At 34.6% G+C, this 72,089-nt stretch overlaps 1 protein-coding gene across 2 annotated transcripts; it reads left to right on the top strand.

Moving 5' to 3' along the window:
* The first annotated feature begins 24,152 nt into the window (after positions 1-24,152).
* Positions 24,153-67,991, top strand: EMC2 (ER membrane protein complex subunit 2). 2 transcript variants are annotated; one of them, XM_077771159.1, is made up of 11 exons: positions 24,153-24,221; positions 30,556-30,669; positions 31,133-31,197; positions 31,859-31,944; positions 38,326-38,383; positions 49,074-49,159; positions 49,280-49,339; positions 55,116-55,197; positions 55,983-56,093; positions 58,435-58,539; positions 67,587-67,991. In XM_077771159.1, exons 1-11 carry the CDS (start codon positions 24,182-24,184, stop codon positions 67,671-67,673), a joined length of 894 nt encoding a protein of 297 aa, XP_077627285.1. In that variant the 5' UTR covers positions 24,153-24,181; the 3' UTR covers positions 67,674-67,991. The 2 variants fall into 2 exon arrangements, with proteins under 2 accessions (XP_077627285.1, XP_077627333.1); XM_077771207.1 differs by lacking the exon at positions 58,435-58,539.
* The last annotated feature ends 4,098 nt before the right edge of the window (positions 67,992-72,089 follow it).

The following is a 72,089-nucleotide window of genomic DNA, read 5'->3' as shown; positions in this document are numbered from 1 at the left end:
TTAATAGGAATGCAAACTGGTGCAGCCACTGTAGAAAAGAGTATGGGGGGGTTCCTCAAAAGGTTAAAAATGGAACTACTGTATGATCCAGTAATCACACTACTTGGTATTTTCTCAAAAAATACAAAAACACTAATTCGAAGGGATACATGCATCCCTCTGTTTATTGTATCAATATTTACAATAGCCAAATTATGGAAGAAGCACAAGTGTCCATTAATAGATGAATGGATAAAAAAGATATAGTAAATATATTTCAATGCAATATTATTCAGCCATAAAAAAGAATGTAATCTTGCCATTTGCAACAACATGGATGGAGCTAGAGAGTATAATGATAAGTGAAATATACTCAGAAAAGACAAATACCATAATATTTCACTCATATATGGAATTTAATAAACAAAACAAGTGAACAAAGGAAAAATCCAGAAAGAGAGACAGACAAAGCAAGAAACAGACTCTTAACTATAGAGAACTAAGTGATGGTTAGCAGAGGAGAGGCCGGTGGGGAAACATGTAAAGTAGGTGATGGGGATTAAACAGTTACACTTATCATGAGCACTGAGTAATGTATAGAATAGATGAATCACTGTATTGTACACTTAAAACTAACATAACACCGTATGTTAACTATACTGTCATTAAAAACTTAATTTAAAAAAGATGATAGGATCTAATTTATCTTTTAAAAGGCTTATTCTGGCTTTTATATTGACTATAAGAGTTAAGCAGAAACCATAAGATGGCAGTTGGAATAAGCAGTGGTAAGAACAACCAGTGGTAATAAATTCTGAATATATTTTAAAGGAAAAGCCAAAAGTTACCGACAGATTGGATGTGAGAAAGACTATAACATTTTTTGGTCTGAAAATCTGAAAATTTGAAGCCGCCATTACGGAGAAAGGGGAGACTATCGCAGACACTGGTTTGAAAGCAGATTGAAGAATGGAATACAAGAGTTCAATGTTAACCATATTTAGTATGAAATGCTTTTCAGACATCCAATTAAGGATGTCAAGTAGGCAGTTAGATAATATGAAGTCAGAAGAGAGAAATATGGGGTGGGAAAAAACTTAGAAGTCATCAATAGGTAGATGACATTTAAAGCTATGTATCTGATTTTAGTATATGTGCTGCCAAAGCGAGCACTAAAGCTATGTATCTGGATGAGATTATAGAGATGTTCAGTAACTCAGCTTTGGGGCATTCTAATGTTGCTGGGTCAAAGAGATTTGGAGGATCCAATAAAGGAGTTTGAGAAGTGGCCAGTAGAGTAGGAAGAAAACCAAAAGAATGAGTGTCCTGAAAGTCACTGTTTAAAATGCTGCCCTTGGGGTGTCTAGGAGGCTCAGTCAGTTAAGTGTTAAGACTCTTTATTTCTGCTGAGGTCATGATCCCAGGGATATGGGATCAAGCCCCACATGGGGCTCCACACTGAGTGTGGACCCTGCTTAAGATTCTCTCTCTCTCTCTGCCCCTTTCCCTGACTTGTGCACACACACACTCTCTCTCACAGACAATTAAAAAAAAAAAACAATTAAGGGGCGCCTGGGTGGCTTAGTCGGTTAAGCGTCCGACTTTCGCTTCGGTCATGATCTCGCGGTTCGTGGGTTTGGGTTCCGCGTCGGGCTCTGTGCTGACTGCCAGCTCAGAACCTGGAGCCTGTTTCAGTCTGTGACTCCCTCTCTCTCTGACCCTCCCCTGCTCACGCTGTCTCTCTCTCTCTCTCTCCTAGAAATAAATAAAACATTAAAAAAAAAAACCAATTAAAATGCTGCTCTTAAGCCAAGTAAGATGAGGGGGGAAAATGTGAAATAGTGTATGTATTTAGAAAGGTGAACATCATTTTGTGTTCTTGATAACAGACAGCTGGGGAAAGGGAAGTGCAAAAGTCTGATGTGAGAAGCCATGATGTTTTATTGCTTATAATCCATGAGAAAGAGTAGGAATGATAAAGCAGGAGAAGGAAAAATTACTGGAATGACAGCCTGAATTGAAAAAAAAAAAGGGGGGGCATGAAATCTAGTGATCAAGTGCAGGCATTCGTCTTAGGAAAAAGCACAAACAACTCACAAATAGCAACAAGAGAGAAGTCAGAATATATGCTGTTTACAGGAAACAGCTTATGTTCATTTGTTACTATTACTTTTCTTAGATTCCTATGTTATCTTTGACTTATGAGTCTTTATTCAAAAATAGGTTAACAGTCTTTAATTTTCTACATATCTTATTTTTCTACATAATAAAATGGCTTTCTAGATTCTAGGATATCTTTCAGTCCAAAGAACTTGTCTGAAAACCAAGCAATTCCAGCATGCTGCAAAACTATTCCAAATGGTAAAAATAACTCAGTCATACAGGACATTTTACGTCCCTTTACTGTTTTTCTTAACTAAGAAAAAAGTAACCAGAAATCCCATAAGGGCATTCGGTTAACTGGAATATGCCAAGATAATATTCCTTTTACTCTACATTACTTATATCAAACATAAGCTCCTTGTATATTAAATACCTTGGGACAAATAAAAGACAGGAAGATTATATTTCAATGTTCAGGGAGATAATATTTGACATTTGTTATATCTAGGCTAAATAAAATACAGTTGTCCTCTTTTCCTGTGATTCATAAATTAGAACAAGTAAGGTTATATCAGTAAATTCAAACTTTTAAAATGTTTTTATTGATTTATCAATAAATAATAACCTAAATATTAATAACCTAATATGTCTGAACTACCAATTTCAAAAATTCAAGTGGTCTTAAATATAAATGAAGAACTATGCTAATTTTCAAAGAACTATGCTAATTTGTATCTCCCACCTAGATCTTTCTAATTTATTGACTATATACGTGTATATACAAATACAGGCACATAAATTTATATATATGCATATAAATTTCCAGGAGAATGGCTTGCATACTCGCTGTATTTGAGCTTTTAGCTCAGTACATTTCATCTGGTAAAACAAAAAAACAAAGCTAATCTCATGTGTACCCTGATGATGCTACAGAATGCATGACTACATAGCAGCTTTATTCATGAGGTATAAAACATTGACACTTTATCTATTAGTAGAATTTAAACTAAACTAAACACAATAAGGAATACTGTGAAATACAACATTAAATTAATAAAATTACCAACCTTTTTCTGTTTCTAAGAAATAACCTTTTGGATATTAGTGAAATTCTAGGAAGGGATGCATGTTATCCAGGGACATGACTGACATTTCCTTTTTTTTACACTAAAACAGTTCATTTGGTTTTTGGGCTCACTGAACAAAATATTACAGACTAGGTGGCTTATATTTTTCTCACAATTCTGGAAGCTGAAAGTCTGAGATCAAGGTGTCTACAGGGTTGTTTCTTCTTAGGCCTCTCTTCTTGTCTTGTAAGTTGTGATCTTCTCCCTGTCTTCTATGTCCTAACCTTCTGTTCTTGTAAGGACATAGTCATATTGGCATAGAGTTTTAAGCCTAACAAACCCATTTTAATTTATTTACCTCTTTAAAGGTGCTATCTCCAAATAAAGGTACATTCTGAGGTGCTGGAGGTTGAGCCTCAAAATATAAATGTAGAGTGGGGGTCACAATTCAGCCCTAAAAAACACTATAGTTAGTCACAAAAAATACATAACTTGGAGATGGCCTTATGGTATTTTTCTTTTCTGAAGTCATATCTTTTTTCATGATTTTTTTAAACATTGATTTATTTTTGAGAGAGAGAGAGAGAAACAGAGCATGAGCATGGAAGGGGCAGAGAGAGAGGGAGACCCAGAATTTGAAGCAGGTTCCAGGCTCCGAGCACTCAACACAGACCCCAACATGGGGCTCGAACTCATGGACCTTGAGAGTATGACCTGAGCTGAAGTGGGATGCTCAACTGACTGAGCCACCCAGGTGTCCCTGAAGTCATAATATCTATATTAAAAGTTAGGCCCATTAAATTAATCCATTGAAATTCTTTTTATTACAAAAATTAAAATATCCATTCCTAAAACAGAATTATCACTCAGTGTCACTCTAAAAACTAAAACTAGTGGAATTTATTTGTGGATTATACATATTTCTTTATAATGTACAAGGCATTTTCATATATCCGTCATTTGACTCACACAACTCTGGGAAACTGACACTCACAGAAACTTAGAAAATATGACTAAGTCTAAAACTTCTCTTATTCTTTATACCGTGGTCATTTAACTATACTATGTGGCATCTATAAAAGAATAGCAGAGGAAAATTTATGTGCATGAGGATTTGGGAGACTCAAAAAGTCAGCATAAATTATAAGGGTTTATCTGGAAGAACGTTGGCCTAAGCCCACAGTTGCACAATGCTTTTTCAAGGACCGCAGATTGGTTGCACCTATGACATGGTGGCAGAAGCAGGGTGAAATTAAGAAAGGGCAGGCTTAGTTGTTAAACTGGACTAAGCTATTTTCCTAACTAATCTGATATTACTTAGCGTATAGTTTACAACCAGACTTTCCTGACTCTGATAAAGTAATTTGAAAACTTTGGCCAATGTTTAAAAGTTCAGATGACTTCCAGTATGAAAAGTGATTTTGGTTAAACTAAAATTCTATACTGTATTTTTAAAACTGCAGTTTAAAATTTTTTTTAATGTTTTGTTTATTTCTGAGAGAGAGAGAGGCAGCGTGAGCAGGGGAGGGTCAGAGAGAGAGGGAGACACAGAATCCGAAGCAGGCTCCAGGCTCTGAGCTAGCTGTCAGCACAGAGTCCGACGCAGGGCTCAGGCTCACGAGTCATGAGATCATGACCTGAGCTGAAGTCGGACGTCCAACTGACTGAGCCACCCAGGTGCCCCTAAGGTTGCAGTTTAAAGAGCAGAGCACATTAATAGGATCAGTGACCAACACATGGCATTCTCCTTCTCTGGGGGCATCCCTAGAGCTTCATCACTCAACTTGATCATACTGAATCATTGTTCCACTCATTGAGCCATTGTGTTCACTGACGAAAAATTCATAGTTCTGCCAACTGTGGCTACCACCATTATGGTGTGCTTTTCCCTGTTGGCTAATATCTTGCTCTTTGTTTAAGGAAAACTATAGAACATTGTAATTGAGATTTCTTTATGTAAATTCAGGAAAATTCTGGATTTTTTATATTGAAATCCCTTAAGTATTTTATCCTGGGGGTAAACTCAGGACCTGGTAAGAGCAAAGCAGAAATCCTTTAGAAGGGAATCTAAATTTATACTACATGAAATGAGGAGAAAACTTCTGATTAACTATGCATTGATTTCCTCATCCTCTTGAAGCACTAATAAAGCAAAGGAATAAAAAGAGAACAAAAAAGAATGAAGGGAGATGAAGATGATGAGAGATTTAAATGGAATTCTCTGGGAGATAGAAAGCAGATGGAGAGTGGTGTTCAGTAAATGAAGTTATTATGTGGGTGCATACATAGGACGTTATCTAGAAAAAAACATGCTTTTTGTCTTTTTTCTCCTTCCTTTTTTCTTTTTGGTCTAATTTGCCCTACAGAAACCTGGACAGATTTAGGACATTGAGGCACAAGGTACTGGGGAAGTTGGTAGTGACCCTCAGTGGTAAAAATAAGGAAAATGGTTGAAAGTAGCTAGATCCTCAGATTTTGTCTACTCCCCTATACTCCGAAGCTGAGTAATGCTCTCCACCTTCTACTCTGAGGATACCAATGTTTTAATTTCTGGATTATTTTCTACATTCAAGAGGCTTTGGACCACTAATCAATGTGAAGTATGGGAAGGGAAATGTGGCTGAAGCCAAAAAGATAAGTCACAATTTTTATACTGATTAGTGGGACTCTTAGCCCCCTTCTGTACTCTGCTCCTGGAATACAGGATATTGAGACATATATCCACCCAGGTAGAAGAATAAGAGAATGCTTCTCTGGAGAACCAAATGACTCTAAAGAAAAGACCGAATGAAACGGACTTTGAGAGATCCTAATTTAAAAAAAGTAGGCACCCTATTCATCATAAACATATAGTGCTTCCATATAGCATTCTAGTGGCTTACAGTTAAATATGAAACAGACAGCTGAGCATCACAAGATATTGAGTAAAGTCTTCAACATGAAAGACAGACATTAGACAAGATAAAGAAAAAATAAAACATCTAAAGAAAATAGACACTGAAAGGAGCTGAACGTACTTTAGTGTTCTCAGAGAGATAACAGATGATTACTGCTAACTAAAACAATAACAGCATGCTATTTAAAAAAAAAAAAAAACCACAGAGAACAAGGAAGACTTAGAAATAAAAAAATAAGGTAGCCCAAAAGACCAATTTAATGGAAGATTTGGAAGATAATATTGAAGACATTTCCCAAAAAGTGGAACAAGAAGGTCAAGGAGATGGGAAACAAGAAATGAAAAACAAAGAATTTAGAAGATTCAACAAAAGCTCCAACTTTCAAACAAGAAAATGGAGGGAATGAAATTATCTAAAGAATTACTTACATCTAAAGAAAATTCCCCAGAACTGAAATGTATAGAGAACAGTCCAGATTGGGGGTGCCTGGGTGGCTCAGTCGGTTAAGCGTCCGACTTCGGCTCAGGTAATGATCTCACAGTTCGTGGGTTTGAGCCCTGCGTCAGGCTCTGTGCTGACAGCTAGCTCAGAGCCTGGAGCCTGTTTCAGATTCAGTATCTCCCTCTCTCTCTGACCCTACCCTGCTCACACTGTCTATCTCTCTCAGAAATAAATAAAACATAAAAAAAAAAATTAAAAAAAAAAATAACAGTCCAGCTTGGAACAGGGCATAGAAGAGAAATAAAAGCAGACGAAGAAGAAATTGATAACTGAACACTGAAAAACAGTATTGAAAACCTACAGGAAATTTAGATAAATGAATAATAAAAACTGGCAAAAGAACACTTTAAGTAGTTACTAATTCCAGGAAAAAATGAAGGTTGTAGAGACGTAAGGAAGAATTGCTGTGTTCTATTTGGCCTATGATGGCAAAATGTATTTGGGTGTTTGAATAAATTTGGGTCTTTGAAAAAAAGCAAAAAAGATAGGCAAAGGGGAAGAAAAGCAGTGGCAGAGATAACACTGCTATACTGAGACAAAAGTAAACTATATTATTTAGAAATACAGAAATAGCAGGAGAAACATATTTAGAAGAATTCAGTATTTGGTTTGGGTGAAGAAGATTGGCATTATTATAATTATTTTAGCAAAATTTACCTTAATAAAAACTATGTACATATATTTTATAAAAATAAAAATCTACATAGTATAAAAAGGAAAATCCAAGATTATAACGAGGGGTGAGAGAGACTGGAAAACAGTTAAGACTTACATATTTCATTTATATGTAAACTTTAAATATTATATAAGAACTTTTAGGTGTAAAGCTGGGCTCTATTTGGTAACAGATTTTTTTTTTAGTATGATCAAATAATATTTCTCTTACTTTCACATTATATTAATGCCTTCATTAATTTATGCTTTTGTTTGGCATCTTTGTACTACCTTTTAAAAACAACCAAAAGATCCAAACTGTCATACACATTCTACCAAATTAATAATAGTAACTGTAAGAATATATTTCTGTAAAACTTTGTTTCCAAGTGAAATTAGGCTTACTTCTTACCTTAGTCATTGGTTGTAAGGAATAGAGACTCACTCAAACTAGCTAAGTAATGAAGGGGAATTCATTTAACAGATAAAACACTATTTAAAAAACTCAGGGGCAGGTGTTTTGAGAGACTGAACAAGGAAACAATGCCATCAAGATCTAAGGTTGTTGATTTCATTCTCTCTATTCTCTCTCTCCAGGACTAAAGAACTCTTATTCATTTTGTTATGTACCTGAATCAATTTTTTTTCTTTCTCTATAGAGACTTCTCTTTCACTTCTGCAAGCTCAAACATGGCCATTCCAAGGTCTCCCTAAATGGCCGGAAGCTGCTAAGTAGAATTTCTAAACTCTAATTCCAAATGTTGGAAGATGAATCTGATTGGTTCAGCTTGTCAAGTACCTACAATTAATCCAATCAGCTGTGGTCTGTGTTTGGGGGATCTGTCATGTGACCTGATACTCACTGGCAGGGATTGTGGAAGAGGAGAAGAGATTAACAAATAGGCAAACTGACTAACGCACTTGCTTTACCTCTCCAGCTTTCTTGATAAGGACTCAGAAGGTTTCTTTCCACTCCTAGTCTAGTTCTTCCAAACAAAATAGACACTCCAAATTAGACTGACTACCAGGCATCCCAAATAAAGCGGTGAAATGTGAAAAGCATAAGGAAGAATGTGTGTCTCTCTTCTTGTTTTTGAATCATTTTCCTTCACACGTATGAAAGTTCTAAATTAGGGAAGTTATAGGAAACTTCTTAGTATTATTTTTCATCCTAGAAACATTACCACAAATGACCAGTATTTTAAGGCCAATATGATTCCCTGGTGATGTGAGTTATTACTTGAAGATTTTCATTATGGCTATTAATGGTATGAGAGTAGACACTGTGTCATAGGAAAAGTTTTCAGAAGTTATTGTTCAATGTATTGTTGTTTTGCTTTATATTACAGGATTAAAATTATATTTATATTTTTAACTATGTGAAGCCAGTTCTTGCATTTGCATCTATATATATCCTATGTAGATAAGCATTAAGTAACAGGGTTGGGATAAGTGATGAGCTGGAAGAAATATATTAGATTCTAACACGGAAGCTATTTGAACTAGCATTGTTAGCCCTCATTAAAATATCCCATATGTTCTTTTCTTGAGAACTGCTTCACCTCCTCTTTAAGCTGAAAAAAGTAAAATTATGTTAAATGACACTTATATCTTGGCTTTTTTTTCCTTAAGTACATTAGGAGAAATTCTGAAGAGAAGAAAGAGAAGAAAAAATCTTTTCGTTGGCAGGGTTTATCAGTAGTGTTTTTAAGGGTTAGAGAGGTTTGGTTTTTGTTATGTGTGGGAAGAGATGTGAGAACAGATGTGATTATAATATTGTTGCATTCCACATCTTCATGGACAAGTTAGTTTAAAGAGTTTTTTTAAAAATGTTTATTTATTTACTTTAAGAGAGAGAAAGAAAGAGCAAGAGAGAGCATGAGTGAGTGAGCAGGTAGAGAGGAGAGAGAAAACCAAGGAAGCTCTGAGCTGTCAGCACAGAACCCAATGTGGGGCTCTATGCAGGACCTGATCTCACCAACCATGAGATCATGACCTGAGCCGAAATCCAGAGTTGAATGCTCAACCGACTGACCCACGGAGGCATGTTCCACCCCCACGGACATGTTCTTTTCGAGCAGGCAGTTGTTTATTTTATAAACTCAAGAAACAATTTGAGCTTCCTGGCTATCTGGCTGAAAATTTAGAACAACTGCCTGCAGATTTTATAAATTTAAAGTAGATGGATTAGTAAAGTGTGGATAAAAATGTAACAAATAGCAATTGTCTTTGTTTCTTCCAAGATATTATTTTCAAATCTACTTCAGGCTTTTACTTAGCTGTCACCAAGGAAGTATTACACAGTTTGCTAGATCATCCTGTACTAGAGCTGAATGATGAATGGAAAACAAAATAGAACTAGTCCATGAAATAACTTCATCACAGTGATTATTTTTTAACCACTTAAAGTTTATTTTATTCATGTGTCAGGTATTGTGCTATACTTTGATAGCCATTTTCACATTTAATATTCTTAATAACACCCTAAGGTAGGTATTACCATCTTCTATCAAATGAGATAGTCAAGGACCAATGCCAGGTCATGTTATGAATAATTGGTAAAGTGAGAAATCAAGTCAAAGTTTTAGGATTCCAAGGAATATCAATGTTTTAATATATTAACTGCAATTGAAAAAACTTGATAGAGTTTCTTTTTGGCAGTAGCTGTGAGAAATGGCATGTCTGTATATTTGCGTCATATATTTATTTAGATCACTAATTGTGTGCCTACAATTTCATTTGAGTGTCTATCCCTTAGTGACAATTTCTTCAGAAACAACTGTCTCCTTTTATTTTTTTTTAATATTTTTATTTATTTCTAGGAGAGAGAGATAGCGTGAAGAGGGGAGGGTCAGAGAGAGAGGGAGACACAGACTCCGAAATAAGCTCCAGGCTCTGAGCTGGCAGTCAGCACAGAGCCCGACGCGGGGCTCGAACCCACTACCGCGAGATCATGACCTAAGCGAAAGTCGGACGCTTAACCGACTAAGCCACCCAGGCGCCCCAACAACTGTCTCCTTTTAGCTTTGCCCACTGGTAATTCAAAGATATACTTCAGAAGCTTAGCTACCTAAGTCTTTCAACAGAAAGTGGTTTTATACTTTATTGAGTAATACACACCTTTTCCCCTCTCAAATTAAACAAATATATTTATTTTTTCTAACTAATAAATTGTCTATTTAAGTTAACTCATGTACCTGCTCTAAAGTGACTATAATCTGAAATTTCAGAGAAGAACTCTCAGAATCAGATCAGTGTACTCTGGTTGAACTTTGGATTTTCAGTTAATTGTGCTTAGCATGCAGCTCCGGTTGTAATCTTGTCTGTGTTGACACTTAAGTATCTGCTTAGTGATATCTTGCTGACAATTATAACAATTTTTGTAAGTAATAAACCAAATTTAGCTCCTGATAGTTTAAACTATTTAACTCTTATCATTAGCACTTCTCAAAAAATTATTATCAACATCATTTTTTCATTTCCTAGCATTTTTGAAATGGGTAAACTTTTGTTCAAAATTAATGGCTCAAGGTATTATAAGCTATTCATGAACTAAATGAAAACCTGCAAGACTAGCTTACATTTTTAAAAATACATAGTGTAAATGTGGTCTTGTGCCCCATTCTCATACTGAATCAGGCTACATTAATAATAATCATAAATACCATTTGTGGCCATTCAATTGTTCCTTAAGTTAATATATTCAGTAGTATCATAGTTGGGATGATCAATGTTAAAACAGATTACTTTTCACAAGTTTTACTTTATATGTTGTGTGTTTCAAACCAGAGTCAAATGTATTGCTCTTTTATTTTGAAGAATTCTGATGAGGCAAAAAGCACTATGTATAAATAGCATAATTCATCTGGACAGTTTATAATGTATAGAGATCTATAATTCATGAGATTTCTACTGTTTATTCCTGTTTGTTGGTGTTGTTTATCTACTATTTCTTTGAGAGGCTGGACTTCAGCTGTGAAATTTACTTGTGAAATTGTTTTACAACAGAAAATAACATGTCTTTACTTTCAGTATTCTATTCTTTGTACTACACTATGAAAAAGTGGACTAAAACCAGAATATTAAGGCCTCTTTTCTTTTTTCCCCTCAGGACAGCAAGGAAGTTATAATACAAAGAAAAATAAAAATAAGGAGAAAGATACTCATGAAGGCATAATTCAGATTCAGAAATCTGTCCTTGTCTGAAGCCTTACAACAGACACAGCATATAGGCGGGATCTTTAAGGGAGTCTCCTGTGTCATCAAGGGTCTAGATTACATCATCACTGACTTCATCTTTTCCATCTCCCAGTTTTAACGTCTCTCCTTTTCCAAAGGCTGCTGTAATTTATCCCATGGGTTCTCAAAATAAGTGACATTTAAAATAGAAACATGGCTTCTGTGTTTTCTTTATTGTCTTTGCCATCTGTCGATACCACACCTATTTGCAGTGATAACAGTACCTTCTGCTCCAGTTCTAATGAAAATGCTCTTTACATATCTGATGTTTTGTCAAGGATTTTTCTGATTTGTAAAATGAAACAATAATAATATATTTATGTTGCTTTAGTGCACAGTTTAATCAAAATGAACTTTGCTGAATTTATGAGACAAGAGCTATATTCAACATAAATTTGCCAGAAATGTTTTGCGTCATGCAATGATACTTCAACTATAATTTTATTTTTCTTCTTAGATCAGACTAGAGCAGCCCTTCCCTGAACATGTTTCAAAGACAAACAAAATTACAGTAGTTCTTACTTTCTAATATGTTCACTCCTTCAGTGTTTTGAATCCAGAAATGTTGAAGAGGCTAGTAAGTCCCAGCTAAGAATCATGTGCCAAGACATTCAGTGACTTTTGTTTTCTTTAAAGACATAGATAGTAAGAACAGGAAACAAGTTTTAGTTATTTGGGAGTGTTTCCTTAAAAAAAGTCTACAAGTCGCCACCTTGAAAATACGTGAATTATTTCAAATCGACTTTTATCCATCTGAAAGTAGGAAGGGACTTAAGACGTTTCAGCAGTTCTTAAATATGTCTGCCATGTGGTGCCAATTCAGATAGAAGTTGCAACTGGTTTGTACATATAGGTGGATTGGAAGGAACTTAACAGAGGACCATGAGGGAGAAGAAGGGAAAAATAGTTGGGGAGAGGGAGGGAGGCAAACCATGAGAGACTCTTGAATGCTGAGAACAAACTGAGGGCTGATGGGGGTGGGAAAGAAAGGAAGGGGGGTGATGGGCATGGGGGAGGGCACTTGTTGGGATGAGTACTGGGTGTTATATGGAAACCAATTTGACAATAAACTAAGAAATAAAAAGAAGTTGTAACTGGTCTCTGGTAAAGAAGCTAAACTTACTCCTTTTCAGGGACTGTTCTTTAGTAAATCTTATAACTCCTTTGGTGTTAAAATAGCAATTTTAAGATAAAATTATGTGAAATTTGTTATTAATAAAAGTAAATTGTTATTACTTTTAATGTCCTCCCTTAACAAAATAAAAAGTTGGCAGTTTATATTGGCTCCTTCACCTTTTTCCTGGAAATTTTACTGGGTCATAAAGCCCCAAATTAGTAAGCATTGATCTAATGGAGCTTCTGCCTTTCTACAGATAATTATTGAGTCCCTGGGGACTGATCATGAACATGACACACAAATGTTGAATGGAGCTTAGAGTCTAGTGATAGACACAAATGATGACATATAATGATTATATACAGTGGGATAAGTGCTTTTAGGGAGAAGGAATTCTGGAGCATATGAGCAGGGTACCTAGCCCCAGCTTGGGGAAGTCAGACAACGATCTTTGTAGGAAAAAGATACAAAATATGAAGAATAGTATCCATACTCTTTTTTATTTCCTCCCAGGTTTTGTGAGGAAAATAACTCCTTCAAGTACCTGCCTAGGTACTTGGAAAAACAAACCAAAGTGTTGCTTAATCATCATAGAATTAGAGCAAACAGCTATAATTAGAGGCTGTTGAACTTTGGGGAAATAATCCTGTCCCAGCCAGTACAACAGTTGTTTAGTGGGCAGATATTAATTTCTCTAGAGACAGGTGAGTGGGATAACATTTTTAAGGTAAGAAGTGATATTCTCTTTTTCTGCCTATCTCTCTGAAAGTGAAACTTGCCTCACCTTCCTCCAGACCCTGAATTACGGTCTCAGGGAGTGTCAGGGAGAAAACTGGGAAGTCAGGAACCTCATCTCTCTGGTTTTGGTTTTCAAAACTCATCAGAGAGGATATATGTAGGTGCCTCTGGAAAAATCACAAGACAATGCCTGGGGCATAAAGCACTGAGGATGAAGGGGTATGTTCCTTGAGACTGAAATATTGTTCTCACAGGGTTGGGGAATGGAGGCCAGAGTACTAAGGAAACGGAGTCTCAAGGCGAACTGATAAAATTCAAGTTTGGAGGCTTCTAGGGAGAGAAGCCTTATGTCGCCTCAGGATCTCGAGGAGGTGAAAGGACCGAGAAAAAAAAAAAAAAGGAAATATGCATAGGGAGGGAACCTCAAATTCCCATGCGATCCAAAAGTAGTTAGGAGAGCCTCAAGACCTGGGGGCACTTGTGGAGAGAAACAAGGGCTGTACCGCTAACTGGAAGACCAAGTGGGCTTCCCAATGCCTTGAGACTCCATAAGCATGACTGATATAGAACGGGTATGGCTGTACTAGTTGATAAATTATCAAAGTACTTTGCATTCACTGATAAATAGCCATTTACCCAGAATCACCTATCCTCCCCAAACCCAAGGATAATACCTCAAATAGCAGAGGAGGCTCCAGGAAGCTGCATAAGCACTAATACCAGTATCTACATCCTTTCTGTTTGGTGTAATAGTTATCTATTGTTGTATATAACACTTCATTCCAAAAACTGGCAGCTTAAAGCAACAACAAACATTTGTTTTCTTACATAGTTTCTGTAGGTCAGGAATTTAGGCAAAGCTTAGCTGAGCTGCTCTGGCTAAACATAGATCATGAGTTTGCACTCACTACATCAGCTGAGTCTGAAGTCTTGAGAGGATGGAGGACCAGTCCTAAGATGTGTCACTCACATGACTTGCAAGTTGCAGGAGACTCCAGTTCCTCACTACGTGGATCTCTCTGTAAAGCTGCATGATTGTCTTCATGACATGGGGGCTTTCTTCCCCAGAGTGATCTAAGAGAGAGCAAAGCAGAAGCTACAATGTCTTTTATTACAGCTTCAAAAGTTATACTTCATCATCTCTGAAATATTTTATTGATAACATGGGTCACCCATATTCATTGTGGGAGGTGCCATGCATTGTGTGCTAAAGAGGAAGTGAAAATCGTTGGGGACCATCTTGAAAGCTCTTATCACAGTCAGTGACCTTGCCCCATGGTTTGTTTGATATCTAAATATCACTTTCACACAAGTCAGAATAGCTTTGAAAAAGAAGACAGCAATGCAGGGGCAAATTCCAAACTGAGATTAAATTTTTGTCTTCTTCTAAGAAGGTACTCAAATAGAAACTGGGTTTTATAAAAATGCATATTTTGTTCTTACAAACTTGATTCACAGCTTGTGTCCCATCTAACTGCTCCCTGAAAATAACTGCTAGAGTTTTCCTTTGTTCACCACTACTCTTTTGTTGCTTTGTTTCTTTAAAAGGTATATTCTTTCAATAACTTTGCTATTCATTTGACTTTGGAAAGCAGTGTGCCTCCTCCCATTAGGCACCAATTTCATTATATCATTCATTCTGGCAGGTGAATATATAAAGCACTTGCAATACCCTTTCTAGAAGGGCATCTGTGCAGCAGAGCAAATGCTAACTAGGACTGTCTTGGCATTCAGAAGGGTTGATGGCGAGGGTCTTTGGATTTATGCACCACTCATATTTCAGACCTATAATCAATTTTCTGTGTTTTGGGGGAAAGTATTAATAAAACTTGGCCTTACTTAAGTTTATTAACAAGCAATCATTAATGATAGTATGGCACCTACTCAGTGAATTATCAAGTGGCATCGTGAGTGCAGTATCTTTCGAATTCTCTAGTACTTTATGGAGATCTTGAGTTATAAAACTTTAGAACTGCTGCCATTTTTCAGTTATACTATTATTCTTGGAAAGATGTTTAAAAATTCTAAATTACATGTATGTATTTGGAATCTGACTGAAAAAAGAAAGAAATATGAAATCCTAGGTAATTTATCAATGGCTGTAGCATAAATTCTAATACCAAGAAAAGAATGAATAATTCCTGATCAGTGTCTCATAAGACAACAAGCAAATTTTCAAGTCTCTGTGGGCTATATATAATATACCACTTTTTTCTTCAATACAAAGCAACCATTGCTGAGCTATTAATCATAAACTGGAAGATATTCTGTGGAGTTGAAATTAAATTTCCATGTCTAATAGCTATGTTAAACAGCTTTGGAGTCTAGCTAGTTTTTCAGGAGATTTACCTCTGAACAAAAATGGAAGATTACATCCAGAATGGAATAATAATAATAATAATGCCTCCTGTGGGGGCTAATCTGCACTGTTAGAATCTTACTTCAAGAAAGAACTTGCTATTCAACTGCAAGGCGTTCAAGGAAGCTGACAGCCTTTAGTTATTAAAGCCTTCAAAATTTATCTCAGCCTCTGAGCAGGCAGCCCCTAGCCAACAACTGAGCTTGTGGTGGTCCTAGGGCCTTGTCATTTTTTGGCCAATGTAGGTTCTCCTCTGATGGGTATTCTTTGCTCAGAAGCTTTTTTTTTTTTTTTTTTTTAATGATCAGGCTAATACTCTGTCAGATCTAAATCATGGCTCGAAGCTCTTTCTGTCTATTCTAACTTCCTACTCTTTTCTTTCATGGGCATCAAATATGCATCATGGTCTTAAAACTCTCCCCACCCAAGCTTTCCCTTCCCAGAGTAACAAAATGACGAAGGTATTTTTTACTAAGCTCCTACTCTGGGAAGCGGTATATCATAATTTGTTTGGGGGAGTTATTTAACCTCTCCAAAGTATTCCCTTATCTGCAAAGTGGGGTTGTTGTAAAAACTAAATAAAATAATTGACAAAGAGCAATTTGTAAAGGGCCTGATAGACAGTAAGTATTCAATAACTGGTATATAATTGTAGAGTATTATACCATACATCAAACTCTGTGTCAGAAATTGTTTATTACTTGTAATACTTGTTATAATCAACAAGTATTAATATGCTCATTTGACATATGAGGAAACTAGGGTTCAATGAAGTTAAAATAACTTGCTCAAATTGCTTAATTACATAGCTAGACTAGGCAACCTGGGTTTAGAGAGCAATGTAGACATGTGTTGGCAAATGATCCATTGCTGCTACCTTGGAATGTAATGAAACTCCACACCTTCTATAACATGGTATGTACAATTTGTAATTAATACAAACTACTTTGGGGACTTTCACAACTGTTAAGACTATACACTTAATGCCACCACATATATGACATTAAAATCTATCAATGGACTAAACATTTGTCTAAAAGCTTAGAAGAACGTGTATGTCACTGTCACTCTCTAATGAATACTAGTCAGTTATTCTTGTAGAATGGCTCTCAGTCTGGGTTTGTCTGATGTCTTCTCAAGATCAGATAGAGGTTATGTTTCATATTCTATAATCTTGCTATTGCTAGAAAACTGCATCAATTGAAAACCCCCTCCTTTGATGGCTGCAGCTCCCACCCAACCCATAGAAATGCTCAAACCCATTATTAAAAGATGCAAAGGAATCTGTAATGGAAGTATAATGGCAGAAGGAAGTTAAAATATTCTATTGCTCACAAAATTTCTAGTGAGGTGGCAGCAATTTGAACGGAGTTGCAGGTTTAAAGCACAATTTTATTGCTTCTTACCTCACAGTTCTAAGATAAAAAACCACAATGAGATATCACCTTATATCTGTCAGAACAATTAATCCCAAAAAGATAAGAAATAACAAGTGTTGACAAGATGTGAAGAAAAAGGAACACTTGTGCACTACTGGTAGGAATGTAAGTTGGTGCAGCTACTGTGGAAAACAGTATGGCAGTTTCCCCCAAATATTAAAAATACAATTACCACATGATCCAGTAATTCCACTACAGGGTATTTACCCAAAGAAAACAAAAACAATTCAAAAAGATATATGCACCCTTATGTTTATTGCAGCATTATTTACAATAGCTAAAATATGGAAGCAACTCGAGTGTCCATATATGGATGAGTAGATAAAGAAAATGCACAATTAGTGCTTGCTTCAGCAGCGCATATACTAAGAAAATGCACAATTAATACAGAAGTAATGATTTTTTATTACTTAGCCATAAAAAAGAATGACATTTTGCCATTTGTAACAACATACATGGACCTAGAGACTATAATGCTAAGTGAAATAAGAGAAAGGCAACCACCGTTATGATTTCACTCAAATGTGCAACTTAAGAAAGAACAAGCAAAGAAAAAAGGAAACAAGCAAAAAAGCAGACCCTTATATACAGAGAATAAATGGGTGCCTGCCAGAGAGGAGGTAATTAGGGGGATGGATGAAGTAGATAAAGGGGATTAAGAGTACACTTCTCATGATGAGCACTGAGTAATGTATAGAATTGTTGAGTCATTGTACTGTACACCTGAATAGAATATAACATTATGCTAACTATACTCAATTAAGAAAAAAGAATTTTAAGTAGAATTTAAAAATTATGTTACATAAGTTTAAAAATACCATTTGAGATTGTGCTATTTCTACAGGTATGAGATAGAAATGGATGAGGTTGGTAGAATGGATCTCGGGGAATGGGCAGTTTTCTTAGTGAAATTCTGCCAAGAAACCAGGCCTTTTCCCAAATAAATCCATGGAGTTCACCAAGAAAGCTCTTGTATGTGCAAAAATGCATATAATTTATGATCTGTAAGATAAGATGGACACTTTGTGCTCAGTGTTGCTACTGGTATTTAAGTCAATTCTAGCCAGTGGTGATCAGCATGACCATAGAGAGAAAAAGATGACCCGTAAAGGAAATGAACTTGTGGCCTGATGGCAAGGGTAAGATACATCAGAACGACAGGTTTGAATAAACAGCTTAAGACACTTGTGGCTAGAGTGGTGCTAACAAATTACAGGAGAAACTGTAGAAAAACAAAAATTGTGTCTGTTAACAGAATAACATGTACTTAGAAAAAAATGTATCAGTTAATACTCAGTATATTGTTATGGGAATTTACCCATAATGCAATTTATTTATTATGAATAAATACTTTTTTGAACATTTTTTCAAGTAAAGAATCTAGTTATAGTTCTATTGTAGAAAATGAGGTCTAGATGGGCTCCAGAGACCATCAGGTCACCATAAGTTTATAAAGACTCCTGGATGTTTGGTACCCAAAAAGGATGTTTACAAAACCATTTCTGCACAAGGACTGTTTCATATGCATAGATGTACGTGTATATCAGAACAGAATATGCACTTTGGGGAAATTAACTAAATATCATTTAAAACATGGACTCTTAAGTATGGTTATAAATCTCAAAAAAGTAACAGCTCTAATTTATTGCTCATGTGGGAAAAATTTTGGGTGTACTCTTTCTGGATGTACTTTCCTCTTCACTGTTACAACTATGGCACAAAGCGGTAATTATCAGTTTGTGAATTCCATTGTGAAAGGACCAAAGTGATCTCACTGAAAATGTTTCCCAGAGACTCTCCTTTATTTTCTAAAATAATATAATTGGGATGTAGAATGAACTGCTGGAACATTTAAAAAAATATATATTGCAAATGATGGCAAAGACGGAAAAACTAGAAGTGCTTAAATGCTACAATTGTGCCAGTAAAGAGGGTATTGGCTATCCTGCTTGGACAGACCATATTAGATTACATAATCTGTAAAAAATGTAATAAAAAACAATGTTCAGAAGATTCCTAAAACAACTCCGTGTTAATCTGGATTTGGTAAATAAAACCCTAAGGAGAACTTCCTTCCAAATGTGAATGTGTCACAGTGAAAATCTAGTGACATGGAATTAAGATGAAATAATATTTTCCCTTAAATACAAAGGGACTTATGGTTATGATTCACTAATTAGAAACAATAACATGATTTAAAAGCTATAGTAAATTTTATATGAAAGTTGTACTGGGGCTAATTGACTTTTATGGATAATTGTCATAGTAAATAGAAGTTATAAACTGTGCCACATAATGTGGGATATTTTAATTCACCATGATTAAGACATACAAAACAGATAGTATATTCTAAATAAGTGATTTGATGATGATGATGGATATTGCAAACTCAATTAAAATGGTATTATGCGCCGTCCTGTTAAATGATGTCCATATTGTAAATGTCATAAGGTTTATTACTCTTAAGAAGTTGCTTTAGTGTTTCATAATGTCAGAAGATATTAATTGAATTAAGTAAACTTTGATCATGAAAGCACTCCAAAGTGCTTTGTGGGCCAATTGGGCTTAATAAATAGAGCTTATCCCATCTCAAAGAAAATATAGGCTTATTCAAAGTTATTCTTTTCTGAATCGAGTTCATTCTGATGTATTATCATTCTAACTATTCAAACATGAGCTTGTCAAAAAAAAGGAAAATCATACAATAGTGTCACATAAAAAAGACACGTCATAGATGACAATCATGTGCTTTTTTCATTGTTTTACTGAGATCGTTAAATGAGATAGTATTTCCCATGGAGTTTAACATGGTATGATCCAATATTTGGCTGCTGGGATATTTCCTTGATATTTGTCACCAATGCTTGGGGAGCCTTCTGTCAGAGAAACAGAATTAAATTAAAAAAAATTATTTTTTATATTTATTTATTTATTTTTTTGAGAGACAGAGAGAGACAGAGCACGGACACGGAAGAGGCAGAGAGAGGGAGATACAGAATCCGAAGCAGGTTCCAGGCTCTGAGTTGTCAGCACAGAGCCCGACACTAGGCTCGAACCCACAACTGTGAGATCATGCCCTGAGCTGAAGTCAGCCGCTCAACTGAGTCACCCAGGCGCCCCTGGAATTAAATATTTAAAAAAAAATTTTTAATGTTTTATTTATTTCTGAGAGAGAAAGAGAGAGAAAACGAGTGAGCATGAACACGGAAGGGTCAGAGAGAGAGGGAGATACAGAATTTGAAACAGCCTCCAGGCTCCGAGTTAGCTGTTAGCACATAGCCTGACACGGGGCTCGAACTCACAAACTGTGAGATCATGACCTGAGCTGAAGTTGGACGCTTAACCGACTGAGCCACCCAGGCGCCCCTGGAATTAAATATTTTTAACATACATGAATGAAAGCTTCTTTTTCAAAGGAGAGGGTGAGAGGTAACATTTTGAAAGTATTTTATAAAAGTAAATTTATAGAAAGTACACTCTTATTTATATTCTCAGGGTTATGATTTTATCTATAGAAGATATTTCTTTCAATTTACATTTATAATTATATTATAAAATGTTAAAGAAGAATAAAAAGTCTCGTCACTGACATACCAGGTTTTTCCTGACTGCCTGAAGAGGGTATGTTTTATTAGACATCTAAAATGTAACAACATATAAACACACATTTTCCCACTTCAGAGGGTACTATTGGTAAAAAAATTTCCCTTAAGTATATTTTTCTTGTGAAGATTTCATCTTTTATCTAGGATCTAAACAGCTGATCTCCTTCATATATATTTACCATTTTTGTTACCTACTCGTGGCAAGAACTTGAGCAAAACACCACTTCAGGGCATCAGATTAGGAAACATATACAATGTCCAATCATTTTCAAAGTACTGACATTATCCCATTAATGGGTTGCAACTAGTGTTTTCAGAAAATAAAATGAAACTGACTCAATTTGAATAGAAACTATAGAGGGCATGACACATTGTAAGGCTAGTTGGTAAATGTTTCAGTTTTATATATATTTATACATACTGTGTGATGTAAAATGTATTTCTTAATATGGACTGCAGGCAAAAAAACGTTTTAAAAATACAGTTTTAACAATTCGTAAATACTTTTTAAGTCTAAAATGAAATCATTCAAGTTTCCAGCTAAAAAATACTGAAAGTGACCTCCTTTAATACAGTGTCACATAGTTTATTGTCTGAGAGACAGTAGCAGCTAGTTACAAGGACATTTAGTTGAAATGTCTGAGAACATTTACTCCCTTAGTTCGTTGTAATTGTTAATATCCATTGTAAGTATTTAAAAGATACCTCTGGGCTTTCACCCCCTTAAAAAAATCCAACAAAATGTTGGGCATAAACAATTTAGTACAAATAGTAATTTGTAGATGTATGTCACAAATACATATACCACATACTGTGGTAAGTGGCTGGGCGATGTAAAACGGATAGGTATGGTCCCGAACTCACTATATTTATAATTTTTAGGAAAATATTAGATATAAAATGAGAACCTCCCATCTATGACCAAGGAGTAGAATTCATATGTTCACTACTATGAAATATTATCCTAACACTTACATGAGCTATTATTTTTTTGAGTATCTAATTCACTCATTCAACAAACATTTACCATATGCCAGGTGTTTTTCTAGGTTAAAATGACATAGCTAAAAATAACAAAGTCCATACTCTCAAAGAACTTAATTATGAAAAATACAGAAAATAAGTAAACAGAAAAAGTGATAAGTGTCATAATGATGCAAAAGGCACTAACTAGGAGCCACTTGTTATTGGATAGTCCAGAAAGGCCTCTTGATAAGTAGATAGTAATTTTAAAAGCAACTGAAATATGAATGACAAAAAGAAGACAGCCACTTGATCTGGAGATGAACATTCCAGGAAAAGGGGTAATGGGCAAATGCCAGACTCAAGGCAATTTGGCATGTTTGAGGAATAGGAAGTAGGTGAGAATGGCTTGGGTCTAGTGAAGAAAGACTGTTAGATGAGTTAAGAGATGTAGGAGAGAGCCAGACTGAGTAAAATCCTGTAAACTAGACTGAGGTGTTTACAGTATATTTTTATTGCCTGGGGGAGTCATTTGAGAGCCATAAGCGATCACGGGAGAGATGGTTGTGGCTTAGACTGAAGTAGTAGCAGTGGAGATGCAAATAGATTTTGGAAAAATTTTGGAAGTACAATATAGAATTCGCATACAGAGGACGGAGAATCAACAATACTTTATAAAATTTTAGTTTGTGCAACTAGGTGGACAGTTTCATTAATTGCAGTCGGGAAGGGCAAATTGGGTGGGGGCATGGTGGCAGGAATCCAGAATTCTGTTTGGGATATGCTAACTTAGAGATGCATGTTAGCTATCTAAATGAATATGTCAAAAAAGCCACACTAGGTTTCAGAGGAGAAGTTTTGGAGTCATCAGCATATTTATAAAGGACTGGTACCTCCATGAGAGTGTCATGCACTATTTTTTACTCTTGATAACAACTCAAAGTAGACATTTTCTTTTCATATAGATATAATTAACTTCTTTTTATAAATGAGCAACTCTGATGCTCAGCTGAAAGTCACATCCTGAAAGTCAACCAGCTACTAAATAGTGGAGCTTGGACTCAAATCTGTCTGATCGAGTCCTTGTTGCTTCCATTACACCAGGCTGTTTTATTGAAGAATTGGAATATGTGAATTTCTTTTATTTTTTAATTAAATATTTAAATATTTATTTATTTTTGAAAGAGAGAGAGATGCAGAGTGCAAGCAGGGGAGGGGCAGAGAGAGGGAGACACAGAATCGGAAGCAAGCTCCAGGCTCTGAGCTGGGGCCTGAACTCACAAACTGTGAGATCATGACCTGAGCTGAAATCAAGAGACTGAGGCTTAAGTGACTGAGCCACTCAGGCACCCCAAATATGTGAATTTCTGAGTGAGGAGGGTTTTTAATTTTTCTGAATGAAGAGCTTCTATAAGGTCCGTTTAGTTTGGAGAAAATGAAGCTTGTTCACAATCTACTCCAATTTTGTAAGTTCAATAGTCTTTTCTCTGTCCTTATATAACTTCTCTGTGGCAGGTGCCACTGATAGTTTTTTTTTCTTTTTCAATTCTACTCTCTTGGCTTGTGGGACATGACTCTCATTTCTCCTTTCTCTTATCTTGATTGCCTCTTCTTCACTGACCATTTACTACAGCGATTTGTAGCCTTTTTTCCTCACTTTACATATTCTCTCTTTATGATTTTGTTTCCATTATTTTAAATACTAAATATATGCGTTTGAACTTATTTTTTTTGCTTCTCCTCCGGACATTTCTTCCTAGCTCTAGTAAACTACGTCTAAAAGTGCTTGAAAGCAATGAGCTTGGTGGGAAAGGGTGAGGAAAAAGAGGCCTTCCTCCTCGCCCTCGCCCCCGCCCCCCGCCTTTGAGACTACAGAGGAGCGACATGCAGGGACTCTGACGGTCTCATACGTACATTTATTCAGTATTTCATTCATTCATTTAATTATAAGGAGTTACATATTGGCTGATCTTACGACTTTTCAAATCTAGAGTGGCAGACAGTGATCCAGCGTGGGACGAAGACATTCATGTGAACAGCAAGAAGTCCTCGGCCACACAAACCTTACGTATAAAGGTAGCATCTCAATTAGTCCCTCAAAGAGATTAAGAAAACATTTTGGAGCGTATCAGTTTAGCCGAACATTCAAAAGGCAATAGAAAGCAAATCCTGTTTAGGGAGTAGGAAGGTTGTGGACCATAAAGGTTTGGAGCAGAATGTTACGTTGCAGCAGTACACGAAGAGAACACGACACTGGATTAGGGAGTGNCAGGCCGACTCCCGCCTCCGGCGGCTAGCCATGGTGTCCTCAGAGTCCCGGAGCGCGGCTCGCCGCCCAGCTTGCCCCGCCCCCTTCCCCAACAGCTCCTCCACTGAGCCGCGTGCACGTGCGCGGCGGAACCCGCCCCCTCCGCTCTCTCGGCCAATGAGAAATAGAGTCGTAATTCGGTACCACCCAGTCGTACGTCACGTGACGGTGTTTCCCCTCCCTCTGACCCCCTGCCTCCAGGTTCTGAGAAGATGGCGAAGGTCTCAGAGCTTTACGATGTCACTTGGGAAGGTAACTTGGGGCAGGGCGGGTGCGGAGAGACCAAAAGTCCTGGGAAGCGTTTCGGCAGTGCCCGTTGCCCGTGGAGACGTGGATTCTCCGGTCTGTCTTCTGCACTGGAGCTCTCTGGACGGGCCAAGTTGAGGTGGAGGTTGAGGCCGACCCCTTCCGTGGCCCAGTCACGGACTAGAATCCGCGGTGTTACCCACCGCTTGTGCTCATCGATAGACTCAGGGACCCACATACCTCTGCGCAAGTACAATGGCCCAGGGCAGCTTCCTTTATAAAGCGGGAGGGACCTGGGTCTGTCACACTTTTAATAGTGGCTGCTGGGCGGCGCAGAGGAAGCGAGATAGTTGCTTGCTGAAGCTTCCCAGCACCCAAGAAATACAGGGCCTGGAAGGCCCTTTATTCAGTGCTTTGTAAGGGTTACAACTCTGGAAAGGTCTGTGGAAGACTCATGAACAAATCCAATTCTTCTACATGCCGATTTACATTTTGTTCTCTCTGCAAACCGGTTTTCTGATTTCTCTTAATTATTCGCTGCCGCATTCCCCCTGAAAACACATTTATGCACGTAACACAACTTTCTTACTTCCTGCCAGTAATCCCTGTTATGAAGGGGTAAAGAACTGCTTCTTTCCCTATCTTACTTTAAGGTGGAGAGTGTAACTTTAAATCTGGAAGAAGCCAGACTTTGAACCAATTCTATAAAAGAGATTTTCCCTTCTAAAAACTTCGGTGGGGAGCATGGCTAAGAGGAGAGTTAAGAGTTTCTCTAAGAAATAAGAGTTGTGTAATTGAAATTTATATTCCCAGCATTTAACAGACTTAAACAGCTTATTTGTTTAGTAAATGCTTCTTCGGATGTTTAAACAGTGACCTAATAACATGATGACTGAAAGCCATATTGACCATTTAATGGCGAATATATGACTATCCCAGTATTAAAAAATTGCAAACATATGGAAAAGAGTAAAATTCCTTTATACTTAAACCAAATTCAATAATTTATTACTGGTTTTGTGGCCTCTGGTGCAATGTGAACTTCAGTTATTTCTATTCTATTTGTATTTGGGCAATTCCTTATAATAAAAGTATTAAGTACTTAGTGCTAGATCTTGAATATATCGAATTAAAAAGCACACAGTCCCTACCTTCAAGGAGTTCACAGTCTAATGGAGAAGACAAACCTGTATATACAGAGTTTTAAAAGGCTTGTGTCAGGATATTTAGTAGCCAGATGGTAAGATATGTGGCTGTTATTTTTAATGCTACTTTAAAAATGTTTCAAGTATTTCATACATTTTAGAAAGTGCTACTTTATTTTTTAAAAATTTCTTTTAATGTTTTATTTATTTCTGAGAGAGAGAGAGAGACAATGTGAGCAGGGGAGGTCAGAGAGAGAGGGAGACAGAATCCGAAACAGGCTTCATGCTCTGAGCTGTCAGCACAGAGCCCTACGTGGGGCCTGAACCCACGAACCATGAGATCGTGATCTGAGCCGAAGTTGGACACTTAGCCGACTGAACCACCCAGGTGCCCCTAGAAAATGCTACTTTAAAGGTATGTTTATCATGGGTTTATTAGATGGTAGGAACAAGTAGGTGTGTGTAACTATCATACCTACCAGCAGACAAATAACTTGGACCTTACCTTGTAGGCATTCTGAGGAGAAGTGATATAATTAGATTTAGAATAATAAATATTAACTACTTCACATGTTTAAACAAAAAAGAAAACATTAAAGTGCTTTTAAACTATTAAGTTTTTATAAAAAGATAGGTTACGTCCTGTCTGTGTCTCCAGCTGTATCTTAAACTATTTACCCTCTTACTGTATGAGCTGGTTATGGTGGCTTTTGTTGAATTCCCTAAACGTCTTATGTTCCCCTTATCTTAGGGCTGGACAAATGTTATTTTTTCCATTAGGAGTGTTTCTCCCTTCTTGTCCTACACTTGCTACCATTATCCATTACCATTCCTCAGAATTCTCTTCATAGGCCACATACTTCAGAAAGCCTTCCTTGACTACCCTACCCTACTCCTCCACAAAAATTTTTTTAAAAAGAAAAAAAAAACAGCAAAAGCAACAAAATATACCCCTAGTCCTTTAACTCTGTGTCCTCATACTATTGAAGTACTTATTCGGTTTGTTAAGTTTTAGAATTTTGTCTCCTAGAATGAAGGGAGAAACCAGGCAGATCTTGTTCTTGTGCTAGACATTTTGGAGGAGATCAGTAATAACTTGTTGACTAAATGAATTGTTAATAACAGTAATAAACATGAACACATTTTTACAAAAAGACTGTAAGTCATTTTTCTAGTGTTGGAATAATTTCTGTAGTATCTTAGACTTAGGCAGCTTACTGTACTAATGGGATATATTTGCTTGTTTGTAAAATGAAGGTTTCACACCTTACCAGAACCACATTTCATTGAATAGCGTCATGAATTAAAGCTTTGGAAATGACTTATTCAAAAAGTACTGTAATTCTTGTGATAGGAAAATTTATCAGGTCTATAAAAGATTCATATAGTAAGTCTAACACTCCTCATTTGGGATTTATAAAAAAAGTAGAATGTATAGTTAACTTATTCAGCCAGTTGAAAATTAATGATGTTTATTACACAGAGAACTTACTACTTATGTGTTTGTAGGTAGAAAACTCAGATCATGATCTCATGGTTCATGGATTTGAGCCCTACATCAGGCTTTGTGTTGACATTACGCAGAGCTTGCTTGGAATTCTCTCTTTCTGCTCATACCCTCACTTGTGTGGGTGCTTTCTTTCTCTCAAAATAAATAATAAAAACATTTTTTAAAAGAAAAGAGTTGTTAAAAGAGTATAGTCAAGATTTTTGAAAATAGGATATATGGATAGGATGTCTAGCACAATGGCCTGTCATAGGCACTAAATGAATATTTGTTGAAAACATATTTATAAAAATGTTTGAAGAGATTTTAGTTGTTTATGCTATGTCTACTTTCTCTCGTTTTATTGAGTCCTTCAACCATAAATTGGTTTCATTCCCTATCACTCCAGTAGGGTTTCTAGGGTGACCTATTGCCAGATCTAATGAATGTGGGTTTTTTTTTTCTTTTTTTTTCTTTTAACATCTATACTATATTTGTTGTTGTGGATCACTCCTTCCATGAAACATTCTTTCCTTGGTATCATAATAACATTAAGGGTCTCCTCTTTTTAGACCTTTCTTTTGTGAGTTTTCTATACCCATTTGGTCCTTGATTTTTGGTGTTCTTAATGGTTCATTTTTTAGCGCTCTACTTAATCTTTTATCAATGGTTATTAAGCCTGAGATCAGTAGACTTCTGACTGATGGAAGGGTGTTTTATGTGGTCTTTGAATTCCCTGAAATTATATGTAAAATTTAGTGTTATAAACATGTACATATTTCTGGGAAGAGAAAGTTCAAAGGTCTCATCAGCTTCAAAGAGTCCAAAACTAAATGCCTTCTTTGGGTAATCTTATCCATACCTAGCTTTAACTATTGGCCTATATACTAAATGACATGTTAATTAAATACATGTCTACATGTCTGAGTACTTTGCACCACTGTTCCAGTTCTTGAGGATACAGTGCTAAATAAGATAGGCAGGGTCCCAGATCTCATGGAACATACCCTGAGACTTCACTTCTAAGCTAAAGATCCATATTTATGGATATATATATATATATATAACATATGTTTTCTGAAGGTAATTTTTTTTCAAGGTAAGACCTAGAAAGATAGTTTGGCCCTTTGAATGCTAGCCTAATTTGGGTGTCAACAAATGGGCAAGGGTGCAGTGTAATGGAACATAGCTGCAAAACACTAAGTAATTTATATCCCCAAGGCATTTACTCTAATCTGCCAGGGTAAAAGTGAATGTGGGTTTAAGACTATGTAAGTGAACCATGGTATAGGGAATAGTGTTTGAATGAGTTCTGAGAACTCATGCTGTGGATCTAAAGTTAACATTTATTATGTTGTGATATAATAAGGGATATGTATTTGGTCTTTGCCTCCAGTTCCTGTCACAGAGCTCCCAAACCCTTGAAATTTCCTGAATGATAGGGTTGATAGGGTTATATTTAGTCTTATTCCTGGGTTTCTGACACAAGAGCCTCTGAGACTTGGAGTTTCTAGAATAAGAGTATCTTTTTTGTATGCTAATGAGACGATCTATGGCTGGTTAGCTTCAGTTGAGGGCTGGTCAGCTTCATTTGAGGGCTGGTCACCCAAAAAGACCAGAGTCCCTTATTAAAGATTGGAACTTTCAGTCTCATTCCTTGAGTTTCTGGGATGGGAGAGGATCTGGAGATAAGTCATGCTCATGGAATGAAACCCTATAAACCCCCCAATAGGTTTTGGAGATCTTCCGGGTTGGTAAGCACATTCAGGTGCTGAGATGGTGATTAGCTTAGAAAAAGCATAGAAGTTCCTCTGCTTCCCCTCTCGTCCTTCACTTTGCATGTGTATCTCTTCCATTTTACTGTTCCTGCAGAGTAAGTGAGTTCTTATCCAAGTTATGTGAGTCATTCTAGCAAACCTGAAAAGGAGGTTGTGAGAACCCCAGACTTTATAGTGAGTTGGTCAGAAATAATGGTGGCCCTGACTTGTGATTGATGTGAAAGTGGGGCAGTTTTGTAGGACTGAGCCCTTAACTTGTGGAGTATGAATAATCTGCTTTTTTGTTTGTTCATATCCTCTTCAAAATTACAAGATTCAGTTCAAATCCCAAACAGAGTGAGAGTCCAGCTGATTTCCAGTTGTCAGTAGAAGGAATTAACTGTATTAATTTAATTTGCTAGACCATATAGGGTCTATTTTCATCTTAATGATTTTTATTTTCATTTTTAGACTTTGAGCTTTAGGGACTCAGATAATGCATATAAAAGTAGTGAAAATCCCTTGTGCTTGTTTTATACTTATTCTTTAGGGGTCTGTCATATAGTTTATTTAACTTATGTGTTCAACAACAATTTAATTGTTTAAATCTATTCTGCATCTATCTGTAGAAGGAGAAGGTGAGTAAGTATGTTAGATTTTCAGAGGTAGTAAGAAAGCATGTATGTGATTGGTGAATTGGACAATTCATTCTATTTTAATTATATGAGAAAGGGATCTTTTGTTTACTGTATTAGGTACTATTTCTTTTTCTCAGTTATTATTTCTGTTATTACCAAAATGCTTTTTGAAACTTTTCAGTTCACTCTTAATTTTAAATTTTTTAAAAATGTTTATTTTTGAGGAAGAGACAGAGTGCAAGCAGGGGAGGGGCAGAGAGAGAGGGAGACACAGAATCCAAAGCAGGCTCCAGGCTCTGAGCTGTCAGCACAGGGCCCGTTGTGGGGCTCAAACCCACGAACCGTGAGATCATGCCCTGAGCCGAAGTTGGATGTTTAACCGACTGAGCCACCCAGGTGCCCCATACTCTTATTTTATAATATGCAAAGTTATTCTTGTGACACTTTTGTTTGCAAGTACTATTTACCTTGCTTTCTTCTTTCCATTTATTTTTATGTATGTAACTAAAAGATTTCCTTTGTTCTGATTAAAAAAATTTTTTTAATGTTTTATTTATTTCTGAGAGAGAGATAGAGACCACATGAGCAGGGGAGGGTCAGAGAGAGAGGGAGATACAGAATCCGAAACTGGCTCCAGGCTCTGAGCTAGCTGTCAGCACAGAGCCCAATGTAGGGCTTGAACCCACGAACCGTGAGATCATGACCTGAGCCGAAGTCGGGCGCTCAACTGACTGAGCCACGGCACCCCATGTTCTGATTTTTTTATGTTGTTTATTTTCTTCCATGGTTGTATATCCTTATACATTGTATGTACTGTTGTAATGATATTCAGGAAGTTTTGTGATGAGTATCCTGTCAGTGCTGATGCCAGATATGACCCCCTGATTTTGAAATTTTGCATCCTTGAATGAGTAGGTGAGCTTTAGGAGCACCTTGGATTTTTGAGATTTCTATGTATAATTTTATGCATTTCTTTTTTTCTGTGAAAATAATCCCTAGCTTTTATCAAATTCTGCAAGTTGTCTGTAACTTCAAAAAAATTAAAATCCATGGTTGCTTCAAGGGTTGGAAGGTCTTTGTGGTGGACTCATGCCATTCATTACTTTTACAGTTGTAACATCAGTTGTAATGTCTTTTTAATCTTCTAAAGGGTCTGTTGCTCTTGTTAAATTGATTTTCTGCTTTATCAACTTTGAAATGCCATAGACTTACATTAATATGACCTTATTTTCCTGAAAAATTGATTTCAACTTCTTTGTCAGTTTTTTGACAATGATCAAATATATACGTAATAACAAACTTTATTTTTTTCAGAGATGCGAGATAAAATGAGAAAATGGAGAGAAGAAAACTCACGAAATAGTGAGCAAATTGTGGAAGTTGGAGAGGAATTAATTAATGAATATGCTTCTAAGCTTGGAGATGATAGTAAGTTATTATTCATGCTCATTCTATTTATGTTTTTTTGTTCTTTTAAAAACCATATTTTCATTATATTTTTCCTGCTGTTTAATCTATGATTTGTCCCTTTTTAAGAAGACTTTTCAGGAAGTCAAGGATACATCATTTTGAGAAGGATTTCTGATTCCTGGTTGTAGTGGAGCTATCAAATAGGCATTTTTGTTTAAATGTTCACAGGGCTATAGTCCTGACCTGGTCAAAATATACATCATAAAGAATTTTTGAGAAGGCAAGGGTATTTACTTTTTAAAAGATAATTAAGGTATATATTACTGAAAGCATATGAGGATGCATTTTTAATACCCGATGTAATATGGTAAAACAATTTTCAGTTATAAATGACTTTCTCTAAAATATCAGAAATAAGGTCTGATTTCTTTTGGGAGATTTTTTACACTAAATTCAGTTCTTTCTCTGTCTTTATATATAGTTTGGATCATATATGAACAAGTAATGATTGCAGCCCTAGACTATGGTCGAGATGACTTGGCATTGGTAAGTATTTAAACTAATTTTATTTTAAATCTGCTTCATGAAATATATATAAAATAGCTAAGACAATGGCTTGTATTTGAATGCTTTTATAGCTAGTTTTCAGTGCTACTCTTTTTTTTAAGTTTAAAAAAAAATTTTTTTTTTTTTGAGAGTGCAAGCAGTGGGCAGGGGGACAGAGGATCTGAAGTGGGCTCTACGCTGGCAGTGGAGAGCCTGGTGTGGGGCTTGAACTCACAAACTATGAGATCATGACCTAAGCCAAAATCAGATGCTTAATGACTGAGCCACCTAGGTGCCCCTTCAGAACTAATCTTAAGAGTAGGTAAGACTAACTAGGTACTTTGGGACAGGGAATGTTCTTAAATCTTTTTAATAATCTGGAGAAGTAGATATTTAGTATTCCAATTTTACTGAAGAGGTTAAATTAGTTGGTAAAAATTATCCACGTAACAGTTGAATTAAGCTATATTATAGAGTTTAAAATAAGAAGTGGATAGTTAAAAACAAGTTTTTCTTTTGGGTTGTAGAATGACTTTCATAGCACAGTCACGGACTTATGATTTGACTTAGGATTTTGCGACTTTATGGTATGTAGCCCACTTGGTATATGTAATGTAATTACTGCTATTTAAGTCTTTTTTTACCAATTATTTTTTTTCAGTTTTGTCTTCAGGAGTTGAGAAGACAGTTCCCTGGCAGTCATAGAGTCAAGAGACTAACGGGCATGAGATTTGAAGCCATGGAAAGGTAAGTGAATCTTTTCAACAGTATGATCTCATTTTAAAATGATAAACATGGGTATAGATGTAGGTCCTACTAGACCCATGGCAATATCATTTAATTGTGCAAGATGTTTTGCCACTGAGTTTCAGAATAGTGTTAGTTCTTCTCAGTATAAATTTTGTCAATTACTCCCAATAAATAGGATTTGACATAGGAGTGTAATTCATTTACCATCTCTGGCCTGGAGAAATGGGATCATGTTCAGGAGTAAGGACTGGTTTTATATCCTCTTTCTAAGATGTATTAGCTGTTTACCTGGCACATTATTTAACTTACTTTTAACTTATTTTTTATTAAGCCTTTTTGCTATATTCCCGCAAAACAAGAATATTACCAACTTGTCAGGGTTGTTTTGGGAATTAGTAGTGACAGGCATTGAAGGTACCCATACAGGCATTCAAGGTATAGGAGGTATTATTATTTTTTTTAATTGGGATAGAAGTGATACTCAGTTTCAGGTGTATGATATCATGATTTGATATTTATATATATTGTGAAATGATTACCATAGTTAAATTTAGGTAATATCCATCACCATACATTGTTACAATTTATTTTCTTATGAGAACTTTTAAGATTTACTGTCTTAGTAACAACTTTCAAGTACACAACACAGTATTGTTAACTATAGTAACCATGCTGTACCTTATATCCCTAGGACTTTAACTGAAAGTTTATACCTTTTGACCACTGTTACCTAGTATGCCCATGCCCACAGTCCATCTCTGGCAACCACTAATCTTTTCTCTTTGAGTTTGTGTTCTTTTTGATTCCACTTAGAAGTGAGATTATACAGTATTTGTCTTTGACTGCCTGACTATTACACTTAGCATATGCCCTCAAGGTCCATCCAACCTCATAAATGGAGAATTTCTTCCTCTTTTATGACTGAATAATATTCCATTGAATCAGACTTCTATCAGACTTTATCCACTTATCTGTCAATGAACACTTAGGTTGTTTCCATGTATTGGCTATTGCAAATAATGTTGCAGTGAACATGAAGATGGAAATATCTTTTTAAGGTAGTGATTTTATTTCCTTTGGATAAATACCCAGAAGTGGAATTGCTAGATCGAATGGTAGTTTTATTTTTAATTTTATAAGGAACCTCCATAGTGGCTGTGCTAATTTATATTCCCACTAACAGTGCCAAGGGTTCCTTTTGCTCTGCATCCTTGTCAACACTTGTTATGTCTTGTCTTTTTGACAGTAGCCATTTTATTATGTGTGAGGTGATAGCTCATTGTGGTTTTGATTTCGTTTCCCTCTTGATTAACTACGTCGAGCACCTTTCACCTTTTCATGTACCTGTTTGCCATTTGTATGTCTTCCTCAGCAAATGTCTTTTCAGTTCCTCTACTTCTTTTTACATGGATTTTCATTTTTTGCCATTGATTGTAAGAGTTTTTTTGTTGTTTCGTTTTGTTTTTTATTTTAGAGAGAGCAAGCAAGGGAGATGGGCAGAGGGAGAGGAGACAGGGAGAGAGAGAATCTTAAGCAGGCTCTTTGGCCAGCTTGGTGGAGCTCCGTCTCACCATCACGTGTTCCTGACCTGAGCTGAAGTCAGGAGTGGGATACTTAACTGACTGAGCCACCCAGGCACCCCTGTATGAATTTTTTATATATATTGGATATTAACTTCTTATCAGGTATTTGTAAACATTAGATGATTTGCAAATATTTTTTCCCATTCTGTAAGTTGTCTTTACGTTTTGTTGAACTTTTTGTTATTGTTGTACAGAAGCTCTCTAGTTTGATATGGTTCCATTTCTTTATTTTTGCTTTTGTTGGCCTTTGCTCTTGGTGTCAAATCTAAAAAATCATCACCAAGACTGGTATCAGAGGACTTACTGCCTATGTTTATTTCTAGGAGTTGTATGATTTCGGGTCTTATGTTGATGTCTTTAATTTTGACTTGATTTTTGCGTATGGTATAAAAGATAGTAGTTCAGTTTTATTTTTTTGCATATGACTGTCCAGTTTTCCCAAGACCATTTATTGAAGACACTATCCTTCTCCCATTGTATATCTTTAGCTTCTCTTTGGTAAATTAGATGACCATATGTGTTTGGGTTTGTTTCTGGATTCTCTGTTATATTCCATTAATGTGTGTGTCTGTTGTTATACCAATACCATAATGCTTTGATTACTATACCTTTGTTTATAGTTTGAAGTATGATGTCTTCAGTTTTGTTCTTACTGTACAGGATGGCTTTGGATGGTCAGTGTCTTTTGTGGTTCCATACACATTTTGAGACTTTTCTAGTTCCATGAGAAATGCCATTGGAATTTTGATAGGACTTGTATGGGATCTTTAGATTACTTTGAGTAGTATGGAAATTTTATGAATAATCTTCCAATCCATGGGCATGGATATCTTTTTATTTTCTTCAGTCTCTTTCATCAGTGTTTTATAGTTTTCTTTTTTCTTTTTTTTTTAATGTTTTATTTATTTCTAGGAGAGAGAGAGAGAGACAGTGTGAGCAGGGGAGGGTCAGAGAGAGAGGGAGTCACAGACTGAAACAGGCTCCAGGCTCTGAGCTGGCAGTCAGCACAGAGTCCGACGCGGGGCTCGAACCCACGAACCGCGAGATCATGACCTAAGCGAAAGTCGGACGCTTAACCGACTAAGCCACCCAGGTGCCCCAGTGTTTTATAGTTTTCAATACACAGGGCTTTCACCTCTTTGGTTAAATATATTCTTGGGTAGTATATTCTTTTTGATGACTTGTAAATGAGATTAATAAAGGATTATTGTTAGTGTATTGAAATGCAATGGATTTTTATATCTTGATTTTTCTATCCTGCAACCTTACTGAATTCATTTATTAGCTCTAACAGTTTTTGATAGAGTCTTAAGCCCTATTATGCTGTATTTATCTGTATTGATCTATCTCCCAATTTTAGGGGCAGTGGTTTACTTGGTGATGTCAATTTTCTGATGGATCTAAGAAGAGTTATTGGTTTGTTCAGTTTGTTTAACTTTTTTCTTGTGAGGATTGGAGTGATGACTTTCAGGATCTTTATGTGCCAAACCAGGAACTAGAAATCTTGAGCATCTATTCATGGAATTATTGGCCTTTTGGAGAAATGTCTATTCATATTCTTTGTTTCTAAATGGGGTTAATCGTAAGAGGTTTTTTTTATACAGTCTAGATACAAGTCCCTTATCAGATAATATGATTTGCAAAACCTCTCACATTATGTGGGTTGTTTTTTCACTTGCCTAATGGTGTCCTTTGATTACAAAAGTTTTTGATTTTTTTTATGAAGTCTAGTTCTGTTTTTCTATTGTCCCTTCTACTTTTGGTGTCATATGTAGAAACCATTGCCTAATCAAAGTCACAAAGATTACACTTATCCTTTCTTCTAAGAGTTCTATAGTTACTTTTAGTTTTTATATTTAGGTCTTTGATCTGTTTGAGTTAATGTTTTTTTATGGCGGTGAGGTAGTTGCCCCACTTTATTCTTTGGCGTATGGTTATCCAGTTGTTCCAACATCTTTGTTGACATTACTTTGCTTTCCCCATTTAATTGTCTGGCACCCTTGTTGAAAATTAATTGAATATAAACATGAGGCTTGATTTCTGGGCTTTCAGTTCTGTTCCATTGATTTAAATGTTTATCACATGCCACAGTGTATTGATTCCACACTATTGATAGTGTAGCTTTGTAGTAAATTCTGAAATTTGGAAGTATGAGGCCTTTGACTTTGTTCTTTTTGTCCCTCAAAGAGGATTTTGTTTATTCTGAGTCCCTTGAATTTATTACATATGAATTTTAGGGTGAGCTTATAGCTCCTTACTTTATAAATTTGGTGTTTTAGGTAAGACAGAGTAACTTGTACCTAGTTATAGTAGCTTTTATTAAGCAAGATATATTGATATAATTTTTCTTAATCCTTTTATTCCTTGGCTTTTGGCTTATGTATTTGTTTATATGTACATTTTTTAAATGTTAATGTATATTTATTTTTGAGAGGAGAGAGAGAGACAAAATATGAGCAAGGGAGGGCAGAGAAAGAGGGAGACATAGAATCTGAAGTAGGCTCCAGGCTCTGAGCTGTCAGCACAGAGCCCGACATGGGGCTTGAACTCATGAACCATGAGATCATGACCTGAGGTGAAATCAGACAATTAACCGACTGAGACACCCAGGCACCCCTATATGTACATTTTAATCTCATTGGATCTTCTCTGTAAGCAAGCAAAGGGCATAAAAAAAATAAAACAGTATTATTAAAGGTTAACAAAGTAATTTGAATCAGAGGACAGAATGGAAGAAATCTACAAAGAATTGTTCCTGAATCAGTGTTTTACTCTAATATCCCTTTTTGTTTTATTTCAAATTTAGTATATCTAGTATTTTTAAACCATTCTTAAAATAGTAAATAGCCAGACACATCCCAAAATCCAACATGGATGGTTTTTAAAATTATTTTGTAAGGATTTGAGAGGTACTAGTTTCCAAAGGACACATTTTAATAGTTACTATCCTTCTACCCCTTTTATAACTGTACAAAAATTCATATGGTAACAATGATTTATTCTTAAATCAGGTTTTCTAAGATACCTAGTGAACTTTAATTTCTTTAAGCCTTGCCCTTTAATTGGAACTCTCATAATCATTTTATCCAATAAGGTTTTGCTGTTGTGTTTGTGTGGTTTTTTTTTTCCTCCTGAAAGAGTGGCTATTATGTGTCTTCATTACATGGGGCCATAAATCATTGATTCTCATACACGATTATGGGAATTAGAGTGATCTGTGACCTTTTTAAAAAAGTATGTAGTTGCTTAGTCCCCACTTTACTGAGATCAGTTTGCTAGTGGTGTAATCCAGATTTTTCTTTAAAGGAAGCCCTCCAGGAGAATCGACAAGTAGGTTTGAGAACATTGCTGACTAAAGGTAAATTTTTGTGAACCTGCAGTGTATTAGGAGTCTCTAGAGAAACAGAATCAAGGGCATTTTGGTTTACATATAGGTGGGTAGGAGGAACGAGATCTATTATGAAGCAATTATAGAGGCTGCGAAGTCCCAGAATCTGCTGTCTGCAACTTGGAGACCCAGGAAAGTTGGTGCTATAATTCTGAGTCCAAGTACAAAGGCCTGAGAATCAAGGGACCTGATGGTGTATATCCCAGACTGAGGGCAAGAGAAGATGAGATGGAATGTCCCAGCTCAAGTAGTGAGGCATTAAAAAGGGGTGAATAACTCTTCCCTCTGCATTTGTTCTATTCAAGCTCTCAAGAGATTGGGTAATGTCTACCCACATTGGGAAAGGCAGTCAATTTTACTGAGTCCACAGATTCAAATGCTAATCGCATCTGGAAACATCCTCAGACATACCCAGGAACAATATTTAGTCTGGGTATCCCATGGCCACTTAAGTTGCTACATCACACTGAGTTAAAAAAATTAACCATCACATTCAGTTTTCACAGAATTTACTATTTTGGGGGCACCAGGGTGGCTTAGTCGGTTTACGTGTCCAATTTTGGCTCAGGTCATGATCTCATGGTTTGTGAGTTTGAGTACTGTGTTGGGTCCTGTGGCGGACAGCTCAGAGCCTGGAGCTTGCTTTAGATTCTGTGTCTCCCTCTCTGCCCCTCCCCTCCTTGCGCGCTCTCTCTCTCTTAAAAATACATAAACATTAAACAAATTTAAAAAGAACTCACTATTATTTTATTATAGTAAAAGTTAAATGTAATATAAAACTAGGTGTTAATAATGCCTAGTTTTTATACAACCAGAAAGACAATGTAAGTTTTCTAATAAAATACCTCCCAAAACTAGAAAACTACTAAAATTGAGATTATCATTATATTAATAAAAGGAATGGTTTCCTACCTTCCTCTTGTCGTTTTCAGTGTGTTTCCCAGATTCCCAGGGAACTCTTATGTACTGTGTCTTATGTACTATGTCTTAGAACCCTTGTTCTATAGCATTAATTTTGTCCTTGTTTATATACTTCATTGTTTTGTTTTATTAATATTTAATGATTTTATTTTAGATTTCCCCATTTAGTTGAGGACTCTGTGCTGCTAGTTTTTACCTTTGTATTTAGGCCAAACTGAATCAATGTATTTTGTTCATCTCATGTTTTATTTGTTCATGAATCAGTATATTTCTGAAGTAAGTTTTTTTTTTATAAATGCTCTCACATGAAGTTTTTCTGTAAAAAATTTCTAGCAAATTACTGCTGTTACATGAAGATCAGAAGAGAGTTGGATTCCAATTGTAAATGCATTTAAAGTCCTGCCAGTTTAACCTTTTTCTGTATTTACTATTTGTCAGTGAATATTAAGGTAATGATTCTTGATGTTTCTTTTTCTTTTCAAATAGATACGACGATGCTATACAACTATATGATCGAATTTTACAAGAAGATCCAACTAACACTGTAAGTTAGCTGACTAAATTTTATTTTAAAAGGTGAAATTTAGTCATTTTTGAAATAATGTAAAAATACATATGAATCCAGGTTTTAGCTTCTTATTTTAAAAATTTTATGTTGGGGGTGCCTGGGTGGCTCAGTCAGGTAAGCATCCAAGTCTTGAAATCATCTCAGGTCCTGATCATGAAGTTGTGGGACTGAGCCCTGCATAGGGCTCTGTGCTGAGCATGGAGCCTGCTTGGGATTCTCCCTCTCCCTGTCTCTGCCCCTCCACCACTCACTCCCTTTCTCTCTCTTCCTAAATAAACTTGAAAAAAAATATGTTGGACCACATTTTTAAAATAGAGTTAAAACTCTTCAGTAAAATGTAACTCATAAGATACCTTGTTAAAATGAAACTAGTGGAGGGGTGCCCGGGTGGTTCAGTTGGTTAGATGTCTCACAGCCTAGGTCATGATCTCATGGCTCCTGTGATCGAACCCCGTGTTGGGGTCTGCACTGATAGCTAGGAGCTGCCTGGGATTCTGTCTCTCCCTGCCCCTCCCCTGCTCTTAAAGTAAATAAACTTTAAAAAAAATAAAGAAAAAGGAACTAGTGGAAATTTAGAAAGAAAGAATTTTGTTTGCTTACAAAAAAACCCAGCAGAGTTCAGTGGTTTTGTAATATCTTGAAGTCTATGATACACTAATTTGTTTTGTTTGGGTAGTTCAATTCTAGTTGTCTCAATGAAAAATGAAAGAAGTCATGACAGTAATTGGTATATGGGATTAATAAAGGTGTTTTGCTTTTTTCTGCCTTATACCTAGATAAGAACATATATATGTACATATATACACATAAAGAAGAAAAATATATTGTGTTTCCCATAAGATAACATCTTGAATTATCCTGATTTGAATGAATATATTAGTGTATTTTGAGAAAATTTTAGTTTACTACTTTTGCATAATGGCTTTCCTCAGACTTATCTTTTACTCAAGGAAAAGTTAGAGGCATTTTAGATAGCATATTAGACATTTTAATATTTTTTATTACGTCCATGCATACATATACCTGCTAAAAGAAAATATTTTTAAAAATTTTAAACAAAAACCAGTTAGAGTTTGCTTTGTCCTCTTATAGAAGGAGAAATTGTTTTATTAACACAATACAAATACATGAAGGTTTTCTCTTTTTGGCAAACGTTTCATTAAAAATACACATTTTTGGGGACACCTACGTGGCTCTGTTGGTTAAGCTTCCGACTTCGGCTCAGGTCATGATCTCACAGCTTGTGAGTTCAAGCCCCACATCGGGATCTGTGCTGACGTGCAGAGCCTGGAGCCTGCTTCTGATTCTGAGTCTCCCTCTCTCTCTGCCCCTTCCCCCGCTTGTGCTCTGCCTCTCAAAAATCAGTAAACATTAAAAAAATTTTAAAAAATACACATTTTTGAAAAGTCATTTGATGTATGATTATGGATTATAAGATGCAGAAATACTGAATCTTAAACATTAGTTGCTTGATTTGTTTTAAGTAAATTGTTTATTCTCTGTTGGGGAATTATTTAATATTGGAGTGTCCAGCATTTAGTCAACTTTTATCTCAGGCATTCATTAGTCATAAATCCCTGATTTCTGCTGTGTCTTCTGATACCCTGTAGTAATACTTATGTTTATTGCTTAAATGATAATCTTTTCTCAATTTTATTGAAATATAATTGACAAGTAACATTGTGTAAGTTATACATTGTGGTAATATATATATGTAGTGAAATGGTTTAGATTTTTGCTTTTAATATTATCCCATCCCAGGGAAATTTTCTCTGGAAACTTCTAGGGTTTTTTTTGGTGGGGGTGGGGAGTAGGAGGGAAATGGGTGGTAGAGGTAGATATTTGAATGGAAGGATTTATTATTTTGTGAGAATTCTCAGCCTATACAAAGTTCAGGAAAAGCTTTGAGAGAGCTGCAAGCCTACCTATTATTAAAAACAAAAAGCAAAAAAAGAAAGAGCTTCTATTATTTTTCTAGGTATTTCCAGTAAAAGGATAGTTAAAATGGGAAAGTTTTGAACACTTTTTTAACCTTAGCTATCCTAATTACTTGCTATGTTTTAAGAAAATGGTACTGTTTTTCTTTCCTTGAAGATTTTTTCATGTACTTACTTCATTTGTAAGATTTTACGACAGGTTCAAAGATATTCTTTTTTAATGCAGTCATATATTGAAAATATGAAATCACAGTCCTGAAAAGTTGGTTTCAAAACAATTTTTTTGTAACAGGTTGAAAATCAATAGGTTATAATTTGTTTTTTGGAATTATGAGTCAACCATTTTACTTATGTGTCATTTTAAGTGGAAAAAGTGTCACTTTTTCCGGATTTAAGACAATATGTAATTATTTTTCTGTATTTTTGGTACTTTCCTTGTTCTGTGGTTCCAAGACTGATTAAAAGAGAAATCCAAATGGTTTCATTTATGAACTACATATGAAGGTGTAGTGACCAAATCCCTTTGTTGCTAGGTAAACAGTTTAGAACAAAGTAGCTAAATTCAGCTTTGCTAAATGTATTATTCTTTCATGAAATATTACCTTTATCTCATGTCCCCTTAATCTCTTTTGTCCTTCTTTACATGTTTATTGAGTACCTGTCATGAACCACCAGAATGTTGATGTTACTAAGAATAAAGAGTGTTTCTGTTAATGTATCCATGGAAAGCACTGTGGTAGACACTGAGGGAGATAACAAAACCATGCAAGACCCAGAACTAATTAAGTCTAGTAGGGAAAGACTTTATTTATATTGAACAGTTAAGTGGTAGTGTAAAAGACATCACAGTTTCTTTTTTCAAAGTATCTTTAATGTATGATCTCAAAGGTGAGAAAGTCTAGTTTCATCCTCATCCATAGTTATAATTCAAGCTTTTACACTGTAGTTCTTCTTTGCATTGTCTAAAAGTGATCATATGACTCTTTCATTGGTCTTGTGCCTCTAGATATCCAGAATAGGAATGAGGTTGTTCATTCAAGCTTTAAGGTGCTCTCCTTCCCTCTCACATGTGTTCATTAATCTTTTTATTTTAATTTTTTAATGTTTATTTTTGAGAGACAGAGACAGAGTGTGATCTGGGGAGGGGCCTTGAGAGAGAAAGGAAGACACAGAATCTGAAGCAGGCTCCAGGCTCTGAGCTGTCAGCCCAGAGCTCAACGTGGGTCCCAACTCATGACCCGTGAGATCATGACCTGAGCTGAAGTCGGATGCTTAACTCACTGACACACCCAGGTGCCCTGCATTCATTAATCTTTAAAAAAATATTTGTTGAGTGCTTGCAGTATGCGTGGTTCTGGGAATAGAAGAACAAATTAGACACCCACTTGACTTTGCACTTAAGGATGCAGAGCGATGTGAATAGACTGTAGACTTCGAAAATAGACTCTTAAAGTCTTATTCCTTAGTGACTTGCAGTGTGATTTTTGAGCCTTGCAGGCTTTGAAGGATGAGTATGGTCGAAATGAAACAAAGATGATGGGCTGGGGAAGTCTTCATTCATATCTCATGATTGAAGCCTTCATGCTGTTAAACTACAAAGTTTACCTAGGAAAGAAAGAATAAAGTGATTAGGAAGGAAGTTTTCAGTTTTCTTTTGGGAGGGTACAAAAAGGACATTTTTCCCCCATCTATTTTTAAAATGTTATGAAATATTTTTTTCAAAGAAATAAAACCTACCCATCTTTAAAATTACAAACAATACAAAAGAATGTATGGTGAAAAATAAGTCTTTCCTCTTAACCCTAATCTCAAGTCCTCCTTCACTTAGGCAAACATTTTTAACATTTTTAATGTATTCTTCCGTAGACTTTTTCCTGAAATGTATTCCTACTCTGCAGTTTAAGTCTGGAGGACTATACATTTTAAATTTTGATAGGGGTGCCTGGATGGCTCCATTGGTTGAGCATAGGACTCTTGATTTCGACTCAGGTCATGGTACCAGGGTCCTGGGATTGAACCCTGTGCCAGGCTTTACACTGAGCTTGGAGACTGCTTAGATTCTCTCTCTTTCTCTCTCTCTCTCACCCTCTCTCACCCCCCCACCTCCTTCCCTCTGCCCCTCCCTTTCTTCCTCCCTCCATCCCTTTCTCCTGCTTGTGTGTGCATGTGTCCTCTCTCTCTCAAATAAAAAATAAATTTAAAAATTCTTTAAATTTTGATAAATGTTGTCAAATTTCCTTCCACAAAGGATTTTTAGCTTCCCTGTTCATTTCTCTGGTGAATGAGAGTGCTTCTTCTCCTGTTTTCTCCCATGTGGTATACTATTCAGCTATTTTGTTTTTAACTTTTTCTAGTCTAATTGGTAAAAAATATTATCTTGTTATAATTTGCATTATGAATGATGTTGGATAATATCTTTTCATATACTTAAAAAGCCATTTGTACTTTCCGAACTTCCTCCTTTAATACCTTTTTTAGATGAATGTTTATTTCTGTTCTTATTGAAGAGAAGGCATGGTACTGTGCTCTACCCAGTTAACCTCTTCCTTCTTCTGCACGCATTGACCTCTGAGAAAAAGTTGGGTTCAGAGGAACAATATTTTATACCTCTGAATTGGTTCTTTGTACAGAGTGACCAAAGATGCAACAAGATGGTCTGTATTTGTGAACAACCTGGTATGTTAATTTCAGAGTTTAATTTTTATTCTTAGAAAGTGGACAATTAAGTCAATTTTTGATTAGAGAAATACCACCAGATATTTTTAGAAATTACGTTGTTAGTTATACGGGAGATGGAGCGCCTGGGTGGTTCAGTCGTTTGGGCATCTGACTTCGGCTTAGGTCATGATCTCACAGTTTGTGAGTTCAAGCATCGTGTTGGGCTCTATGCTGACAGCTTGGAGCCTGGAGCCTGCTTCATATTCTGTGTCTTCTTCTCTTTCTGCTTCTCTCCTACTCATGCTGTGTCTTTCTGTCTCTCAAAAATAAATAAACATTAAAAAATTAAAAAAAAATAATATGGGAGATAGTTTGAAGGACATGCAATAAAATGAAATAATTTGTAATTTGGAGGCTGTTCTATTTTAGGCCAGAGATTATGGGGATCTAAACCTAAGACAAGTGGAATTGGAAGGGATAGGGAATGGATGAAAGAATATTCTGCAATGAAAGTACACAATTAAAATTACTTAGGTGTAAGTGGTTTTTAGAAAGATAACTCAAATATGAAAATTTTAGTCATCCTATCAAAGTCAATTATTGGATTAGGCTCACTGTAGCTTTTATCCCTTAGCTTACCTGAGCACTCGTTTTTTTTTGTTTGTTTGTTTGCTTTTAAAATAAAAGTAGGCTTTTCTTCCTTTGAAAGTTCCTTGAGAAAAATAATTTTGTCCATTGCATGGACTAATGGCTAGCATATGGTGGGCCTTCAATGAATATTTGTTGAGTGTATTCATTCAACACTCTTTTCAGAAAGGAAGTATAATAATTACTGCCTTTTTAATTTAATTTCCTGTTGCAGAAAGATCAGACTTTGCCTTGAATTGTAAACTGCATACTGTGATGTATCAAATATTTAAAATTTTGTTTTGGATTTAGATGTAATTGTCTATGTACTGAAGAGAAAGATACTTTCAGGATGTTACATTTCCTAGAGTCATGGGCATAATAAGCCTTGGAAGAACCTAGAAATCTGCTTTCCTTCTGTAAGGTCAGCGGCCTATCTTTCTGTGTCCCAGCATCTGCAGTAGGGGGAGTCTAGATTGTATTTTGCTGGTAGACCATAATCCTTTAATCCTTTCTTAGGTAGTATTTCTTTCCTCCTGTAGCTTATTAAGATATGACAAGTGTTTCAGGAAGAATTGCTGACTAGCCCTCTTGTATGTAATGTCACAGAAAGCATGTAGCAAGTTTGATGAAGATTTGTTCGTTGGCCATCAATACTTTATATTTTATTATAGAAATATTTTATAATAGAAATTCTAACTGTTAATAAAATTGCATATAAAATGTGGAACAATTTTTATTTTTTGAAAAATGGTTATTTATTTTGAGAGTGAGAGAGTATGAGCTAGCCAGGAGAGGAGCAGAGAGAATCCCAAGCAGGCTTCGCACTGTCAGTGCAGAGCCTGATGCCTGGCTTAATCCTATAAACTGTGAGATTATGACCTGAGCTGAAATCAGGGCTTAACTGACTGAGCCACCCAGGTGCCCCTGAAACAGTTTTCATTGTTTAAAATTTATTTTTTTGAGAGAGAGAGTAAGCAGAGGAGGAGCAGAGAGAGAAGGGGGCAGAGGATCTGAAGCAGGCTCTGTGCTGACAGGCTGACAGGAGCGAGCCTAATGGGGAGATTGACTCCCAAACCATGAGATCGTGACCTGAGCCGAAGTTGGAGGCTCAGCCGACTGAGTCACCCAGGTGTCCTGAACAGTTTTCATTTCTAAGACTTAACTGACATTTGCAAAGATATTTCCAAACAAGACATTTAGAAAAATTCAGAACATTGGCATACTTTATAGGAAAAAAAGTTAAGAATTGGAAATTGATAAATATTCAAGACTTTACTTAACTTTTAGTGTAATTAATGCTGTTTTAAAACTGTTTTGACATAGAATTGATGTAGAATAGACTGCACACATTTAAGTAAGGTGTGCAATTTGGTAAGTTTTGACATTTGTATATACCTGTGAAGCCATCACACAATAAAGATAGTGAACAAAACTATCATCTTCAAAAGTTGTTTTTACCCTTTCCATTTTTGTATTCCTATATACAGGAATTGAGCTTTCTTGTGGGATAGCAGTTACTTGAAAACAATTTGATCCTTTTGGGTCTATGTTAGAGAGGTCCATAACAATGTGTACAGGGCTAATGATTCCTCATTACATCCTTCTGCGTACTCTGTCCATTGCCACAGGAATCACGGCGTTTTCCAGCCTGGCTGGTGGGAATAGGCACTATTCCCAGCCTTGTGTGAGTTCAAGACACTTCCCCTTAAACCCTTCTGGTGATTCTTTCCTTGGCTTGGGGTAGGTTTTTCACTCACATGCACTGATCAGTACAAGGCTGAATACTCAAGGAAAACCTTTGAGATTCAAAGGGGAATCTAGAGTTCTTAATTCTATTTCTTTTTTGTCTAGTACTATGTCTACAAACCTTTGATCTTCCTGGGCTCTCGGCTCCTTTTCCTGAACTCACAGAATCTACTGAGTTCACCCTGTTTTCTCTTCCTATGCAGGATTCCATGATACTCTCGAGGCAGCTAGCCAGGGCAATAAAAATAGTGCTCACCTCATTTGTTTCCAGCCGCTTAGGGATCGCTGTTCTTTGTTGCCTCTTGTGTGCCTTAAAAGTGATTGTTGCGTGTATTTAGTGTAGTTTTTTAATTGGTTCAGGCAAGAGGGTAAATCTGATCCTTGTTACTCCCGTTAGCCAGAAATGATACCCCTGCTTAATGCTCATTTAAAATTATCATGATAGATAAAGTTGGTTCTTATGCCAACACGTGGTGTTATTTTTCTTTTAGAAGAAATAACATGGAAAGGGCTGTTGCATAGTATGTAACTTAATAATATATCATTGCCGAAAGACAGCTGTTGCCACAAAGGTATTTCTTTAAGCGGTCATGCACCGTTTAATTAGGAAGACTGGCTTTGCCTTAGTTGAAGTGTTATCACTTAAAAGTTTGTTTTAGACTTTATACTATTAGGAAATAAATGCTGTAGCTTAGGTTTTACATGATCAATCAATATATTGCTTATATAGGAGAGATTTTTGAGCATGTTTTCCAAATTGATTAATTAAAGCCTTTTAAAAGTTTTAGTTAATATTGAATTTCTGTTGTTTTACATTGTTATAAAATTAAGACATTTTACCTACTACAAATACACATAAGTCAAAATAATAGTAACAATAGTAACAGTATTTAGCCTGTAATATTTCAGATTCTTTCAAGAAGTGTAGAAGGATCTAGAATGGGAATCAGAAAGTTCAGATTCTTCTTTTAATACTACCTGTTCTGATGAGTTTAAGTTGTTTAAATCTCTGTTTTCCATCATTTACAAAAAGATTTTTTAAAAATTTTTGTTTATTTATTTTTGAGAGAGAGAGAGAGAGAGAGAGACAAGAGTGTGAGCTGGAGAGGGTTAGAGAGAGAGGGAGACACAGAATCCAAAGCAGGCTCCAGACTCTCAGCACAGAGCCCAACGCAGGGCTCAAACCCACAAACTGTGAGATCATCCAAGTAGGATGCCCAACTGACTGAGCCACCCAGGTGCTCCAAAAAGGATTGTTTTTTAAAAGGCATTTTAAAAATGAATTATCGTTGAAACCCTACAGCAGTGCTTTACAAACTATATTTTGTGCATGCTATTGACCTAAAAATATCAGTGTATGTTCAACAGTATTGAGATGGTTCTGTTGTTAAATCACCAAGAAATAAAGTTAGGTGTTTTTAGTATACCCTTTTTCATGAAACTTGTAGATAATCGTATCCATTAGTGTTCATTACCGTACCTCTTACCAGAAATATTCATTGTTATTCATGTGCACACTTGGACTTTTTGTCTGATATGTTACATTTGAATGCAATATTGTCAACAAGTTTCACTGCATCTGTGTAATGTCTCAACTGATGCAAATCCTATATAGATTGGACAAGATAGTAATATCAAATTAACCAAGCCTGTGCCAGGCCTTTAAAGATCTCATAGGTAGAGTTATGTTATGCTGAACATAAATACTAAACATAGAATAAACAGAAAGGAAGGAAGATACTATTTATTCAACATCATTCTATACTGTGTACTGTGTTAGTTGCTTTACATTGATACTTGGAGATTGGGTATTATGGACATTTGGGAAGGTTAAATATTTTTGCCTTTGGTTAGATAGCTGGTAAGTGCCAAGAGTTGGTATTTGTTTATCTTTTTTATTTCAAAACATGGACTCTGTTGTACCATATTACCTGTAGAGGAAGTAGCATCATGATAAGGAATAAACAGTTAAGATATGTTTCAAATGATGTTGGATTGGTGAAATTAGATAGGATGTATCCAAAAGAAATTACTTTCTTAATTATATGTTAATTTACCCATCACCTATTTTCAGAAGAACTTGGAAAAAGGCTCTCATTTGAAGTCTAATATTCTTCCTAAAGTATTTAAGATTCAGTTACTTTTAGAGCTTTTCTCTTACTTTTCTTTCTGAATTCTTGAGGCCTTTTAAATGGTACATTTATTATAGCACTTTCATTGTTGTACAGAGTGAAAGTATTCCAAAAATATTTGAGTACCTACCATATGGTAGGCATTGTGTTAGGCCTTCAGCCTGAGCTGAATAATCAAGGATATACATTTTTAACACATTTCATTTTTTCTTACCAAAATGTTTTTTATCATTGTTCTAAATATCACTCATGGTCTTATTTATTGGGAATCTCTTGATTTTCTCTGATTTTTTTAACTTTCACTTCAGAGCAAAACCTCCTCCCTTTTCACCCATGACAGGTAGTTTTATTAGTCTAAAGAGGCCTCATTCTTTTTACTTTCCTTGTCTGCATCTTGTGGAGTATGTATTACATAAAACAATAATAATCATGTTCATAATTCATAGATCATAAACTTAACTTGGCCATAGTTTTAGTTTGTTTCATTGTTTAGCTATCTGCATTGAATTAGAGATGAAAGAGATATAAATATAATAATTTATATAGTGTCTTTCAGTCCCTGTTGATTCCCGCCTCAAATGGATACTCTTGATTACACACCATGTTGGCTGTCTGATTAAACATTATTGTTTGTGTTTTCTGTGCCTTCCCTTCTATGTTCCTCCATCTATGTTCTGTCCTCCACACAATTTCCTCGTTTGTTTTTTTAATGCCTACTTGCTCTTTCTATTTCAGTACAGGTATCACATCTGGGACCCTCTTTGCTTCCTGCCTTTACCCTCCTCCACTCTGCCACACCCTGTGTTAAGATCTCCTCCATGTTGCCAAAACCCTAGATATCTCTATCATTGTCTTTTTATTTGATGTGTCTTTTTCTCATCAGCTCCTGTAATGAATTATCTATTGTTTTTTTACCCTCATATTTTCATTGCCTTGCACAGTCCCTGTCAAACAATAGATGTTTAGTGCATAGGGATGACTGCATAAATGGCACTGATATTTATATTTATTACTTGAGAAACTTTAAAAATTAAAGTTTAAATGTTTTGTCTATTGTAAAATACTGTTTTCAAGTCCTGTGTTATTCTTTTGAAAGACTTATAGGTAGGTGTTTTTCTTAAAACTGAAAAAAATTTATTGGGAGCTATCTATATTTTATAATGACATTCAAGTGGCCACGGTGAGATTTTTTTTCTAATCTCCACTATCCCTCTATCTCTTAACATACAAATCTTATGAATGAGACAGAGTAAAAGACTTTAGGCTGGGTAAAGATTAGGATTCCCTGCTGGCTTGTAATTATCAGAATCTGGATGGTTATTTATTTGAATGAAATGATGCATACATTGTGTACATCAAAAGTAAAGCATATGTGATTGTTAGAGGAATGTTTGAATTCCCCAGTGGGATGTCATGGGGTATGTTTATAAACTCCCACTAAGCAGTAGTTCTACAATGGAATTTCACTGGCATTGAGATAATAATTTGCACAGTCAAATTACCTTCTTTACAAAAACCCAGGGAATCATGAGGGCCTAATCCTTTATTAATGTCAACCCATAGGCTGCAAGAAAGCGTAAGATTGCCATTCGAAAAGCCCAGGGGAAAAATGTGGAGGCCATTCGGGAACTGAATGAGTATCTGGAACAGTGAGTGTCTTACAAGAGGATTGTGTTTTGTTATTCTGATAAATCTTTTTTAATTAAAATGGAATTTGCATTTGATTTNTCTACACCCCCCCCCTTTTTTCCCCCCTTTTCTCTCATCAGATTTGTTGGAGACCAAGAAGCCTGGCATGAACTTGCAGAACTTTATATCAATGAACATGAGTAAGTTGCAAATTTTGTTAGGAGTGCAGTGTTTACCACTATTATAGAAGCTCAGGAGATGTGGTGGTTTCTGAAGGATTGATGAGAAGATATGAGTTGTGTCATCTTAAATGAACAAAATAAATAAATGAAATATAACAAATCAACAATATGTTGGTTATAATATGTGAATTCCTTTATTAAGTCATTTGTGTTTTTCTAAATTGTTTTGTTTGAGAAATAAGTTTTTCTTTCAAACACAGATTCTTTGAGTTAGGCCTACATTTGCTGAGCTAAGGTTATTTTTAGTGATTCAAAATTGTGAGTTTTTAGAGTCTAAATTGTTCTTATATACAAAGAGTATTATACACCCTGCTGTTTAAAAATTCTGTCAATTGTATGTATTTATTAGCCTTAGTATTAAGGGAATCAACTCTTCCAAAGTTAGAAGCATTCTGTTGCCTGGGTAAAAGACCAAGAATAATCAAGAATGTTGAATGCTGTAGGAACTTACTTATTGGATATTTAATGTTTTTGTTAGCTTTTTTTATTGATGCAGTGACAGGAGGAAATCCCAGTGTGAGAGGATTAGCCTAGTCTTAGTGCAAGTTTTCTAATATTGCAGCATTAACGCCAACCTCTATCTACAGGCAGGATTTTTTTTCTTTTTTCCCTTAGTTCTTCTAAATCTGAAGTATATCACATTGTTTCTTTTCTTCTTTCTGAGAGAATAGCCTCAGATTCTCATGCACATATTCTTATTGTGTATGAATAGTTAACCTTGTTCTCATACTACAAATAACTGAAACAGGAAATAAAATAGAATTAAGACACTTACCTCTTGCCTTTGCCCAGAGCTGTGTGTGTAATGTGAAGTGGAGAGTTAAGGTAGTTATCTGCCTATAAAATTGGAAGCGAAAGTAAAAGTACTAGCTGTCATTTAATGAATGTCTATTGTATTTTGGGAACCATTCTTCAGTTCTCTTCTGTGTTCTAGCTGTCAGATTCTTTTTGTTTCCATTGGGGAATTATGTCCTTAATCGTGTTCATACAGATGTATGTATGATTCTATGACCACATATGTAAACATACTCAGGATTCTTTTAGGTATGTGAGAGTGGTATAGTACATTTGGTTTAAATGGTAATGTTTCCACTTTTCGTAGCTTTTTTTCAAAATTTATTTTTACTTTTATTCCTATATAGTTAACAAACAGTGATATATTAATTTCAGGTGGTTCATTTTTCATAGTTTTAAAATCAGCATTGTTAGAGTGTACAGTATATAGTTTACCATGAAGGTAATTTTTTGGAGTGCAGTAAAACAATTAATATTCATTTTATTTTGTCCCTCAAACAGATGACAGTTACTTAAAATAGTTTAGTGTCTTTTGAAGATCTTGTGATTAAAGGTATTTAAAAATATTTCATATTAATCAAGGAGGTTTTTTTTAATTAAATATCTAATGAAGAAAATTTGGAAAACACAGCAAAGAATAAAGACAAAGACCAAAATCATAATTGGATCATCATCTTAAGTTATCTACTATTTATATTTGATTTTTTTCTTCTGTACCTCTTAAAGCAAACAGAAACCTAAAATAGAATTATCTTTTATAGCTTATACTTTTTACTTTGTTATGTTTTGACATACATTACTTATCACAATAAATATTTTAATAGCTTTATATTATTCCATCTTATTAATGTACTCTAGTATTTTTTATCAGTTTCCTAGGGGAATGGAAAACTTGTTCTTTTGTTTTTGCTTTTTCATTTTTGCTATAATGCTGTACTAATTATTTCCTTGTTTTAATTCTTTAAAAAAATTTTTTTAATGTTTTATCTATTTCTGAGAGAGAGAGACAGTGTGAGCAGAGGAGGGTCAGAGAGAGAGGGAGATACAGAATCCCAAACAGGCTCCGGGCTGGCTGTTAGCACAGAGCCGATGCAGGGCTTGAACCCACAAACTATGAGATCATGACCTGAGCTGAAGTCGGACGCTTAACCGACTCAGCCACCCAGGCGCCTCTTCCTTGTCTTAATTCTTAGAAGTAAAATTACTTGATTATATACTCTTTTTTAGTGGTTTTGGTAATTATTGCTAGCTATTCACTAGAAATTTACTCTCACATCAGCAATTACTAGCATCCCCTTAACAACACTGGGTGCTGTCATTCTTTTTAGTCTTTATAAATTTTGCAAGGTGAAAATTGGTTAAATATTTAAAACTTCTTAGCAGATTTTTTATAGCTCTTTATATAAATGATATGAGTGTTTCCTGTGGCAGCATGTATACTATATAAATGATATGAACCTTTGTCCTGTTAAAAATATATCCTTGTTTGTTACATATCTTTTTAACATTAATTTTTTTAACTTACAGAAATTACATATTTATTTCAATTTTTATTGCTTCCATGTCCTCTAAGAACTACATAAATCAATCTCCTCTCTTTTCTTTTTCCTTTCTCAGTGTTACTTTTTTGTATGTATTTCTAATACTCCTCTATTTAGTTTTAAAATAGATTATACTTTATTTTTAACCCATAATTAAACTTACTATTATTTGCTTCACCTTGTAATAGCCACATTCAGTTTTACTTTGAATCTAAAAAGTTCATTGAGATAGAATTGAATATACATATACTTAAGAGAAATGAACTGTAAAATCAAAAGAAATCAAGAAATACAAAGACAGAAAAAGCGCCCGAAAAGTAATTTCTTTTCAAGGCAAATGATAATTATGTTCAGCTTACCTTTCTATCTTGTATTGCAGAACTCTTTTTGGTCTTGAAGCTAGTTATTTGCAAAATGACCATTTATTTTTTTCTAATTGAACACGCAGGGAATATTCAGGTTTAGGGTGAGTGAAAATATTTCCAGATTTTTTGAAACTGTGTAAATCAGAATCTGTTCATTTAATTCATTTAACCTGTTTGGGCAAGTCACTGTGGCATGTAGGTTTTTTGTTGTTTGTTTGTTTGTTTGTTTTTGGTAGAAGAGGTAAGTTCTGTGGAATGCCACTACAGTTTTGTAGGCATAGTGGCTAAATGTAGCACATTAGGAATTGCTAGATGTATTATCATTTTGGCATTCTTTCTGCATAGGAGAAGTAGTTATAACCTCTTTTAAGTAGAATAAGTTGCAGGCAGCATTGCTACTCTAGATCTACAATTTTTACTCCAAATAAATTTCCAAAATAGAATGTTCATATATGCCTATTCATTGTGTTAGAGAGGTTAAAGAGGATGTAGAATTCTGCCAAGTTTTTATATCTTTAAACAGTTATCTTTATTTAATTTTGCTTCTAATTTATAAATCTGATTTATAAATTTCTGATTATAGTTTCTATTTAGTGATTGTAGTGGTATATGTCACACCATTCAACCATATTGAGACATTTTACTTGCTCTAAATATAAAAAGTTAGTTAAAATGTATACATTAGTACCACCAATACAAATTGTAAATGAAAATATGTATTTTTAACAAAGATACCTGATTTTTTCCCCTTGATTTCTGGTCAGAACTAGATATTATATCAGCAAGGAACAGTTAGTAATAAAACTAATTATAATTGTGACTATGTAGGTCCAGCCTTACTATAAAATTCTGTAACAAATGAAATTATCAAAACCCTATAAGGAAGAATCATTAAGTTGATAAAGTAATATAGGGCTAAATATGATCTATATAAATGCTTTTGCGAAGAACGGAAGAACTTGGAAAACTTTAGTCATTGACTTTGACATACTAATACTAGTAGTTATTTTAAATACATTCAAATAATTTTAATTCTCTAATCATTGAGTGATTGTGTGTAGTGAATTAACTTTTTTATGCATTTGGAATGAAATTGGCTAGGTACCATTCTTGGAAGAATTGTGGAAATAGTCACTTCCACATGGTTTAATACTTTTGAGTGAACTGCTGTGAAAACTGTATTAAACTATCTTTTGCTCCTTTTAGCTCTAAGTTTATTTGATTCTATACTTTATCCACAAAATTATTTGATTTTATACTTTGTAAAACTGGGGGGAGGGATCCTCTTCTTGTATGAGATACTAAATAATTTTTGAGAAAAATACCTTGGCATTCAGTTTTCAGCAGAAACTCCTACCTGTCTATTCTATCTTACTGTATGTTATATAAGAACCAGAATCACAGTGTGTTCAGCCTATTTAAATCTGTAAGAATGTTTATTCTTAGCATCATCCTGTTAAAAGGAACATATTTAAAAGTTGATAAAGTTGAGTATTTAAGGTACACTTTCCACAACTGATCTTAGCCAAAAGGCTGAGAAGCGATTAAGGTACACTTTTCACATCTCTTATGGAATGATAAATATATGTTAGATAGATAGTCATAATACTTTTGTTCTAGACAATTATTATATAATTTTTTTAGTGATTTATTTTTTAGTGATTTATTACATATCTATCACATGTCAAGAACAATGCTAGTTTTGGATATAAAAATGACAAGGACTAAATAGCTCTATGATCCTTGATGATGTGTATATATATATACACATAAATCTAAAATGCTGTGATATTTAGATCATCTACAGGGTGTTTTTGGTTTCTCGGGGAGTTTGGGTTTGATTGTTTTACTGTTTTTATGTTATCATTGACGTCTTCATCACTACCATCATTACCATAATTTTTCATTGTGTGTAGTGCGTAGAAACAGTAAGCATAGCGGTTAAGAGTAGGCTGTTTGGAGTTTCAGTTTGCATCTCTGTGACTTCTCAACTATAAAATGGTGATAATAATTTCCTACTTCCTAGGATTTGGGGAGGATTAAATGAGTTAATACATATAACATACCTAGAGAAGTGCATGATACATAAAGAGCATGTAATAAAAGGAAGATGTTATTAGTCAGTACATATATGTGAAACTGCAGCATGTATATTTTGAAAAGTATATCAAACTTAGTGTGAAGATAGGTAGCTTTGTACATTGGTGACAAATGCCAAAAATAACTGTAGGTAGCCTTTTTCTGTTAGGTACTTTTATCACCTTTTCACTGGGAATAAATCTTGTAACACTTGTGTTCTTTAGGATTTCCTGTAAATGGTGAGGATAGTCACATCACTTTAAACATATAAAATACATTAAGGGGAATTCTAGGCATGTGGTGTAAAACTATTTTTCCAGAACCCTTTGTAGCAGTTCTCTCCTCAGGTTTTTATCAAGATGCTTGTTTCTTCACCATGTGTTGAAATAGTAGTAGAGTGCATATCAGAACCACTAACTTGATCTATTTTACATGGGTTTAAACATGTATAACTTCATTATAATTTCGTATTTGACAAACAAGTAAAAAGTCTTTGTAATAGAATATTTTGTAAGTATGTGTCAACAAGGATTTTTATGAATAGAGAGTATTTAATAAAACATTCTTCATTATGCTTTAGCTATTTGAATATTTTATTCAGTGATCAATGGACTTGAATTTATTGAATTTATGTAACCTGGTCCAAGGTCATGAAGTCTATGCTGTGAATAAAGTTTGGATGTCATAATGGTGACCCATTTTTAAGAATGTAGTATCTACTGATTGTTCATAATCTGCTTTAGGAGTTAAGCATTTGTTATTTGTATTTATCAATTCAACATAAGTATTTATAAAGCTTTTTAAATTTTGGGAATAAAATGTCTAACATCACTAAAATTGTTTTAAAATTATTTTCAAACATTGTTTTAAGTTATTTTTATTATTTTTAAGTTATTTGAGCTAAGATGATATTTCTGACTTTTAAAATTGGTAGTTCCTCTTCATATTTTTCAGCTATGCTAAAGCAGCCTTTTGCTTAGAGGAGCTAATGATGACTAATCCACACAACCACTTATACTGTCAGCAGTATGCTGAAGTAAGTGTTTTTAGAAACAACAGTCGTATATGATTTTATTTTTGTTGGTGTTATGTATTATTTTAGAACTAAGAATATGTCCTATGAGACAAGAATATAAATATTAAAATATCTGATGAAAATCAACTATGAGTAAAAGTTTAAAATTCTTAACATTGCAATGGGAATATGACTTATAAAGCACTTCAAACAGTGAAATTATTTGTGATTTTTATTATATACTATTTTCTTTCCTAATTATGAACCCATGATGTCACCACTATCACCATTTAATGCCTTCTCAGACATTTATAATAGTTATGATTTTTAAATCCATATTCTAGGAAGTTGATATTAATTCAGTATTTTTGGAAGTAGGAAGTATTTATCTCACTATTAAGAATAATGATACAGTTGAATGCTATGTTAGAAGGATTTTATTATTAAGAAATGTCAAGGTGGCTAGAAAAGTATTGACATATAGAGTTAGAATGCTAGTAACAGAAAATACAAAGTTGTGAGGCATTTGCAAGGCAGTTGAAATAGAAATTACATTGGCTTTTTTATTGACAGCATTTTGTTTTAAAAACTACTCTGTGATCTTAATGTTCATAGAATAGGTTTTTCAGGGAGGTTATGCTTTAAAATTTAGATTAGCTTTAACAACTTTAAGATGAATTCTTTTAACATCTTGAATTTGTTTACAGAATATCTGTTTCAGTTACTCATGCCTATGGTATGATGAAACATGCTATATTTCAAAGTAGTAAAATAAACAGATTTCAGCACTCTGCAATTTTTAACAGGTTAAATATACTCAAGGTGGACTTGAAAACCTCGAACTTTCAAGAAAGTATTTTGCACAGGCATTGAAACTGAACAACAGAAATATGAGAGCTTTGTTTGGGCTTTACATGGTGAGTAGAGGTGCATGTTTAATGTTATACTCGCAATTCTGTCATTTAAATCCATTAAGTCTATCCCATCCAATCACTTCCCTCTTGTTTTTTGTGTATTGTTGTTAGCATGTTTTTCACTTGCATTAAACATGAGCAATAGATTGTATTGCAGTTTTATTTTTGAAAGTTAATATATTCTAGCTATTTGACATTTTATTGTAAAATATCTTTTATTGTATCAGAATTTAAGTCTGCCTTTATTAAATAGTAACATACAAAACCATATTATGTATTGTCTTAATTGTTTTGATATTCTTGGGTTTATGTCCAACATTATTATTTTTCTTACTGTAAATTATATGTCACGTTTTTAAACTATGCAGTAACAGACATTAGAAATAAAATCTCTACGTCAAATATAAACTTCATATATGGTACAGAAGAAGAGCTTGGAAATTGTGGGAAGCATGTAATTAAATATTTCTATGGTTTATGTATGCCTAATGATGAGCTTAGAAAAGTCAATTAACAAGGGCTGTGGGAAATAGGGGAAGAATTTGCTGATCCTTAAAATATACATAATATGAGCTCCTCTCTCTACAATCAGAAAACTTTTTTTTTAATAGGCTAGTTCTTTGAAATTTTAATTTATCCGGGTCTTTTCCTGGAGTTTTGGATGAATGTCTTATTAAGGCTTAGTGAAAAAGAATTGGTTGCAGAAATAGAGGCAGGAAGAAATATAAATGAAATAATTTTCAGGAAAAGAATGACAAAATATAATTAGAAAACAGTTCAAATGAATTTCAAGAAATTTTTTTTGGACCTACCAGTTCCAATTATAGTAGCTTGGATATACAGTATAATAGCAAAGTCTCTTTACCAAGTAAATGAAATACTAATAAATATGTATATGACAATAGATTATTAATAATAGTTTACACATAACACTTTATGTGCTAAGCATTGTTTTGAGCTCTTTTTAAAATTTAAATCATTAAATCTTCACATCACCTATTTGAGAAAGTACTGTTATTGCTACCATTTCACAGAAAGTGAAACTAAGATGCAGAGAGGCCTAGTTAATTTGTGGAAGGGTAGTCACAGACTTACTGAGTGATTGAGATGAGATATCAGCTCAGGCAGTTGATTCCAGAGTCATTCTTTTAATCACTCTATTTGCTGAAATTCATACCAAAAAGTTGACAGTAAAGACATTAAGGTGTAAAAGTCAGATTTTGGCGTATAAATTTTTCATTGACAGAGGAGGCGATGGAGGGAAAGAGCCAATAACACAGGCTAAGTATAAAAGAAAGGCTTAATATTTTTTTAATAACATGGACAGAACCTCATAAGATTAAGACATATTTAGCATAAGATAAAAGATCTTCTGCCTGGAAGTGTATATATAAATACTTGAAAATTAGCATATAATCTTTGAGGTGTACATATTCTTTCATGGATCCTAGATTAGGATGGATCAAATTGTAGTGATTCTAACTGGTGCTGTGAAATCAGTTTGGAAACTCTTGGTATAGTTAAAAGAGAAGTAGATTGGAAATGAGGATCTCTTTCTATTTCTAAGGCTTTCATTAACTTGCTTTGGTGAAATCACATCACTCCTCATGGACTTAAGTTTTTTTCACCTGTTAATGTAGGAAGTTGAACTAAATTATTTTTGAGATTCCTTCTTACATTAATATTCAATAATTCTATAATTCTGATATAGGATAGCTAAAGTAATACCGTGATAAATAATTAGAAATAATAACTTAATAACAAATAATAATAATGACCAGCAATATCGTACAGTATTTAAATAATGTTCTATAATATTTAAGTACTTAATTTTACCTTTAGAAGTTGTGGTAGATAGATAATAAAATAAATTAGGGATTATGTAAGAAATTCATTCTTGGGGCGCCTGGGTGGCTTAGTCAGTTAGGCATCCGACTTTCGCTTAGGTCATGATCTCGCGGTTCGTGGGTTCGTGCCCTGCATCGGGCTCTATGCTGATTGCCAGCTCAGAGCCTGGAGCCTGTTTCAGAGTCTGTGACTCCCTCTCTCTCTGACCCTCCCCTGCTCACGCTGTCTCTCTCTCTCTCTCTCCTAGAAATAAATAAAACATTAAAAAAAAAAAAGAAATTCATTCTTTTTTGTTACTTTATCTTATATTCTAAAACATATTTTGATTTTTAAAAACTAACTTCATTGCAATTTACTTTTATTTTTAAACTTATTTTGGTACAACCTATAAAACCTCTTTGCTATCCCATTGCAATTATGGCCTTTACATTTTTTTTTTTATTATCTTGGCTAGAAAAAAGGAATTTTGTTTTTGATGTTTCTTTTTTGTTTTTAGTCGGCAAGTCATATTGCTTCTAATCCAAAAGCAAGTGCAAAAACAAAAAAGGACAACATGAAATATGCTAGTTGGGCAGCTAGTCAAATAAACAGAGCTTATCAGGTCAGTATTGATCATTTTATGTTGTCATATAGATCAGTTAATGTATTTCTTGTTTTTGTTTCAGCAAACTACAAAGCCAAATGTCTGTCATTGAACTTTTATGCCTTTAGGTCTTAATTGAATGTGTTTTAACTGTGTAAAATTAACTTGTAGGATCACTTTTTTTTTTTTTTCTCCCAAAAAAAGTCTGTTACTGGGGCAACTGGGTGGCTCAGTTGGTTAAGCTTCCCACTCTTGATCTTAGCTCAGGTCTTGATCTCATGGTTGTGAGTTCACGCCCCATATTGGACCCTGCACTGGGTGTGAAGCCTACTTAAAAAACAAAACAACAATTCCACAAAAGAAGTCCATTACTATTATGATCCTATAATGAGCCTTATCATCTGCAAAATTTCAGTAGTTCAGACAAATAAAAAGTAATTCTAAAAATTCAAGAAAGGTAAACAAATTGCATAATGTGCAGATTGGGTATGTGAGTTGAGTATGTTATTAGAGGTATCTCAGGTAATTACAAGGGAGGAAGAAAAGCCTAAAGGTAAACTAACCAGACTACATAACAAAGATTTTGTGCTTTGCTTACATGTCAGATCTTATCTGAAAATTCTTCTGAAAATTCTCTTTTTTTAGTTTTCTGAAGCTTGACCCTAGGAGATTCTTCAGTAATGGTTCATGGGAAAACATATCTTTTTATATCTTGCATGTTTATAAACCTGTCAGTAGTCTTTATATTTGAAGGATAGTTGGGCTTTTTATACAACCTTTCTGAAGGTGTATTACTGAAGTATCTTAAACATATTGTTCCATTGTGTTTTAGGATAAAATATTGCTGTTAAGAAGCCTGATGCATCCTGATTTTCTTTCTCTAAGTGACAGACTTTTTCTCTGAATGTCCAAAGGAATTTTTCCCTTATTATTAAAATCTAGTAGTTTTACCGCAATACGTTTTGTTGATTGTTGGGTCAGTTTTCCCAAATGCGCAGTAGGCCCATTTAATATATGGATTTAATCCTCTTAATTTGAGGAGAGTTGCTTTTAGAATTATAGTGTTAAATATTTTTTCTGTTTAATTGCTGAAGTTTTTTTTTTTTTTTCAGGATGTAAATATATTGGGTTTCCTTTCTTACCACCTTGTTATATCATTCATTTTTTTCCAAATCTTTTTCTGTCATTTTCATTATTTATTTTCTTTTTTTTTCTCTAATAATTTTTAATGGAATTAGTGTGTATTCTTTTTTTCTGTTCTCCTTGTTTAAATCAGATAGTTTTGATTAGGAGGAGGTTTTTGTGGAATGAGAGTGTCAGAGATAGGATAGGATAACTTTCCCAGCTTGTCTTTTTATGGCTTCCTCTTGTTATAGAGAACTTAAATATGACCTCTCTGTATATGTAGTCTTTCTCAGAGCTAGGTCTGCTACAGAAAGATTTTCTGGCTTTGACCCTATAGAGGTCTGTAGATCTTGAATTTTGAGGTACTGCTCTTAGCTTTAAATGTTGCATTTTGTTGTTAGAGTTCTTTCTTTCATTCTTTCTGGGGTTTGCTGCCTGTGGGCATCACTACTTTCCTTATCACCCGCACCCTTTCCCTTCATCTGAACCATCTCCCTCTTACCCCTATTGTTTGTGCCCAGTTAAATTTGGTTTCACTTTCTGGTGATTATCCTTCAGTGTGAGGTTTTTTTTCACTCCTGGAAAAGGATGTTTGCTGGGTATTTCAGAGATTTTGAGGTTGTAGACTGTTAGGCTTGTTTAATGTCACATTTGTATGCAGCTTTTAACACCTATCTTTGATTTGGAGCCTTTGAGACTGTCCTAGTTTTGTAGGCCATTTGCAGATTCATCCAATTTATACTCTTCATTTGTGTGGCTTGTAGAGTAGTATTAAGTTGTCCGTACCTATCATACATACATACCGTACTCCTACCATACTGCTGTTGATCCTTTCTAGGTCCTGCCACTATTGGTAATAAAACCATATTGTAGGGTTTTTTTTGAGGATTTCCTATAGTGTAGTTTTTTTTTGAAGTTGTGCTCTTTGGACTTGTTTTCTTTTATTTTGGTTTTGATGCTGTTTTTGTTTGGTTTTATACTCCTTGTTGGAGAAGGTTAGTAGAGAGATTTAAAAAATTTAGTGCCCCTGTGATCACATTATTTAAAGATATGTTTGTGTACTTTTATTATATGTAATAGAGGTTATTCTCTTGGCATATTGTAAGTCAGAATATAAATGCAGTTAGTTTGAGATAGCACAGATCATAATGAGTTCCACACTTAGTAGTAGGCCTTGAGTATGTGTGTGATTTAAAGATAAGACTTTGATAATATAAAATTAATGGCATGCAGACTACATCCTTTTTTAAAGCTATTTTTGAGAAACAATTAGCTGCTCAGAGAGTGCTTTTTTTTGACATGGCATGACTGATTTTTAAAATCTATTTTTATTATACATAGAAAAAAAGAACCCAAGTCATAAATATACATTTAAATGAATTATACAAGATAAGTGTATCCATGTCAAGAAATGGAAACAGTATAGCACCCAGAGCCCTTATAGTATATCCTCTTAATATCTGCTCCTATCAACCTCAATAGTGTTGATTTATAATCCCATTGTTTTGGTTTAGTTTTGAACTTTATGGAATCATACAGTATGTATTCATTTTTGTCTAGTCTATGTCACTATTCTGTTTATGACATTCCTGTTTATGTCTGTAGTTCATTCATTTTCATTTTACTGTTATGTGGTGTATGAAAATAATATAATTTATCTGGTCAGCTGTTGATAGGCATTTGGGTTATTTCTTGTTTAGGGCTATTATGAATAATATTACATTGAATATGGCTGCAGAGTCTTTTGGTATACATGTACTTCTGGTGGGTGTATACCTCTGAATGGAAATATTGAGTCATAATTTGTTTTCCAAATTAGTTGTTTATCGTCCCACCAATAGTGTTTGGCAGTTCTCACAGCTCCACATCTTTGCCAGTACTTGGTGCTGTCATTTTTTATAATTATAACCATTCTGGTATATGTATAGTCATATCCATGGTTTCCTTTTACATCTCCCTGATGACCAGTGAGATTGAACACTTTTTCATATGTTTATTGGCCATTTGGATATCCACTTTCGTGAAGTCTAGCTTTTTCATTGCTTTATGACTTTTTATTTTGTTTTTTTTAAACAGTTCTGATTATGAGCTTTTTGTTAGTTATATATGTACCACATTCCTTCAACTCTTTACTTGCTATCTCCCTCAAATGATTTTGATGAATAAAAGTTCTGAAGTTAAATGTTTATTTTCTTTTATGATTTGTGCTTTTTGTGTTTTGTTTAAGAAATCGGTTGCTACTCATAGTCATGAAGATAATTTTGTGTGTCTTTAGAGGGTTTTTTTTTCTTCTACCTTTTGTATTTAGATCCACAGTCCATTTGAAATTGATTTCTATGTATGATGTGAAATAAGGGTCAATTTCCTCTCATGTAGCTATTCACAGAGTTTCTATCCATCTCTGTATTTGGTCATGACTCCCATTCTGTGGATACTAGTACCGTGTAGGAGTTAAGAGAACATAAATGCTAGATCCATATTGTCTGTTTTCAAAGTTTGGTGTTGACATTTATTATTTATGTGGCTTTGGATAAATGATACACTATCTCTGGGCTTAGCTTTTCATCTGCAAAATGGACACAATTGAAGTTTTCTGAAAATTAAAGGAGTTAATAAATAATTTTCACCAAGTCACAATAATACTCATTACATTGTATTTACTAATCACATCATCCAAGTTTTCTTTATGATGAACTGCTATGTTCATTACAATTAAAACAACAACAGTAATACTTATAAGAGCAAATATTTGTAGATAATTTCTCACACTTATAAAACATTTGCCTGTTTTATAAATGAAGAAGTTAAAGCATGGAAAGAGTAAATAACTTTCCCAAGATGACATAGATGCTTAAGGACAGCTGTTTTCAAACCTAGGGAGTCTGATTCCAGAGTTGGTACTTGGAAGAGCCGCAGTATATATATACTCTTCTATAAAGAAATGTCAGGTATAAATGTATCTGAAGGTATAAATACAGTTTTTTACTCTCTTAATTATTTTCTCATGTGAATAGTTGATAACCTACCCTCGTGTCTCTTCAATTCAGACCTAAAGCTCTAAATGGTAACTACATTCAGAACTTTATTTGTTTTGTTTTTTTCCTTTCTTCCTGTCTCTTCAGTAATACAAGACCAGACAAGCATGTTTTTTTCTGCCTTATGAGATGCACCACTGGACATGAATCTGTCATTTCAGTATTTTGAGCCATTGTTCATAGATCCAAACCCTGTTGTTTAGTAATATTTACCCTTCCTGCCATTTTTTTTTTAATTTTGCCTTACTAATTCCATTCTACTTAGAGATTTATAAAGTCTCTGTGTTTTTTGGAAAGCGCTCTAAGAGTGTCACCGGTACTCTTTAAGAGTTTTGCATCATAAACTCCACAGACCTCAGAAACATTTTACGGATCTTTACTGAATATGATTTGCCTTTTCTTGACTCTGTAGGGAAGGATAGAAAAAAAGAACTTTAGCCAGTTTCTGTCATTTTAGATATCACTGCAGGAAGATAACACATCTCTCAGGTCATCATGTCACATTTCTGTATAGAAATTTCTAATACTCCTCAACTAGGAATCACCCATCATGCAAAATTTATTTGCCCCTAGATACTAGTAACAGGTTTTAAATAAAATCTCTTGATGGTTTTAAAGCTTGCATATTCTTTGCTTTTTCTGTAGAGATTCTGGGCTCTTTCTGTGAATCAGATTCTGTAAATATTTGTATCAATTACCTTTTGCTAATTTAGTGATTTAAAATAACTTGTTTGCTTATGATTCTATAGGTAGGCTGTTTAGCTTGGGCTCAGTTGAATAACACTGCTTGTTTCCACTGGGCTTATTTATATTTCTGTGCTATCCTAGTGGTTGATGTCCTCACTTAAACATCTGACTGTTGGCTTGCTGTCTGTCAACTGGGATTGCTAGGCCTCGTGTTTCTCACTTGGCAGGCTAACCTGGACTTATTCGTGTGGTGGTCTAAGGGTTCCATGAGCAGCAAACAGTCAAACTCCAGTGTGTAAGGGTTTATTGAGTCTCTGTGTCATATATTGCTAATTTTCCATTGAGCAAAGAAAGTCACATGCTCAACCCAGATTCAGAGGATATAATACTTCACCTGTTAAATAGGAAGATAACTATGTGATCCTTTGGCAGTTTATTACCCTATTGTATAAGTCTATAGTCCCTACCTTCTGTTTTCATTTATTTTGTCTTTTTCTTTTTATCTGCTTATTAAGGTATGATTTATATACAGTAATGTGCATACATTTGAAATGTAAGTTGAGTTTAGACAAATGTATATTCCCTTCCCACCAGCACCCCATACAAGATATACAACATTTCCATCACCCAAGAGAGTCCCCTTTGCCACTTTGCAGTCAGCCGCACTTGACACTGTAGACAAGCACTGATTTGATTTTTATCACTATAAATTGGTTTTGCCTGTACTAGAACGTTATATAAGTGAGATCATAGGTTACGTACTCTTTTGTGCCTGGCTTCTTTCACTCAGTATAATGTTTCTGAGATTTATCCATCCAGTGTTCCAATCTATTTATCCTATTACTTTGTCCACCCATATTATTTTCCACAATTTATGCAAAGGTAAAGGTTAGCCCAGTTTATCCCAGTTGTCATAGTTGATAAATTATTGACCTTTGAATTTAATAAATAAGTTTTTATGATTTGAATGTGCTTTCTGGTGACTTTCCTTTAACATCATAGGGAATTATGAAAGCAGAGTTTATTTAAGCAAAATCGAACTGTATGAAAACAAAAATGCAGAATTTTTGTGATTAATGTGGGAAGTATAACTTTCAGAGATTGGCATTTTAGGAATTAGACAAATCTCTGGGATCTAATTGAGAATTTTATGACTCATGTCTTGGCATATAAACAAATATAGAGTATATAATAAATACTCCTTATTGTAATGTTTTCCTAGACATTTATAAATTAGAGAAAATGAGATTTTAAGAACTGCTTTTCCTTCTTTCTTTCTACTTAATAATGAAACAGAATATGGCTACTACTTGCTCTTCAATTAGGTAATTGGTTTAGTATGTTTAGTACAGGCAGGCAAGTTTGATTAATGCTCATGAAAAACTTTAATGTGAACCTAACTCACAATAATTTTCCAGATAAATGCTTCTTTGATACACTTTTAAATTCGTCTGTGCTAGCAATCCATATGTTATTTATGATTGCAGAAGTGATTCTGTTACTATCCTTTTGGGAAATGGAAAATTAAATCATGATTTGAGGGAAAATAGGATTCCGGCTTAATCAGTTAAATTGCCATATAATTCTGGAATAGACAAAATAATTGCATGTCAGGCAAAATTTGAAGTGATAGATTTATATTTCCAACTTTCTTTTTATTTGTTCTGACAGAAATAAGTTTGGTTTATTCTAAATTGCACTGGTTGTCAGTAGTATTGTCACACAATCTTAGGTGATTTTTAAAATTAGCTAATTTAAAAAATCACATTTATATTTACTTTTTTTATGGTTGAGTACAAATCAAGAAAAGTGCTGTATTTTAAAATACTGGTTATGACTTCAGCTCTACAGAAATTTTTCGTTTCTATTTTGCTAATTAAAAAATAGGAGTGAATGTTTCTATGTGGTATCCTATTTTGCTCCAACCGATCAAAGCTTTTCCTTAGAATTAGGCCTTTAAGTATCTGATTAGGACCATTCCTGTTTACTTTGGGTAGGCAGTTGTAAAAGAAAAGGCTTTCTGTTCTTGGTAAGTCCTTGTGAAAGTAAATTTATCAACTGGATTATAGGAGTAATAACATACCCCACATCCTTTAGTCACTATGGGAAATTATGGAAAGGCAGAGTTTTAAATGTTATGTTGCTGTTACCGTATTTTGCAATTATGAATCATATATTTAACAATTGAATTCCTTAAATTACTAATGTCATATGAAAGGTAAAGTAATCTTGATTCTTATGAGAAGCTTATCTCTTCCCTCAACATTTCTTCTAGAAATCCCCTTTATTTACTCTATCAAATCAAGATTCAACCACAGAAGCTAATGGTTTAGGAAGTAGGAGAATCATAATGTTAACCTATAGCCAGTGAGGTCAGAGGCAGGTTACCAATTCCTGAACTCTATTGCTTCTGTGATTTTACCTGTACTTGATCACTTAATCTTTCTTAACAGGTCATGAGAAGTTTGCCAAATTAAGTTAATTACAAAACAGAAGGAGCACATCATAAATCAAGTGCTAAGTGCTTAAAACAGCATTGGTATTTGCAGGGAAGATCAGTCATTTGAAAATGTATTGAGTGCTTAGATGTTAATTTGAAAATACTATATTTTCCTAATAGCAGATGTTAATCAATACTTCATCCTGGGGGAACAGATAATATAGATATAATAAACCTTCCCTTACCCATAAGGAATACTTCTCTAGTAAATCTGTAGTATTCAGTCAACCTGATAAATGATGAGAATTGTGAGTCTAGTTAGAAAACTCATTTTGAAATCAGCATGGGGTGTTCAACAGTGTTTCCCTCACTGATTATGTGCACTATATTGAATTTAATATGCCATGAATTTTCTTTTAAATGTGCAAAGATACTATTTTTAATGTGTTGTATTTTTTTTTCATTTTGAAATCCAATGGTTTTATAAAATAAATTACAACTTCATAAACTAGAAATGCATATTTTAAAACATGTTTGCATCATTTTAATATGTAGCATAGAGTTTTGACAGCTCTTTGCTACTGAAACATGCCATCTAATCAATTAATAATTCTAAAAATATTTTAAAGATTGTGATTTACTTTAAATAATTTTAGAGAGATCTTGCAACTTTAAAATGTTTAAATAGAAAGTACTTTACATTTATATTTTACTTTTGTTAAAATTGTAAATATTTGTTTAGAGGGCTGACAAGTAGAAATGGCTCACATTTTTCAGTTATAAATTATGCTTTTTATTTCATAAAGTTTTTTCATCTGAAGAGATAGTTTTAAAATATATGTTTTTATAGGTTATCACACTACATAAGCATTTAAGTCAGCCAATTTTGCAGTGAATTCTTAGTATACTTCAACTAAAGATGAAACTTAATGAAAATGTAAAGTCCAAATTTTGAACATTGATAAAAGAAATTTAAAAAAAAGAAATAAAAGACAACACAGGCAAATGGAAGGATATTCCATATTCATGGATTGGGAGAACAAGTATTATTAAAATGTGCATACTGCACAAAGCAGTCTGCAGATTTAATGCAATCCCTGTCAAAATACCAACAGCATTTTTTCACAGAAGAGAACAAATAACCCTAAATTTGTACGGAAGCACAAAAGACCCTGAATAGCAATTGTGAATAACAAAGGTAGAGGTGTCCCAATTCCAGATTTCAGGTTATACTACAAAGCTATAATAATCAGAGCCATACAGTACTGACGCAAAAATAGAGACATAGATCCGTGGAAGAGGATGAAAAGCCCAGAAACAAACCCACGATTATATGATGAATTAATTTTCAATTAAAGAGGCAAGAATATGCAATGGGAAAAAGACAATCCCTTCAACAAATAGTGTTGGGAAAACTGGACAGCTACATGTAAAAGAATGAAATTGGACCATTTTCTTACACCATACCCAAAAATAAACTCAAAATGCATTAAAGACCTAAATGTGAGACCTGAAACCATAAAAATCCTAGAATAGAGCATAGGCAGTAATTTTTCTGACATTGGCAATAGCAATATTTTTCTAGATCTGTATCCTGAGGCAAAGGAAATAAAGGCAAAAAATAAAACCCCAATTTTGTTTTATTGAAGAAAAGATATTTGATTTCATGCTAGTGATAAAATAGATAATGTTAACTCTCATTAGCAAAGTGAAGGTAAGATTGTGATTTTGAACCTGCCATGAAATTGAGCCTAATTGCATTTTTTTTTAAAAATTAGTTTGCAGGTCGAAGTAAGAAGGAAACCAAATACTCTCTTAAGGCAGTCGAAGACATGTTGGAAACACTGCAGATCACTCAGTCTTAAGGTTTCAAACTCTTTCACGTTACATTTCACAACTGCACAATTGAATTTACTGGCCTGTGACTTATTTACTAAATGCCTAGTGCTATTTATATACTAATTTTTTGTTAAGAGGGCAATTGTAAAGAATGTTTATATAAACCTAAAAATGCCTTTTATTGCTAAGTAGAAAGATGGAGAAAGTCCATGGAAGACAGATTTAACAAGATTCATATTGATTGTACATCATTCTCTTCATATCACACTTAATATAACTGTTTTTAAACCACAATCTGATGTAGAAATCCCATGAATAAATCATGATGATTTATTAAACTTGCATATGAAGATTCTAGATTCTTTTTGTTATACTCAAATAGTGAATATGTTGTTTTAGAACTCAGTTTCTAGTAAACTTCTTTTTATTTGTGATAAGAAATACATAGTATTCACAGCTGACAAGCAAAATGCTGGCACATTATTTTGATTTCTCTTTATAGTGTCAAGTTGGATTTTGCTGTGCATTCCAGTGGGCTTGTTTTATGTGCTAAAACGTTACTCTGATAAATATTGCTTAAAATATGTCATTCTCCAAAGTTCAGTCATATCTCTTTGTAAAATTGTTTTACCATAGGATATAACTGAGATTTTTACCTATAAAAAGCTTTAGGTTTCATGTATACTATAATACTTCATGAAAGTTACATTTATTTAACTCTTAAGTATAAATTCCATAAAAAAATAGTAAGAGATCATAGAGAATAGGGATTAAAAGGGTCTCAGTGGCAGGAAAACTAAGAAAATCTGTCTTCAGAAGCAAAATTTTCATTTCTCTTATTTTATTACCTTCTTAGTAATAATTAGAATTTCTTTTTCCTTTTTTTCTTTTCATGATAAACAATCATATACCTCAACAATATTTTGCATGTTTCAATAGCATACAAAGAACTTGGAGAGTTAAACACTTTATTCAGACACAAATCAGTTTATAGATTAGGCAATTGTTCATTCAAGCCATGTATTATTAGTAGTAGCTTGCAATTTACATATATGTTACATTTTGTGTGTATCGTATACATGTATAATTACATATATAAATATTTAGTTTACCACTAGTTTACAGAAACTTGCACACTTGTCATTGCTAGATTTAGGCAAATTTAGTTCACGGAGGAACTGACAACCTGGAAGTCTTTAGGAAGAAAGACTATTGTCAATATCAGTTTTTAAAAATTTTTTAAAATTCTGTTAGTAAATTATTCTACATATCTGGTCTAATTCTTTTATTTTGCAGTCTTTTTCATTTTATTCTTCTATAAGAAATGAGCACATGTGAAATAACCCTCCTCCTACTAAGGTAATTCTTATCAACTAATCTTTGTTACCACAACATACACTTTTTTGCCCATAAATTTAGTAACTGCATTTTCAACATAATCAGCCATTTATGATTTGTTTGCTATAAACAAAATAGTGCCCATATATTATTCCATTCCCTTTCTTCCTCTCCTGTTAGTCACTAGAGTAGTATTTACTTTAGCAATTGTACTTGTGTAAGTTAGTGCCTTTTCACTAACTGTCAGCCTAAGTTTCACTTTATTTTTCTGGTTTTAATACCTTCTTGTCAAGAATTTTTTATGAAATATATTGTTGATGTGTAATAATTTATAACTCAGTTTAAAGGTACTGATAATCCCATCATGGACCAACTACTTTTACCGCCACTTTTTCCTTGTTTACAGTGTCTTATATATTGTTTAGGTAGGAGCAGAGATCCCTGTTCTTCTAGGAGATAAGGACCTTAACCTTATTACAGCCCTCAGATGTGTATTATGATTGATCTAAAACAGAAGTGGTTTCATTTCTTATGGTCTGTGATACGCCAAGGAGGAACTTTTGCAGTGAAGGAAATATTCTGTATTTCTGCTATCCACTTTGGTAGCCACTAGCTGTACATAGCTATTGAGCACTTGAAATATGGCCAGTAGAACTGAGAAATTGAATTTTTAATGTAAATTAAATTTAAATAGCTGCATGTGACTCATGGCTATCACAGTAGAAATGCAAATATCTAAAGTGTGTGCATGTGACCTATTTAAGGCTAATAAAATGGACAGAAGCCTGTTGAGAAGGGTTTTCCTTTCAAATTATAAAGTCAAAGCTTTGTGAAGTAAGGCTTTGCCTCTTTCTCCTCCTTCACACCGTGGCTGTCAACAACATGGTTGGAGATACAATAGCCACCTTACAACCATGTAACAATAAATAGGAGTATGAAAGCTACCTTTCAGAGATGGTTTTGTAGAAAGATTAGGGAAAGCCTGGGTCCCTGATGGCATGTTGAACACCTGAACCAACACGAACACTTGCCAAACTCTACACTTACTACATGAGAAAAATAAATTCTGTTTAGATGTTGTTTAGATTTTCTATTACTTTTGCCATACATATTTCTGACTAATATATCCATCATTCAGTTTTTTTTTTAATATGCAAAACTCTTATTTTAGACATGCTGGGAATAGTGTTTCATAATGTAATGATTTAAAGTAGGTAAGCATATATAACACAAGAAGTAACATTTTGTTGCAATTGAGCACCCACTATTTAACCCAACTTTGACTTGGGGGCAGAGGAGGATGTAGAAAGATAGAAGTGGGAGACAAGTGTTTCAGTATGCTGGGAGGATATAATTTTTATTGGTCAATATTTCAAAGAATCTTTTTTTCCAATGCCACAATCCATTTATTTTCAAGTAACTTCATTTTATGACTTCATTTCATAGAACTTTAGAATTCTAGAAGAGACTTTAAAGATGGTTTAGTTATACTTCATTTTAAGATGAGAAATCGAGGTTCTGAGAAATTAAGTCCTTCTGTGACAGAGCAGGATGTCAGGAGTTCCCAAGTCAGTGTTGTTTCTAGTGTACTCAGAAGCATATGCCTATTCTGTTAAATGTTCATAATATTTTAGAGTGACAAAATTAAAGATAGACATAGCCAAGAAACATTACTTGTTAACAGAGCAGGTATTAGAATTCAGATTTTCTGACTTGTAAAACAATTTTTTAGAGGAATAATAAAGTCATAACTTTTTAAGTCATGATTTCATTTTGAATTAAATTGAACTTAAATTGACCATTTAAGCTGCTACTTCATGTATAGTCATTGTGAAAACTATTTAAGACTATTTAGAACTATTTCAAGGCTTTTACTTTGAACCTCTGATGTATCCTGTCTCCCTTCACACTCTTGACAAAGCAACCTTTTGTTGCAGACTGAATTGTGTCCCCCCAGTACTCATCTGTTGAAGTCCTAACCCTAACCCCCAGTACCTCTGAATGTGATTTTATTTGGAGAGAACCTTTAAAGTGATAATTAAGGTAAAATTAGGTCATATGACTGGGCCATAATCCAGTATGATTGATACCTTTAGAAGAGGAGATTAGGACACAGACACACAGAGGAAGGACCGTGGGAAGACAAAGAGAAGATGCCCATCTACAAGCCAAGGAGTAATTCCACAGAAGAAACCAACCCTCCTGACACCTTGATTTTGGACTTCTGGCCTTTAGAACTGTGATAAAATAAATTTCTGTTGTTTAAGACATTAGTTCTCTGTGTACTTTCTTAAGGCACCCTAGCAAATTAGTAGACCTTTCTTGCTGTTCTACAGAGAAAAAGAAGTTACTGGATAAAAACATAACAGCCCTGTATCAGACATTCTTGTACCCACCTCCAACTCTTTCTCTTACAGGAGAAGTAGTCCTACCCTTCTCTGAACTGTTTCCAACCACTGTCCCCCTTGTTTTTAATACTTCAGCCTTATTTCAGTTTCATGAATTGCTGTATTCCCTTCTACCATAGAGCATCCTGCCTTCCCCAAAACATCACCATCATCTCTTTTCTTCACACTTGTCCTTAGACTATTTCTTTTATTATCTCTTCTCTCTTTCATTTCACCTAGATTCTTCCTATTAACCCTCAAATATGCCCATTTCATTACCAGTTTTTAAAATATTTCCTCTCCTTTTCACAGTCCTCCTCTAGCTACAAACCCATTTGTTTTTGTTTTTTACAGCCAGATTCCTTCAGTTTTCTAGACTTGTATCTCTTCTCTGCACCCCCACCCCAAATTCTTTAATTTGCTCTAGTCTGACATTCTCCACTCCCACCATATTCCTTTGGAATAGTTTAGTTCTGTATCACCCAGTCTGATGGATATTTTGTCCTTTAACCATAACCATATTCAGTTTATTTTATGCTGCTTTTACATTTCATGTCTGTCAGTTCTCCGTTTTCATTATCACCACCATCACCTGACTCCTGAACTACAACAGTAGTCAGAAACCTATATTCCTCAATTTAGCCACATTTAAATTCCATGGAATTGTTAATGCTTTTTTTTTTTTTTTTTTGCACACACTTGATACTCTTCATTCCC

This window comes from Crocuta crocuta, unplaced genomic scaffold, assembly GCF_008692635.1.
Source record: "Crocuta crocuta isolate KB4526 unplaced genomic scaffold, BGI_CrCroc_1.0 scaffold240, whole genome shotgun sequence".
NCBI lineage: Eukaryota > Metazoa > Chordata > Mammalia > Carnivora > Hyaenidae > Crocuta > Crocuta crocuta.
This window is presented reverse-complemented; position numbering and strand designations above follow the sequence as displayed.

What these genes read in the sequence shown, in the direction of transcription:
- EMC2 (XM_077771159.1), top strand. Translation starts at nt 24,182, where the DNA reads ATGGCGAAGGTCTCAGAGCTTTACGATGTCACTTGGGAAG. An exon ending in AGATTTGAAGCCATGGAAAG is followed by an intron (nt 31,945 to 38,325) that starts GTAAGTGAATCT and finishes CTTTTCAAATAG; the next exon opens with ATACGACGATGCTATACAAC. An exon ending in CTTTATATCAATGAACATGA is followed by an intron (nt 49,340 to 55,115) that starts GTAAGTTGCAAA and finishes CATATTTTTCAG; the next exon opens with CTATGCTAAAGCAGCCTTTT.